Source organism: Lynx rufus, unplaced genomic scaffold (assembly GCF_022079265.1).
Source record: "Lynx rufus isolate CCGP_SWC_20201006 ecotype Redwood Valley unplaced genomic scaffold, mLynRuf1.p SCAF_9, whole genome shotgun sequence".
NCBI lineage: Eukaryota > Metazoa > Chordata > Mammalia > Carnivora > Felidae > Lynx > Lynx rufus.
Window position 1 is genome coordinate 88,128,479 of NW_025814897.1, and position 60,948 is coordinate 88,189,426.

General features: G+C 44.5%; 1 long non-coding RNA gene across 2 annotated transcripts; it reads left to right on the forward strand.

The window, feature by feature from the left end:
- The first annotated feature begins 21,914 nt into the window (after positions 1-21,914).
- Positions 21,915-53,485, forward strand: LOC124505765 (uncharacterized). Of its 2 annotated transcripts, XR_006960709.1 has the most exons (5): positions 21,915-22,029; positions 49,216-49,530; positions 49,864-49,954; positions 50,440-50,781; positions 52,034-53,485. It is a non-coding gene; the product is annotated as an uncharacterized LOC124505765 (long non-coding RNA). The 2 variants fall into 2 exon arrangements; XR_006960708.1 differs by having other exon boundaries at positions 21,920-22,029; positions 50,440-53,485.
- The last annotated feature ends 7,463 nt before the right edge of the window (positions 53,486-60,948 follow it).

Genomic DNA, 60,948 nt, shown 5'->3' on the forward strand with positions numbered 1-60,948 from the left:
GCATGAATACATTTTTTTCCACTGTCTTCCTGAGGCTTTAAATGTCCAGGAGGCTGCCCTTTTCCATAAAAGAATTCCATTCTCTATCTTTTTTATCGCCATCATATTTACTACAACTTGGTGCTGACAATCTCCTCTTCATAGACTCCCTGTTTTCCCCTTGAATACCCTCCATTTCCCCAGTGAGTGTCTCTCCCCTGGATCTCAACCTTTTCCATTAACTCCATGCACTGCACAGCCTGTTCCAGGACATCAAACTTTAATTTAAACAGAAAATAATCAATAAGCTTAGCAAATTGCCCATGGCAACCTCTGCTGAGTGAATCAAAGGGTTTTATAGGTAATTTAAAGGGTGTCCTCACTTATCCCTCAAGGTAAAGCTCAGCACATTGACAAGAGCCCTTTTCCACTCTGGCCCAGGATGCTCTGGAAGAAAATGGAGGAGAAAGGACTTAGGTTCTGGGGTAAGGGGGGGTGTTTGGACCAGGAAGGAAGGGTCTGTTTTTAAGCACTGACATCTGATATTGACCCCCACATGAGTAAGGGGTTTTCATTGTTACAGACAACAGAAACAGACTCTGGATAACTTCAGAAATAAAAATTACTGTCAGGCCATGAGGTGTAATTGATGAAAAAAAAGGCTAAATATCTGGTTCTCAGAAATATTAGAAACCGGGGTTTTCTCTCTTGAAGGTGTTATTTAGGGATGCACCTGTGTGATTTTCTGTCTTTGTGTATTTTGACCCAAGAATCATATTCCAAGAGAGCATCTGAGCAGCCTGACTGGATCGCATGGCCCTCTCTTGACCTGGAAGGATGGGGCACCATGATGGACGGTTCCACTGAGAAGGGAAATGGAGAGGAGAGCTAGTTCTCCAAAGGAATACAGAGGTAGAGTAACTACAGAAGGGGACGGCAAATACATATTTCTACTATAGAACTTTGTTTTTGACTTTGTGGTTTGACTGATTGTTTTCTCCAAACAAGAGTGGCCAATCTAACAGTGTTTTACGAGATTGTGGGGCCTGCGCAGGACTTTGAAGGGCCATCAAGCGCGTGGCTTGGTTATCTACCCAAGCCAGAGAGCTGTCTATCATTTTCTGAGAATCTTCCCAGACTCCTCTGAGAAGATTGTCTAAATTTTAAATCCTTACAAACAAGACCAGTTCGCTCTTCCAGGGAGATATTAAATACTCGACAACCAGTATACCATGGGAGTGAGCTAACCAAAACTGTAAGAGCGGTAAACAACCCATAAGACCAAACTGATCCACGCCAACCGACCGTCTGTCCAGCGTCTCCTTAACCTAAGTGGGACGTTGAAAGCCTGTCCTTCTGATCTCTACAATAGATGCCCATAACAGCTCCTCATTCCCTAGGAGAAGTACCGGGGTCTTCTTTCCTGAGTTTTCACAGACCCATGGCTTTGTCAGGGACTTGAAAATTTAGTGTGCCAACTGTATGATGGATGCTGCCTTCTTAACAGAGCTGCACGTAAATGCCATGCAGTCTGCTGCTTTTTCCTGTGTATTAAACTCTGGAGTCATCCTGCCTGAGTTTAAAACCCAGCTCTACTACTTACTGGCTCTGTGGCCTCAAGTAAGTGGTTTACCCTCTCTGAGCCTACCTCCCTACCATTTTCCCTCCTCCACTATCAAGCAAATTCCAGACACCGTATCATTTCATCCATAAATACATTACTAAATGATAAGGACTTTTTAAAAGGTAACCAGAATACCATAATTCTTTTATATCATCAAGTAGCTGTTCCTCATTTATGGTTCTTATAGAATATCTTAATTGTTTTCTTAGGAAAGTAGTAATTTCTTTTTTCCTCAACATATCATAAGCATTTTACCATGCTGTTAAATATTCTTCTAAAATGTAATATTTAGGGGCACCTGGGTGGCTCAGTTGGTTAAGCGTCCGACTCTTGATTTTGGCTCAGGTCATGAACTCACAGTTCATAAGTTCAAGCCCCACATCAGGCTCTGTGCTGGCAGTGCAGACCCTGCTTGAGATTCTCTTTCCCTCTCTCCCTGCCTCTTTCTGCCCCCCCCCATAATAAACAAATAAATTTAAAAAACAAAATAAAATGTATGATTTAAGCATGCATGATATTAATGAATCAGTTAATTTATTGAGCCAATCATGCTTTCAGATATTTATGTTATTTCCAAATTTTCACTATTAAAAAAGGCTCTGATTAACATCTGTGGTAGACCCTGGGTGTCTCAAAATATCCATATTCCCCTTATTCTTTAGGATAGAACCCCAAATTTACTTGGTGTGACAAAAGATAAGCTAAAAATTTTTCATTTCCCAGCTTCTCTTGCAATTAGCTGAGGCCAAATGAGATAGAAATAGACATTACATGGGGTCTCTGGGAAGGCTGCTGGGAGGAAATTGATTGGGCTGGTAAGTGCTTTTTTTTTGCCCTCCTCCCCCTCCTTCTTCCTGCTGCCTAGAACACAAGTAGAGTTCCTAGTGGTCCAACACCATCTTGAACCATTAAAATGGAAGATACACTCTAAGGTGACAGAGCAGGAAAAAAAGCAGCTTGAATCTCTAATGACCCTCAAGTCAGAGGTCTGTTTCCCTCCAGACCTCCTTTAGGTGACAAAGTAAAAACTCCTTTATTTTTTTTTAAATTTTTATTTATTTGTTTTTGAGAGAGAGAGAGAGAGGTGACGGGAAGGGCAGAGAGCGACGGGGAGAGAGAGAATCCCAAGCAGGCTCCGCACTGTCAGCCCAGAGCCCACCGCAGGGCTTAATCTCACAAACTGTGAGATCAAGACATGAGCTGAAATCAAGAGTCGGACGTTCAACCAGCTGAGCCATCTGAGTGCCCCAATAATTCTTTTATTTAAGCCACTGTAAAAGTTCATCATTTAGCATGAAGCCTTGAGACTGGCATATGCTGGTCTTCACACATGGTGTGGCTGGAGCAGAGTTATGGAGTAGAAAAGGAGCTATACCTATGAGGTTGGAGAGGAGTCTGGCAGGCCACGGGGAAGATATCCATCCTAAGTGTGCTACGTGCCTCACGATGGCATGTACCTTCTAGAATTATTCCAAGGGAGTTACGTGATGGTATCACCACATTGCCTGCCCCATGGCAAGCATTTACTACGTGGTGGTTGTCATTATTGTTATTACTAATGACAGGGCAATAGTGTTGAAAGAGAATGGGACCAGGAGTCAGAGAAGTAGGGCTCCATTACTGCTTTTGGAAGTTGCCAATCTCAAGACACTAGCCAAGTATCTTTGCTTCTTATGATTTCAGTTGTGTCATATGTAAAATGTATATAAGACCAGGTAGATGACTGTCAAATTTATGTTAGCCTCAAAACCTGCTGCTCAAATGGAATATTGAATAAGTCAAACATGCCCCATAGACACAAGCAGAGTGATCGTGGTAGGGGTGGACGTTGCTCAATACTGTTGCTACTTGCTGGGTCTTCTCTTCCGTGGTGATCCCTCAGGAGGCTTCTCAAGGTGCTGCTTAAAAACCACTAGACTGAGGAGCACCTGGGTGGTTCTGTTAGTTCAGCATCTGACTTCGGCTCGGGTCGTGATCTCACAGCTCCTGGGTTTGAGCCCCGCATTGGGCTCTGTGCTGACAGCTCAGAGCCTATAGAGCCTGCTTCGGATTCTGTGTCTTCCTCTTTTCTGACACTCCCCTGCTCACACTCTGTTCCTCTCTCCTTCAAAAATAAATAAACATTAAAAAATGGTTTTTAAAAACCACTAGACTGAGGCTGGACATCATTAGACACTAGGGAAATGCAAATCAAAACCACAGTGAGACAGAGCACAGAGGATTTTTAGGGCAGTAAAGCTACTCTGTATGATGCTACAATGGTGGTACAGGTGTCATTGCACAGTTGTCAAAATCCAGAGGATATACAACATGAAGAGTGAGCCCTGATGCAAGCTATGGACTTTGAGTGATGACGGTGTGTCAGTGTGATGTCATCAATTTTGGAATGCACCACTGTGGTGGAGGGTTTCGGTAGTGGGGAAGCTTGTGCATGTGTGGAGGCAGGGGTAGATGGCAACACTCTGGACTTTCCACTCAATTTTGCTATGAACCTGAAACTGCTTTAAAACATTAAAAATTAAATTTACAAAATTTAAGTTTATTAATTTAAAATATTTTTCGTAAAAAAAAAAAACACAGTGAGATACCATTTCATACCCACTGGGTGGCTATAATTTAAAAAAAGAAAAAAAAAAGATGAAACAAATGGTGGAAAATAACAAGGATTAGCAAGAATGTGGAAATTGGCTGGAACCCCCCCTAATTTGCTGGTAGAAATGTCAAATGGCTCAGCCACTTTGGAAAACAGATCAACCATTCCTCAAAAAGCTAAACAAAGAATTACCAGGTGGCCCAGCAATTGTACCCCTACGTATATGCATAAAAGGATTGAAAACAAGTATTCAAACAAAAACTTGTATCCCAATGTTCATAGCATCACCATTCACAATAGTCAAAGGGCAGCAACAAACTGAATGTCCATCAGCAGATGAATAGATAAATAAAATGTGGTATATACATGCAGCGGGATATTATTCATCAGTAAAGAGGAACAAAGTAGTGATACAGGCAACAGCATGGTGAACCTCAAAAACATCATGCTAAGTGAAAGAAGCCTGACACAAAAAGTTGTGTATTGTACGATCCATTTACGTGGGATATCCAGAACAGGCAAATCCAGAAAGCAGAAAGCAGAAAGCAGGGGTCGCCAGGCACTACAGGAAGGGGGTAATGGGGAGTGACTGCTTCATGAGGATGGGGCTTCCTCTGGAGTGATGAAAATGTCCTAGTACTAGACGGAGGTGATGGTTGCAAATGTTGTGAATGTACTAAATGTCTTTGAATTGTACACTGAAAATGATTAATTTTATGTTATGCAAATTATACCTCAGTTTAGAAGCAAACAAACAAACACCAGACTAGGAGTTCTCTAAATCCTTTCCAGTTCCACTGCTCTTGCTGTCCTGCCCCATCGCCACGTATTATCTGTAATCTTGAAGTGGGTTGGTGCATGCTAGTTCCCAAGAAAGAGTACCACAGTTTATTTTGCCCAGCAGCCCTTATCAGCATTATCCCCTAAGCCCTGAAGTGGGCTCTGAGGGGAAAAAGCATCCAGTAAAGGTAAGTTTTAAAAGGTTAAAGTATAGCGAGCACCTGGATGCCTCAGTCAGTTAAGCACCCAATTCTTGATCTCAGCTCAGGTCTTGATCTCAGAGTCATGAGTTCAAGTCTCATGTTAGGCTCTGTGCTGGGTGTGAAGCCTACTTAAAAAATAAATAGAATAAATAAATAAAAGGATAAAGTACAGAAAGAGCCAGAGTATGAAACACAAACAAGGTATGAATATAGCATAAGCAGGGTGGGGGGGGTGATAGGTACTGTAATGGAAGGTCCCTGAATTTGCCAGCCTATCTCTGGGAGTGATGGAAATAATTGTGCAGTTGGAGGGTTAAGTAGCAAGCTATTCCTACTCAAAACCAAAGGGCTGGGCTCTTCATCGCTTATAAAGATTGAAAGAAAAGACCCTCCAGGGATTTAAGGGGACTGCAGAAGGATCGGTAGAGAATTCTAGACCTATGCTGTCCAGTGTGGTAGTCACTAGTCACATGTAGCTATTAACACTTGAAATGTGGCCAGTCTGAATTGCGGTGTGCTGTAGGATAAAATACACACCAGGCTTGGAAGACGTATTTCTTTAAAAAAAAAAAAAAGTAAATATCTCATCAATAATTTTCATATTAAGTCTATGGCAAAATGATCATATTTTAGGTATATTGGATAAAATAAATATATTATATTTTAATAATTAATTTTATTTTATAAATAAGATTAATTTTATAATCTCACCTGCTTTTTAAAACTTTTTTTATGTGGCTATAGAAATTTAAAAATTATCTTCGTGGCACTCTATTTTGCGTGGACAGCACTGCTCTGTGGCCCATTGTACTACTCCTCCAGGGCAGAAGTGGCGCTGTCCAGGGTCTCTTGGCAGAGACTGCCCAGCATAAAGCACCATCTGGGCATTCAAGCTCCCCAAATAACTGCTGGGGAAATGTGGGCATGTCTTATCCCAAGACGGCATAACAAACAGAACTCATTAAGCAAAGCAAATTTTGCTTGTGGCCTGGATACAAACACAGGTGCAGTGAAAGCTTCAAGTCCTTTTAAAGCAACTCCATTTTCTCAAAAGGACAGAATGGTCATAAGCATAGTGTCAGGGCAGAAGGGAGGTCCCACCATGCCCTTTCCCAACATCTCAATATGTCTCTCGGAGTCCCAAAGGCTAAATGGAATAGCATTTTTTAAATTGGCCAGGAAAATTGTGCAATGTTTATTCAATGGCAGAGTAAAAATGGCACATTTTCTATCAAGATGGAAAACAAGAACAAAGATCCAAATAGGCAGTCCCTCATACCGCCATTTTAGTCACAGTCGACCTGTGCTTTTGGCGGTGTTACAAAATGAAATAAATCCCTTTATAATCCCTCACACTGGCTCCAAAAAAAGTATTTTCACAAGCACCAGAGCAGACCCTTTGGGCATTTCTTCCTACAAATGCTCATCCCTGCTCAAACCTCTTCCCCGCCGCCCATCACATCCTTTTACAAAATGGTGAACTGAAAGGAGTCTAATGCTGGTTATGTCATGGGGCAAGGGGGTCAGAAGGAGGGAAACAGAGGGAGTGGTCCAAACAGGAATCCCTCTCACAAGCTCAATATCCTCCCCAAACTCTCCATAACCCTTCCTAGGTCACTCAGCCTTGTCGGTTTCTTCTTCCAACCAACACATCAAATTTCCTATTTTCTGCCTGGCAACATTCTCTTGCATTGATGTTACTTAACACTTCACGTAGTTTTTAGTGTCTTTGAGTAGCAGGACACTTCCCCTCAACCCTCACCCCCGTACCTAGCTCAGTATAACTTCACGTAACACTCAATAAATATTTGTTGAATGACTGAATGTAGTTGAATCTGATATTTGCCAACTCTGATAAAATAAAGGAAATCAATGTCAGGTTTTCTAGCTAGATAGAGAAACAGGACAGCTACATAAAATGATCTGAAGGAAAAATCGCATCCAACACTTTACTTCCAGGTCTCTGAAGGAGGCTGTTATAACAATGGACTATAAATACAGGGTGAATGCTGTATCTGTAAAGAAGCAATTCTAACAGTGGTCTGGAAGAGCCAAGAAAATCCAGCTTCTTCTCCCTGAGTATATACACAGGTGCACTGTGTGGAATGAAATCCACTTAACTTGATTTTATGGACAGTGATTCATGCAAACTCAGTTCCAAACTGCTCAGCACGGCTCAGTTAAATAAATTACAGCAAGAGTAAGCCAGCCAGCAGTAAAGGCAAAAGACAGAAAATAAACTTGAGGTTGAAGGCTGAAATTTTAGGAGTGCCAACATCATCTTTCTTCTAGGGGTTCTGAAGGGACTTCAGTGATCTTCAAGGTCAAGGCCCTGATTTGACTGATAGGGAAACTGAGAACTATGGAAGGCAGAGTATATGTTCAAAGTTACTTAGAGAGTGACTGGCAGAATCAGGGCTCCTGGGTCCCAGGTAAGAGGGTGTCTTCATCTCATCAGGTTCCTGAATGTCTTGTTCCCTGCCACAGTGCCATGAACATCCAAGAGACTCAATAAACGTTTGTTGAATGAATGACTGAATCTTTCAGGCTGGGGATAGCAAGTCAGCCTGATGGGGAGAAAGATCTCAGATGACCCTCTAGAATGAATACTCGTGTGTTTAGGGATGGAAGGAGTCCTCCTCAGATGCTCAGTGTTCTAACACTCACTTGAGGAGACACACCCAGCCCCATACTTTGGCCCCCCCTCTGGAGCGTGTGACAGAATTGCCACAGTGTTCAGTCCTTCCCTTTAGTGACATTCCCTGAGGACTCTGGTCCCTTCCTTCATGGCTAGGGCATCACTGCCTGGGAATGGAGATAAATCAGTAGGGATGAGTTTGCCTCATAACACCTTAGCACCTACTGACCCCGAGCACACGATAGTACTACAGTGACATCCTTGGGGTGTTCTGTGAGATACCATTGCATCCTTAAGTAAATTACTCATATCTTTTTTTCTTCTAACCTAGACTGAGTTACTTTTTTTTCCTTGTAACCAAAAGATTCTTACACAAAATAAAGGATCTTTATAGTTGACACAATGGATAGATAAGTTTAAGGTACGGCAATTGTGAAACATGGCTGCAAATTCTTTGACGATTGTCCCATCAAGAAATGAAGTCTACCTACCCTCCCCTTGAATCTGAGCAGACTTGTGACAGTCTTAACCAATTGAATATGAGAGACGTGAAAGTATATGTAAGTTCGGAAGATAAGCCATAAAAGGCCATGAAGCTTTCACCTCATTCTGGGAGCACTGAGCCACCACATAAAAAGCCTGACTGCCATGAAGAAGCCATCATCCTGTGGACAGGCTACATGTTGGTGTCAACAGTCCCCAGCCCAGGCACTAGCATATGTGGAGGAAGAAGCTTCTAGAACACACCAGCCCCCGCCATTCAAGTCCTCCCAGTTGAAGGCTCAAACATCCAGGAGTGATGGCAAACCATCCCACCATGCCTTCTCTAAATTCCTGACCTGTGGCACATAGGAACAGAAGAACAAAAATGGTGGTTGTTCTATGCCATTAAGTTTGGGATAGCTTGTTACACACACAACAATGTGTAACTGAAACAGAAGTGCATAAAGGAAGAAGAAAAAGGCCAAGAGTATGGAAAATGGTTCAACTGGTGTATACAGAGGGGGACCGTGGAATTTCAGTTACTAATCTGAAGATACAGGAGGCCGGTAGCCCTGGGGCAGGGACAGAGGGTGGCCAAGGCAGTTTGTTACATTGCCTCCTTTGGTCTACACCTGGGCCAGCTCTGGGAGGAGGCCCTCTCTGTAAGATGAGGAATCTGACAAAGGGAACAACCAGCCTGCTCTTTGAATGGGCTTTAGACATTCCAACTTGCTTTCTCAGCCACACTGCTCAGGACCATGAGCATCACAGATGGGAGGGGAGGCATTGTAATTTTTCAAATGCTCCCATCCCTGGAACTTGAACTCTTTAGGTTGCAAGGGATAGAAATCCAATTCAACCAGTGTAACCAGTATGCGAAGAATATAACATGGAACTTACGATCAAAATGCAACTTTATTTCTTTTAAAGTTTATTTATTTTGATAGAGAGAGGGGGAGAGAGAATCCCAAACCAGCTCCGCGCTGTTAGTCCCGACACACGGCTCAAACTCACGAACTGTGAGATCATGACCAGAGCCAAGGTCAAGAGCCAGATGCTTAACCCACTGAGCCACCCAGGCACCCCTCAAAATGCAACTTTAAATTTTACTCAGTAGAGGGTGATGACATCACACTATCCCTAGTGGTCCAGCAGTGCAGGGCTGCCGTTGAAATGAAGTTTCAACATCTTCTCATATATACTCATTGTTTTCACGTGCTTCAGTAAATAGACACCTTTCTTAGGTGACAACTTGATGTTCGCTGTGCTGAGGCCAAGTTATACCTGAGTTTGTCCACCACCGTGACCTACCACTAGCTAGTATTCTGTCCATTAGATATAGACACCATAGTATGTATTATCTATCACCACAATCTTGCTACAAAACAAATACCCACAACACTTCAGTGACATGTGGCGATCAACATTCTGCTCACAAATCTCTGGGTCAGCTAGGTGGTTTCACTGGGCTTAGTAGGGATCATTCATCCATCTACACTCAACAGCAGGTTGGCTTAGGAGGCTTGGCTGATCTTGGCTGGGCTGGGCTCTCTCACGTATCTGGGGCTTCGACCTGGCTTTGCTTCCCATGTCTCATTCCCCATCAAGCTAGCCCAGACTTGTTCCCATGGTGACAGAGGAGCAAGAGGTAGAGCAAAAGTAAACAATGTCCCTTGAGGCCTAAACTTGAGACAAGCACACCAGCACATCTGCCACATCGTATTGGCTGAGGCGAGTCACAAGATCAGCTCATGCCCAAGGGGTGGAGACATATCTTCACTTCTTAGCCGGGGGGAGTTGGAAAGGCAAATTGCAAAGGGCATGTACTAGGAAGAATTAGAGCCATCTCTGAAATCAATTCACCGTATAACGTTTGCCACTCAGCAGCAAAATAATTTTATATGTAAAATTTAGCAATGTGTCTAGGATAGGTTTGCAGTACACCAGAACACCAAAGTATACAGGTTGGGAATTAGTGGTATAATGGTTGAGAACTGGGAGTATAGAGTCAGACAGCTGGATTCCAATTCCTACTCTACCACTTACTAAATAAACTTGGGCATGGCTCTTAGCCTTTCTAAGTCTCAGTTTCCTCACCTAAAAAATGGGCACGATAGGGGCGCCTGGGTGGCGCAGTCGGTTAAGCGTCTGACTTCAGCCAGGTCACGATCTCACGGTCCGTGAGTTCGATGGGCTGATGGCTCAGAGCCTGGAGCCTGTTTCCGATTCTGTGTCTCCCTCTCTCTCTGCCCCTCCCCCGTTCATGCTCTGTCTCTGTCTGTCCCAAAAATAAATAAAAAACGTTGAAAAAAAAATTAAAAAAAAATGGGCACAATAATAGCCATCCACATCAGAAACTTATGAAGGTTGAATGGTAACATCTATTACAAAATTGCCTAATAAAATGCTTGCCATAAGATAAGTGTTCAGTAAATAACAAATAATAATTATTAATTTCTTAATAAGGAGCCAAAGCAGGAGGTGGATTGCATAGATTTACTCTGACATGGCTGTCACCATCACTCCATTCAGCTCACCCTCAGGAAGGCCACAGAGTTTTGTTAAAGGTTGAGGGAAGACTCATAAAAAGAAAAAAAAAAAATGAAGGAGGCAGTGCTCATATTAATTCACTCATTACATGTCCCTATGTAATCTCCAGTTTGCCTTTAAAATACCACAGTTTTTTTTTTTTAAGTTTATTTATTTATTTTGAGAGAGATAGAATGCTCAAGCAGGGGAGGGACACAGAGAGAGAAAATCCCAAGCAGGCTCCGTGCTGTCAGCACAGAGCCCGACATGGGGCTGATCTCGTGAATCATGAGATAGTGACCCGAGCTGAAATCAAGTGTTGGACACTCAACCGATGGAGCCACCCAGGCATCCCTAAAATACCATAATTTAAAGTGTGCTGGAATTAGCAAATAGTTTTAGATGTGCCCAGAGATTTAGTCCCAAGGATTTTTAGTGCATTATTGCTGATAATAGTGAAAACCAGAAATCACAGGAGGCTGACAAAATAAATTATACCTTTAAATAGTGAAATAGAATGTAACTATTAAAAATCGCCATGTAAGATAGCTAATGACACAAGATGACGACGATGTATTGCTTAGAGAGAAAAGCAAGGCACTAACAGAGTGTACAGGGTGATGAGCTGTTTTTGGCTCCCCCCCCCACCCCCGCCTTTCCCAGTGCAATTGTAGGTACATCATTTTGAGATTACTGGGGATTCGATCATTCCTTTTTGATTCCTTGCTGATTCAGGAGGTGGAAATTTTGGCAGCCTCTTCTCCCATGAAAATATCTTCTTTTCCAGATTTCGATCATTTAGTGCTTCAACCTCCATCTTATTCTAAATCTAATCGAGAATAGATACATGGAAAAGCGCTCAACTGCGTGAATAGTCAAGAATGAGCAAATCAAAACTATACTGAGATACCACGACACATTTTGCCATGGCTACAATAAAAAAGACTGACCATTCCAAGCTGCTGAGGAAGTGGTGCAGTGGCAACTCGCAAATACCACTTGGAAAACAAAGTTTGGCTGCGGTTATAAAACCCAAATATGCACACCAGCTATGTGCGTGACCCGGCAGTTCACTCCTAGTTGACGCTCAGCAGAAATGTGTGTGCCTATGCACTGAAAGACACACACGGGAGTGTTCATGGCAGCACTTTTCACAATAGCCAGACTGGAAACAACCCAAATGTCCGTTTATAGTCAAATTGACAACTTGTGATCTCATCACGCAGGAGAATCCTCTGTAGTAATGAAGATGGATGAGGTACATGCAATAAAGTGAAGTAGAACAGAAGAGGCCGGAGATAAGAATATATCACATGGTCCCGCACATGTACACACATAGAAATAGCTCCAGTTACGTAAAGTTTAAGCGCCTAAAACCGTAGTCTTAGAAGTCAGGGTAGTGGTCAACTTTGGGAAGGATGGAGGGAGTCGTGGTTGGGGAAGAGCATGAGAGGGGTTTCTGGGGTGCTGGTAATGATCTATTCTTGACCTGGATTGTAGTTGCATGTTCTATGCTTTATGATAACTCATTAAGCAGTATGCTAATCAATTATGTACTTGTTATGCATGTGATACACTTTGCGATAAACATTTTTAAATAAAATAAATTTAAAATGGCTCGTACAGGGGCGCCTGGGTGGCTCAGTCGGTTAAGCGGCCGACTTCGGCTCAGGTCATGATCTTGCGGTCCGTGAGTTCGAGCCCCGCGTCGGGCTCTGTGCTGACAGCTCAGAGCCTGGAGCCTGCTTCCGATTCTGTGTCTCCCTCTCTCTCTGACCCTCCCCCGTTCATGCTCTGTCTCTCTCTGTCTCAAAAATAAATAAACATTAAAAAAAAAAAATTAAAAAAAAAATAAAAATAAAATGGCTCGTACAATAGGACGTGGCTTTAGAGAACTTTCTAGGAGTTATCGTCTAACAAACTGAGATTGTCTGTCCTTATGATTCCTCAGGGGACGAGAGAGTGTCCCTCTGAGAGTGGCCTGAATCCCCCAGGAGCCTTGGGGGTAATGCATAAACAACAGGCCCAGGCCAGTTCCTGATGAGAGAGCCCAATCTGGCTGCAAGCTCAGCCTAACAGCAACCCCAGGCAAGGAATTTCTTTGAGGAGCCTAAACAAGCTGGGAGACCCACCCTGCAGGGACAGGGCACGGGTGGCTCATGGGAGCCCCTCCCTCTGCCTGCCTTGGAGATAGGCAAGCATTTAAACAGAACAAAGCCCCACAGACGGGAGCTGTTTGTTTCCAAAGGCTGATGGAACTACTAACTGTAAGCTGGAGAGAGGAAATTACACAATGGATGTTGAAATGTAGGCTTGTTGAAAAGTTGTCACTCGAGTAATGAATGCCCTATTTCCTGTTGGTTTTTTTTTTTTTTTTTTTTTTTTTTTTTGCCGAAAGTTAAATGCTGGGCATAATTAGCTAGTAAAAAAGCAAGCTTGGCAGCAGAACAAAAATAGCACATTTTGGGAGCCCAGGCCAATTAAAATTGTTTATGCAGCCATTTAGCAATATTTTTCTCCAAACTATTATGACCGGGAAATATGCAGCATGAGACTGTAAGGCAAAGCTCCTCAGAAGAAAAATGGCCCACACACTGATCCTTTAAACAGCCTGCTATTCTCAGGGGATTTTATAATAAGAATGAACACTTCCATCCTCCTGAACTCCCTGGGCCTCCTTGGATCTTGAGAACGGCATCACTCACCCTCTGGAGCAGGCAGCTGTTGATGAGTTCTGCAACCTGCTAATGTTAAGATTAGCCAAGCTCCCCTATGTGGTAGAGAGGCCAGCGACTACCCAGTTAGCTGCCTAATGCAGTCATTTAAATCATCTGGCTGTTGCCGTAATCAGACCGAGCGTATGAAACGTTTTTGTTAATAACTGGACAGTCTGGCCGGTGTTAGGATTAGTTGCTAGAACTTGGCAAAATCGCCCTTGGCAAAGTTTGTCACGATGCCAGCTCCTCCTCTCTGCTCTCTCTCTCTCTCTCTCTCCAGCACTTTCTGTCTGTGTCTCTGATGATCTTCCACCTCAAGTACACAGGTTACATCTTCCTTTCCCTCTCCAGTCTCCTTGTCAAAACCTACTTTCAGATCCTTCACTTACAATAAGGTGTAATGGACTGACAACAGCTTTAGAAGCCATCACAGCTTGTAGCTAAGAGATGACACTTTGATTATGGAATTTCAGGCATTGAATTAAGGGATGGGGTGGGCAGAGTTAAGGGATTTGGAGGCAGAGAGCCCTCTCGACCTCCCTAAAATTTCACCCAGGGGAAACAGCCTATTTTACTTAACTTACCAGGTTAACCCACTTGGCTGAATGCCTCTATTGGCTGACGAGAGAGACATCTTTGGAGACCTTCACTTGGCTGTCGGCATTGCTCTGGATGCTGTAGCGTGGTTAGTCTTAGCCTGGCCACCTCCTCTGCCAGAGTTCTGAATCTTCTGAGCCCTGAGGCGTCGAGGTGAGCACCATTCACCTGGGAGGCTGACTGTGTAAAGCCTTTTGCCATCACTGGATTGGACATAAGTATTCAAACAGTAGAAGGGCTATCTCTTCCTGTTCGCTTCACATTCATTCATTTGTTTGTAGATCATATTTATAGAATTACATGGACAAAAAATAATAATTTAGCTTAATATTAAGAGCTCTCCTTGGCTTGGTCCCAACTTCCCTGTCTCACTCTTTCTCTGATTAGTCATTTTCCTGAGTTTGCCAAGACTGTCTTTCCTCTGAACCACACGCTGTGCTTTTCTACTTCTATGCTTTATTCAGACTCTGTCCCCATCTGTGCTCCTTTTTCTCCATGTATCTAAATCTCTCCCATTCTATAAGGCTGACTTGAACCTCCCTTCTTGCCTGTAAAGCCATCTCTGACCACTTCTGGTCACGATGGTCTACTACGCATCTGAACTCCTGTGGCATTTATTCCCTTGGCCTGCACATGGCCTCTGGCCAAAAATTGCCTTTCACATGTCCTGTATTCTACTGAACGTTTTCTCTTTGGATAGAAAGTACAGCCTAGAGTTGGCTCCCTCCCTCCAGCCTATGGGCATTGGAGTCAGGAGAGGACCTCTGGTCAGCAGTTTCCAGGTCAGAACTAAACCAAGTTCCTGGCAGTGGACCTGCCCCTGGATCCCCACAGGAATTTCCTGTCAACACCCCCACCCTCTGCCTTCTACTTCCTCTCCTCCAGGCCTCACCTCTGAATTCTGAATTTCCCTGCTAGCCCTTCCATTCTCTCTCTCCCTTCCATTCAATAAGCATTACAAGACTGTCAGATAAGAACATTTGATGAGAGCAGCTCCTGGAGATCACATGTGGTACAGTGGCCAACCCTTTGCTGTTAGCCAGCCAGTGACCTTGAAAGGTCATCAGCCCCCTATCGCTCATTCATTTATTCATTCATTCAATCCATAAATATTTTCTTGAGTGCATACTGGGTGCCATCCCCTGTGCTGGATCCCAAGCAACGAACAGATCCCAGCCCCTGCTCTCCCTCTTCAAAGAGACGGCGATTTGGAAGGCGATCCAGGCGAGTAGATAAGCAGTGACAGAACACAGCCTGTATGATGGGAGAGGTTTAAGGATCCCATATGGAAGAAATTCTGTTCTGTTGAACAATATCTGTTGAGGAGCAGGGTCCGTAGTACTCTTCTACAGACCTTTCCAGAAGCTGTCATTCCTTTATGGTACACCCAAGTCTTCAAGAATCTCTGGTTTTTCCCATTGCCTGTTAAACTTAGCTACAATCCTTTAAAAAGAGCTGGTCACAACACTTAGCAGGATTCTTCATGTATGTCAAGATAATAATTAGGTCATGCTTCTAGCATTCTAGCAGGTGCTTTAACTTTGCCTAGTGTTTTAAAATGATGCTACAGGGACGCCTGGGTGGCGCAGTCGGTTAAGCGTCCGACTTCAGCTCAGGTCACGATCTCGCGGTCAGTGAGTTCGAGCCCCACGTCAGGCTCTGGGCTGATGGCTCGGAGCCTGGAGCCTGTTTCCGATTCTGTGTCTCCCTCTCTCTCTGCCCCTCCCCCGTTCATGCTCTGTCTCTCTCTGTCCCAAAAATAAATAAAAACATTGGAAAAGAAAAAAAATAAATAAATAAAAAAATTTAAAAAAAATAAAAAAATAATAAAATGATGCTACAAAAGTAGTAATTCAAGCACTAATGGTACTAGCTATCACTTATTGACCACGTGTCCAATGCCCCAGGCACTTTTCACAGTCCTTGTAGAAAGATCTGAAGGCCAAAGGGGGCTTTTTACCATACCCCAGGCCATTAGTACCTCCTTTGGGCCTATGTCCCCAGATGTCTGTTCACCTAGTGAACTTCCAGTATTTTTGCCTACCCCACATCCTTTCTCTCCTCTTCTGGTGTCCTCACTCTCCTTTTTTAGGTACAGACCATCCAGTTGCCCCATCCTTCTTTGGCCAAAACCTAGTGCCTCAAACCAGACTCAACAGACATTCTCTCCCTTAAACCTGAATCTTCAGAAGCTTCCCTGGTGCTCGTTGAGCCTCAGTGCCGAGGTGCGAGGTGACTTCCCAGTAGGCCCTACTCTGATTACATTCACACAGTCGGTTACTGTGGCTTGCAACCAAAGAACTATAACCCAAGCTGTCGTTAATTGCGGCCTGGTAGAGTCTTATCATTCCTTTGTTCCAAAGACAACAAGCTGGTGCTGTCCGGAACTCACGAATTCTGCTCAGCACTCTGTGGAAAGAGGATAGACTCAGACGCCAGGGCCATGGACCGTGGGACGCTAGAGAAAGGAACTGCCTGACAAACAGCAAACGTGCCAAATGAGTGCTTTCAGAGAAACAAGGGTTGCCTGAACACTATTGATTGTAGGCCCACTAATGGTTCAGGCTGTGAGGCTGGGCGTGACGGCTGCACCTCACTCAGTGCAGTAATACACCGCCGAGTCAGGCCTATTTTCCGGTGTCAGCAGGGAAATGGGAGACTATTAAGGACTCACCTTATCAGGAACTGAGCTCAGTGTCACTGGGGAGACGGTGGCAATTAGCATGATGGAAGCCGTGAGGCAGCCCCAGCTCTGGGCCAGGTGCGGAAGAAATTAGTAAGGAAGCCTCTTAAATGACGGGTCAGCTCAGGCTCCCGCAGGGAGAGGCCCCCGAGCAAATGCTGATGCTCCCTTTTCTCTGGCCGGGAAGACCCCCGCCCCTCCTGGTTGCCTTTTGATCTGCTCTCTGCACACACTCTTGCTGGCAGACGTCTGTCCAGTCTACCTGCCCCAATTACAAAAGCAGTAACACCCCCCCCCCACATTTGAATGGAGCTATCTCATTTATTATATCAGGCAGGCGGTAGAGTCAAGGGCCCAAGCTTTGGAGACCAGAGTGTCTGGGGCAAATGGAGGAACAAGCCAGGCACTATCTTTCGCTCTGGGGCTTTTGAGCTGGAGGGAGCCAGGAGTGAGTGTGTGAGGGGGCTTCCTTTGAAGAAATTCTCACCCACGTGTCACCATTTCTGCCCTCCCCTCTTAAAAACACATGAAGTAAGGGAAATAGATATGGCCTGTAAGCAAGGAGACCCATTTCCTGCTCTGCATGGGTTTGGTGTGTGGCCTCAGAACGTTGCCTCTCTGAGCTTCAGTTTTCTCAACTACGAATGGGGCATGATCCCAACGTCATGGGATTGAGCCCCAAGTTGGGCTCTGTGCTAAGCATGGAACCTGTTTGAGATTCTCTGTCTCCCTCTGTCTCTGCCCTGATCCCTCACTCGCACTCTCTTTCTCTCTAAAGTTTATTTATTTTGAGAGAGAGATGCGGGAGGGGCAGAGAGAGAGAGAGAGGGAGAGAGAGAGAATCTCAAGCAGCCTCCACCCTGTCAGCACAGAGCCCAATGCGGGGCTCGAACCCACAAACTCTGAGATCACCACCCGAGCTGAAACCAAGAGTCAGATGCTTAATTAACTGAGCCACCTATGTGCCCCCTCTCTAAAATTTAAAAAAAAATTTTTTATTATGTTTCTTTATTTTTGAGAGGCAGAGAAAGACAGAGTGTGAGCCAGGAAGGAGCAGAGGACAGAAGACACAGAATCTGAAGCAGGCTCCAGGCTCTGAGCTGTCAGCACAGAGCCCCACGCAGGACTCAAACCCACGAACCGTGAGATCATGACCTGAGCCGAAGTCGGATGCTCAATCGACTGAGCCACCCAGGCACCCTTCTCTCTAAAATTAAAAAAAAAATAAAAATGAGGCAATTACTAGATGACCTCTGAGTTAGTCCAGGTGCTCCAATAAGCAGATGCCAAGAGGGGTTGGGAAGGGCTGGGAGAGCCCTTAGACTCGGACGCTCGTTCAATTCTGGATCAAGGAGAGAGAGAAGGACACTTACGGGGAAGCACCTCAGACTAAAGAAAGTTCGGCAAGGCCATCGGGGAGTCCTCGAGCCAAAGACGGCTGTCAGAGGAGTCCAGTGTCTCCCAGGGACAGGTCTGCCCCAGCATCTGTGCTGTTCTCTGGGAGCAGCTGGTGAGAAATGTGGCCTTGGAGGAAACACAGAGATGGATTTCAGAGCAAGCAGCTATGGCCTCCTGTGGCTGGAGGTCTGTGAGGTGCATTCTTTTGGTCATAATAAAGCACCCTGTGTGTTCTGCTGTGCAGTGTTCTAAGAACCCTAGAGATATACCAGCAGACCCAGACCCATGTTATGCTGAGGGAGTCTGGCTGGGCATTGTGGATAGCAGCTGCTCTCGGGCACTCCCTGATGGCAAAGTTGGCAGGATGTTTGTGTTCATATGACACATTGGGATCAAATGCTTCCTGTCTCTCCTATTTTTGGCCTTGCTTTGGTCTTCAGAGAAGGGAAGTGGGGGCTCCAGTTTCCCTGCTGTCATCTTTGTTTGAAGTAAAGCCAAACAAAGGAGGCTCTACCCTGATTACGTCTGTCCTGCCTTTCCTGGATCCCCCCAAGCTTGGGCCCTCCGTGCATATGGCCACACATCCATACATGGGAAGCTGTATGCCTTTGAGTTCTGGATGGGTCTAGGCTCAGAAAAACCTAGATTTTGGTTTCTGTTCCACCTCATCCTAGCTGCCTAACCCTAGGCAAATGACCACCTTGGTGAGCCCTAACATTCTCATCTATAAAAGGAGGGAAACCATACCTACCTCTTAGGTATGGTTAAATAAGGCAGTGGGGTGCCCGAGTGGCTCAGTTAGTTGGGTAAACGTCTGACTCTTGATTTCAGCTCAGGTCATGATCTCATGGTTTGTGAGTTCAAGCCCCACATGGGGCTCCGTGCCGGCAGTGCAGAACCTACTTGGGATTCTCTCTCTCCCTTTCTCTCTGCCCCTCTCCTGATCTCTCTTTCTCACTCTCTCTCTCTCAAAATAAATAAATAAAAACCTTAAGAAAAGAATTAAATAAGGCAAGGCACATGAAGTCTTTAGCACAGTGTGGCACATAGTACTTGCTCGATAAATGACACTTACTAGTGGCGTCACTTACTAAACACCTAATGTCAGTATCATTATTATGGCCCTCAATATTATCCTCTGGTGAGAGACACTAAGGTCTCAGAAATACGTCCTTTCCCCAAGAAGCATTCAGATAAGGGCAAGGACTCGTTTGAAAGCAACACGGGGATGAACTGCTAGGCTGTGGGGCTGGCTTGGGGAGTTTGTTACAATCAGGGCTGTCTCTTTCATTTCGTGACTTTTACAGGACTTCCCTCTCATGTCTGTGCATCTGGTTTCCTGAGTTTACGGGCAAGGTCTTAGACCCAACACACCATAATGTGGAGAGATGGTGCTCCTGGCCTGTGGAGTATACACACCAGTCACTGAAAGAACCGGAAAGAAGAGTGCTGGTTGGGGGTGATGACGGACAAAGCAGGAGGAAGAGGTGGGCTGGCAAGGCCAGGTGATGAAGGGCCTTGTAAACTGTATTAAGGAATTGGACTTGATCCTGAGGGCGATGGCGGTGCCCTTGATGGGTTTCAAGTAGGAGAGCCATGTAATCAGATTTGTCTGATGGCTTGAGAACAATTTACCCAGGTTAGCCCCCCTTCCCTGGGGAAAAAACCTATGCCCTGGAGAGGAAAATATGAAGAGAAAGGATTGGAATTGCACACGCCCCTTAAAAGCACTGCCCGCTCAAACTTTCCCTGACCTGTCCTCCATCTGAACAAAGGCCCCGCGGCCAGCTGGAGAGGAACCGTGTTGATTACTCACAATTCCCTTCCCGAGAGGACAGGCGCTGATGTGTTTTCTCTTGATAACACTGGCTCCTTTCGAGCAATAGGAATTCCTGTCTGATGGGAGAGCAATTACTGTACCTCCAAAGAGAAAACGCTTTAAACAAATCCAGTTTTAGCCCTCCATGATAACGGAGATGTTTGCTCACTGATCCACCATTAGCCCTGAGTTTAAGGAAGAGTGGGCACTTAGGACTCCCAGAGACCAGAATAATGTCTCTAGATCCGTTTGGTAAAAGATTCCAGTAGCCAAAGGGAAAGGGGAATCTTTCCCCCAGGGAATCTGCTCCCTCCAACACCAGCCTGGGCCTGGAGCTCCTGGCTTTCCTGCTCCCCATGCCCCAGACGGGGCCGGGGGCCTAGGAAGAACACTGCTAAGATTTGACCAACTCAGGGAAGGTCCAAGCTGATCCGGTCAAATGAGGTGTCCCTTGGTCTGTTTCCATTAGCAGATCATGAGGAAATCTGCATGAAGACGAACTGTTACCCAACAGACATCAGTAAAAACTGCCTTGTTTCATATCTTAGGAGAATATGAAAACCAAAGACTCCACCCCTCGATGAACGCTCCTACCAGAGACCATTCGTTGTTCTGACAGTCTTTCCAGAATCGGCTGGAATATCCCTCACCCCTTGCTTGCTATTGCTATAACATGAGTTAACATTCACACAGCACTAGGCAGTGTACCAGACCCTGCCCTAAGTGCCTTACGCACACTCGTGTTCAGTTGGTGTAGGTCTCCCAAGGACCTTATGAAACAGCTACTATTATTATTCCCATTTTTTAAATGACATAACCGGCAAATCCCAGAACCCGTGGATATATTATGGTATAGCCAGGGTGGGGATTAAGTTTACAGATGAAATTAAGGTTGCTAATCAACCGACCTTGAGATTGGGGAGAGTATGCTGGATGATCCAGCTGGGCCCAATGTGATCACAAGTGAGAGCCCGGGTCAAGTTTGAAGAGGCAAACTGCTGGCCTTGAAGGTGGAGGAGAGGCCCAGGAGCCGAGGGATTCAGGGGGGCCTCTGGGTCCTCTCCCAGAGCCTCCAGAAGGATTGCAGCCCTCTAACATGTTGGTTTTAGACCCTTGAGACCCATTTCAGGCTTCGGAGCTCCAGAACGGGAAGATAATAAATTGGTAGTGTTTTAAGCCATTAAGTTTGTGGTCATTTGTTACAGCAGAGCCACAGGAAATGAACACACTAGTACTGAGTATATAGTCGTAAACACAATAAACATGGTCTCTGCCCTTTAGAGCTTGCTGGATATTGCCAGTGTTTGCGGACTCCCGGGTTTGGTCAGCAGTTCCTAAAGCACATTAGGCGGTGGGAGCTCTGCCTCTGCTGGAGCCCGGGGCCTGCGGGCGTGCTCAGCGCTCTCCTTGTCCTATTTAACTTACCTCCTTTGGCTTTAATAGAAAATATTAAGTATTTTCTAGTGTTTGGGACTATAGTAAGTGTTTTGCATATATACCTAATTTCATCCTGACCGCAGCACTCTGAGAGGTATTTTTATCCCCCTTTACCAGACGAAGAAACTGAGGCTCTGAGAGGAAAAGTGACTTTCCTAAGAGCACGCAACGAGTAAGCGGCGGGTGTGAATGTAAGACACCTGACTCTAAACCCATCTCTGCTGTCGGCCCCCCAGCTTTTTTTGGTCCATCCTTGAGGCCAGCTGCCCTCCACCTCCCCCACCCTCGTTCACATCTGAAGGCAGTTGCCGGGCCCACTCACAGGTTCCAGTAAGAGGGCGGAGTCCCCCGTTGAGGCGAACGCCGTTCCTACCCATGAGCACAAAAGGGTGTTTTTCAGACAGAGGCCTGGCGGAGGCTGAGATAAGAGTGATTCAGGACAGCTCACGAGGGGCTGTTGTGGATAAAAAAAAAAAAAATAAACCCTTGGCAGAGTGAGTGGACCAGAGCCGCACCGTGTGGCATCGGAGACTGCGTGCCAAGTGCAGGGTGAGCGAGGGGTTCTGTTTCTCGGGGAGCTCTGGGCCCATGAGGAAGCTGACACTCAGGTCTACCCCACTCCAGGCCTCCACGTCTAGCCAGCCTCGTCCCTCCCCGGCCTTGGCCTCTGAGGTGGCAGTGTTTCCACCACGTGAGGGCAACTTGAGCTTGGCCCTCGGCAGACTGTTGCTTGGGAGGGGGACGGTGTGTGTCATTATTGACGGCAACAACAGCAACAAAAATAAGTGTAACGGCTACTATTTATTAAGTGCTTAAAAACACTAAAGTAATCTCCTGTAACCCTCCTGACAATCACTTGGGGTAGAGTCTCTTATTATCACCGCTTTACAAATAGGGAAACTGAGGCTCGAGAAGGGGACTTCCCAAGGTCACACAGCCAGTAAACGTAGAGCCTGCTCTCCCTTGTTCCAAAGCACGGGCCATCACAAAAGTCAGGGACCTACTTCCAACTGGGATCACTCATGAGGAGGCTGCCGGTCTCATTACCTACAAAGGAAACGGGGGAGGGGTGGTCTCTGGGTGCTCCCGTTTCTCAGGTGATCCTGGCTCTGATGAGGCTCTCTGCTGTGGAGGGGGGACCGCTGTGGCCAGCAAAGGGTGTGCGTCTGTGGGGCGAGCTGCACTATCGCACTGCCGAGTGGGGAGGAAGTGACTCAATCATCAAAGGCCTGGTCTTCCTCGGGGAACTGTCCCTAATCACAATTATCCCGCTACAATAATACCATTTCAGAGAGACTGTGAGCCGGGGCACTGTGTAGCCATGTAAACTGCTTCCTGTATCTGCCAAACCCAACAGCATCGGGCAATTAATAGAATCCAGCTAGGCCTCCCGCTCTGATAAGGCCAGAGCAGTTGCTGCCGCCGGCCGTGTTGTTCTAATGACGAATAGCCCTCGTGCTGCAAAGTCATTCTCTCTCCTCCCTGGCAGCGTGGGGCCACAGCGGCCTGGGGCCCCCACGAGGCCGAGGAGAGCCACGCACATGCTATTTGATTTGGCATTTCATGGAGATAAAAAATGATTTTCATTCTCCTGCGAAACAAAAGTCATGACTGTTCAGGCCACCCCAGGACCCTGGTGGGGGACTGATGATTCAGGATTGAGCGGGACCCCTGCTGGCTAGAGCAAGGACCCACAGACAAGAAAGCACTTCATGAGGTGGCTCAAGAGAAGAAGGAATTAGAAAAAGTTTATACAGCGTAACCTCTAGATCATACCAGGGCTCTAGGATTTTAAGAGCCTCGGGTCTTTATAATAATCTGCTTCCCAGGGCATAGAGAAGGGCTTTAGAAAATGACCGAGCCCCACACAAATTCTTCATAGTTCTTGGGATACAGTTGGGAGGCAACACTTCATAGTTCCAGGGCCTCCCTGAATCTCGGGGTGAAAGTGCTTTGACAGACAACGGTGGCCCACGCTCCAGGCCTGACTTTGGTGCCCAGACCTCCAGGTCCTACAGGGCGGAAGCATGTTAAAACACCAAAATGTAAACTGGTGCAGCCACTGTGGAAAACAGTATCAGAGTTCAAAAATTAAAAAATACAATTCCACTCTGGGTATTTATCCAAAGGAAACAAAAACAGGAAGTTGAAAATATATACGCACCCCCGTGTTCATTGCAGCGTTATTTACAATAGCCAAGATATGAAGGCAACCTAAGTGCCTGTCGATGCATGGGTGGATATAGGAGATGTGATATGTGTGATATTTATATAGATATCATTTAGATAGATATACATATCTATATAAAATGGAATACTGTTCGGCCATAAGAAAGAAGGAAATCTCGCCGTTTGTGACAACATGGGTGGACTTTGAACGCATTATGCTAAATAAAATAAGTCAGAAAGACAAATACTGTATGATCTCATGTGTAATCTAAACTTAAACAAACAAACAAAACTCATAGATACAGAAAACACATTGGTGATTTCCAGAGGCAGGGTGTGGGGGGCAAGCTAAAAGGGTGAACGTGGTCAAAAGGTACAAACTTTCAGTTATAAAATAAACATGCCTTGGAGCTGTAAAATGTATAGCCTGGCGACTATAGCTAATGATACTGTATTGTATATTTAAAAACTGCTAAGAGTAGATCTTAAAAGTTCTCATCACAGGAGAAAAATTTGTGGGACACCTGGCTGGTTCAGTTGGTAGAACATGCAACTCTTGATCTTAGGGAAGTGAGTTCAAGCCCTGCGCTGGGCATAGAACTTACTTAATTTAAAAAATGAATAAATAGAAAATAATAACGAGAAAAAAATCTGTAATTATATGTGAGGGTACTGTGGTCATTTCACAACGTATACAAATATTAAGTTATTATGTCGTATGCCTGGAACGAATACAACATTATTATAGTTTCAAATGTTAACTAATATTATACTAACTAATATAATATGATCTTAACCAATAGAATGTTAACTAGTATACTGTCAATCACATTTCGATTAAAAGAAAAACCAGCACTCTTCTGGTCTTCCCAGTTTCCTATTTTCCTTTTGGTGACCAGTACCCTCATTTCTTGTCAGTGGGTAGGGCACACTCATTTTCTTGCAAAGGATCAAGGGTTTTCCTTCTCGGTGGTAACAGCTGACTAATAAGTTTGACTCGTTTGGAACTCTTAAGCCAAATTCCTGAGAAGTCTCGGCTGGTCGACTTGAAGGTGTGATTCAGACTCTCTTCTCAGGGGAGTGACCGCACAGCTCAGTCACTTTCCTCCTCCAGAGAACAATGCAAATGAAGGCAGAGGGATTTTTGCCTGGGCAAGGCCAGAAAAAGCTTTGAGGAGGAGGGAGTGAGGCCAGAGGACGTGGGTGTTTTAAAATTGGCTCTCACTTTGCGGGAAGACTCTCTCCCAAGGTGACTGGTACTCAAATGTAGTAATTTCCCCCCGATTTGGGCATTTTGTGTTGTTAGTTGCTGTTCTGTGTGGAGGCCCATTCTGATGAACTTTCTTGGGAGAAATTTCTTTTCATGGTCTAATAGTTTTTATGCTCTACTGGGGGTGGGGTGGCGGCGAGGAGGCCGAGGTGAGCAGGGTGCTAGAGCAGAATGGGTAGTCCTTTGGCAGTTTGGACTTGAATCCCAGCTCTGTACTTCCTAGCTGTGCAACCTTGGGCAAATTATTTAACTTCTCTCAGTGTCCGCCTCCTGATCTCTAACAGGATGATAATTATAGGACTCAATGCCCAAGATTTGTCACGAGGATTAAATGACCACACCTACAAAGTAGTTAGTTCAGTCCTTAGGTGCATGTAAGTGTTCAGCACGCACACATTGAGCTATTAATGACTTTTCATTGTTTTGTCATATTAGATCATCTTTCTCCCTTACTCCCAGCATCCAGATCTTTCTCACAAACAGCAGGCCTATGAAACATCCCTCATTACAGGCTAGAATGGATTATATGACCATACCCAGGCCAGTCTCAAACACCTCCAGAAACAGAAGACCCACTGACTGACTAGGTGTCTCATTTCATTTTCAGAAAGTTCTGGTTGAGGTACATTTCTTCCTTTCGCTGAGTCAAAGTTTGTCTCTCTGGGTACATCATTTGGTTCTTGCTGTGCTCTCCAGAACTGTAGGAAATTTAAGTCCGATCTATGTGGAAACGCTTCAAATATTTGAACAGAGTTGGCACACCCTTTCTGAGACATCTCCACCTGGAAAGCTTGAGTTTGAGTCTTTCTTTTTCTTTTTTAATTTTTTTAATGTTTATTTATTTCTGAGACAGAGAGAGACAGAGCATGAGTGGGGGAGGGACAGAGAGAGAGGGAGACACAGAATCAGAAGCAGGCTCCAGGCTCTGAGCTGTCAGCACAGAGCCCAGCGCGGGGCTCGAACTCACAAACCGTGAGATCACAACCCGAGCCAGAGTCAGTCGCTCAACCGACTGAGCCACCAGACGCTCCTGGAAAGCTTGAGTCTTTCATGAGGCTGGCGACTCTCGCTGGAACCTGTCTCCCACTTATCACTTTCTCTCTAGTGGAAGGGGAGTTCAAAGAAACCAGAAGACTCAAGTTCAGTTAGCTGGAACCACGCAGCAGGTTTCACATCTTTTGTTATGGAGGTGAATCCCTGTGTCTATGGCACCAGAACAGCTGGAGGTGACTGATTAATGGGAGCTGGCTCTAGCTCACCAAGTGCACCACAATGTCCTGTGGCTGGCAGAGCATTTCCTTCACCAGAAGGACCAGAGGTAGCTTTAGTGGAAAGATGACAGGACCCCTCAGAAGTAGAGCTATGGCTCAGCCTCCCCAAGACCAGGCAGCAGGTTGGGCCAGATAACAGCTAGATAATGGCATCAAGAAGTCACAGGAAGGCCAGCACTAATCTCTCACGCCATGTTGTGTGAGCATCTGGAATCCGGGCAAGGGATGCTCCGGTCTTTGAACCTCCCACTTCTTTTTCTGCATATGGCAGTTAGCTGCTTCAGAAGATAATATTCAGTCTCAACTCTGTCACATGGAGTTCAAAGGGGATGGCTAGTGTTCACTTTTAATTGCTACCTAATGAGGACTTTAATCCAAATCTCTTGGCCCAGTGACATACTGAACAATCATTACTATCACACGTATTTAAGCCTCAAGTTACTTTGTCCAGCGTTTGGCACTGTCCTTCACTCTTACGCTAATACCACACTCACAACACTTCTGACACCTGGTATGTGGGTTTATTCCCACACCAACCAATTCGTTCACACCAGCCAGGTATCCTATAATCCAATTCACTTCTGACGCTATCTCCCTGGAGTTAGCATCCGAAGCCACAGGTTAAGGGCTCAGTCCCACAGGACCGTCCCCATTTCAGACATCAAGTTGCCCGGGTTGCCCCTGGTACCTATGCCCCTGGTACTTATAAATGGGGTTCCCAGACCCCCGCTTTGGGCTTGATACTTTGCAAGACCAGCTCACAGAGCTCAGGGAAATATATATTTATGTTTATTCATTTATTATCTAATATGATAAAGGATACAGATGAATAGCCCAGTGAAGGACAAGGTCCAGAAGGGTCCCAAGCACAGAGCTTTTGTCATTGTGGAGTTGGGGTGCCACCCTTCCTGCACATAGATGTGTTCACCATCCTAAAAGCTCTTTGAACCCTGTATTTTTGGGGTTTTTATGGAGGCCTCAGTATACTGGCATGATCAATCATTAACTCAATCTCCAGCCTCTCTCCCTCCCTGGAGAATGAGAGATGGGGCTGAAAGCTCTAAGCTTCTAATCATGGCTTGGTCTTTCTGGTGACCAGTCCCCGTTCAGGAGCACGTCAAGAGTCACCTTATTGCAGGGCACCTGGGTGGCTCAGTCGGTCAAGCATCTGACTATTTCGGCTCAGGTCACGATCTCACAGTTTGTGAGTTCAGGCCCCACATTGCACTCTGCACTGACAGCGTGGATCCTGCTCAGGATTCTCTCTCTCCCTCTCTCTCTACCCTTACCCCTTTCATGCTCTCTCTCTCTCAAAATAAATTAAAAAAAAAAAAAAAAAGAGTCACCTTTTAGAACAAAAGACATTCCTATCACCCCAGAAATTCCTAGGGACTTTGGGGCTCTGTGTCAAGAACTAGGATCAAAAAGCAAATATTAGGGAGTGCCTGGGTGGCTCAGTGGGTTAAGCGTCTGACTCTTGGTTTCGGCTTAGGTTATGAGCTCATGGTTCATGAATTTGAGCCCTGAGTCAGGCTCCATGCTGGTGGCATAGGCCCTGCTTGGGATTCTCTCTATCTCCCTCTCTCTCTGCCCCTCCCCTGCTTGTACTATCTCTCTCTCAAAATAAACTTAAAAAAATTTTTTTAATATTCTAAAAACACAAATATTAGAACAAAAGAAGCTTCTGATACTCTTATCATTTAGGAAACTACAACAGTTTTAGGAGCTTGGTATCAGGAACCAGAGTCAGAGACCAATACATATATTTTCTATTATTTCACATGCATCCTAGGCACTTAGAAAGCATTTATTCATTTGTTCATCCATCCATCCATCCATCCATTCAACAACTTGTTTCTGAGTTCCAATCATGTGTCAAGGCACTGGGGTGCACATGGGACTATAATGGTGAGCAAGACCAGACAGATTCCTCCCTGACAGAGCTTAAGATCCAAGTGGCAGAGAGAGAGATTAGTTAAATGATCATTAACATGTGCACAGAACAACAAACCACTTGAAGTATTATAATGAAAAGCAATGTTCTGAAGAAGCTATTCATGAAGGATCTGATCTGGGTCTGCAGGAATCAGAGAAGGCCTGAGAAAGTCCCGAAGGAGAGACTGTATATCTGGTTTACTCTCCACCCTCCATACTTCCCAGGGGCCTAGCATCGTCCTCAACATATAGTAGGTGCTTAATAAATGTTTGTGGATGCAGGGATGCGTATATGAACTAACTATGTTGTTCTCCATTAAAGTGATAGACTGAATGGAGTTTTATATCTGGGTAGTTCACTAGAGATTATGTAATGCTTCCATATGCATAACTTTGTGTCTCTGAATACCCTTGAGTAATGGGAAAGATGGGTATTATTCTTCGTGTTTGACGGGTAAGAACGGACAAAACTCAGTTGATGTCACAGGGAGGAAGTACAGTGGGTAAAAACGTGTTCTTGAGTCCTGCTGTCCTGGGATAAACCCCACCTCTCATCAGTGGCGAGAGGACTGTGAGCAAACACAGGGTACAACACCTTTGCCATATTTTTCCCTAGGCCTGACACTCCCCTGAATTAAAGTTCACACTGGAGGGCTCCAAAGCGATGACTGTTTGGGGCTTTCTTTGAGGCTTGTGAGAACAGGGGCTTGTGGCCCACACGAAGACATTCTGAATCAGTGCCGGCTTCCCAAGAAGATGTTACGTTTTCACCTTTGGCAAAAATCTCTCTAAACAATCCAACAAGTCGATATGAAAGTCACTGGGGGGCTCCTGGGTGACTCTGTCAGTTAAGCGTCCATCTTCGGCTCAGATCATGATCTCACGGTTTGTGAGTTTGACACAGAGCCTGCATCGGGCTCTGTGCTGACAGCTCAGAGCCTGGAGCCTGCTTCAGATTCTGTGTCTTCCTCTCTGTCTGCCCCTCCCCTCACTGTGCTCTGTCTGTCTCTCAAAAATAAATAAACATTAAAAAAAAAAAAGGCACTACACTGGTATAAATATGCTCTCATATCTTAGTAAGAGGAACCACCTTCTAGAAATTTGTGTTTTAATAAAATTAATAGCTACTTCTACCAGTTATTGAACTCTCAGTATGTGCCAGTCAATGCGCTAAGTAGTTTACTTGTAATTATCCTCACAAGTCTGTGTGATTGATAGTAATACTACCTTATCCCCACTGTGATGGTTAATTTATGTGTCGGCTTTACTGGGCCATAGGATGCCCAGACATTGGGTCAAAAATTATTCTGGGTCTATCTGTGAGGGTGTTTTGGATGAGATTAATATTTGAATTGGTAGACTGAGTAAAAGCATATTGTGCTCCTGAACGTGGGTGGGCCTCACCTAAGCAGTCAAAGGCCTGACTAGAACAAAAAGATTGACTTTGCCACTAGCAGCTAAGAGCTCCTCGTGCCTGATTTCCTTCAAGCTGGGAGACTGATATTTTTCCAGCCTTTGGGCTGGAACTACGCCATAATCTCTCTCGGGTCTCCAGCTTGCTGAATGCACGTCTTGGGATTTGTCAGCCTCCATAATCACACAAGCCAATTCCTTATAATAAATCTCCTTTATCTATACGTATCTATCACCTATTTATCTATCTATATACAGGAGGCCACATATACAAACATACATACATTTATACGTACACACACATACATACAGACATATATGTATTGATTCAATTTCTCTGGAGAACTCTAATACATCCCCTTGTGGATAAGGAAAATGATGCCCTAACCCTTCCCTTTACTATTTCCCAAACTCAGCCCATCAAATCCCGCCCCCCCCAACCTCACACCCCTGGGACCTGAAACCAAACATCCTTGTGTCTTTCCTAGATCTCCTTTATCTCCTGGATCTGAAGAGTCCCTGTCTTTGAACTCTTTCTGGATCCCCCTCCTCTCCTCACGCCTGCTGCTGATACCTGGCTGCCAGATCCTCAACTTCTTCCATCTGGGGGAGGAGGAGTGATAGGGCCTGAGAGGTTTCCAAGGCTGCCGACTCTCCTGACAGCATATAGTCAAGATCTTCCCCAAAACTCAGCTCTTCTCCCTGCCCAGGCCCTTTTAGTCATCAGTGGCTTTAGGCATGAGGCCCAGGGCCTGTAAGCTTTTTAAGAGGGGGAGGAGTGTCCCAGGTTAGAATGTATAACAAAATATGAAAAAAAAGAATTGCACTTAATAAGTGCTCATCAAGTCAGTTTGTTAAATGTTGGTATCTGTAACAATTTCATCTCAATTGAAAATAACTCTTAAGTTAGTTTTTTATAACTTAGCACACATTTCTGAATTTGCATAGTGATTATTATCACAGCCAATTGTAAAAGAAAGGTGTTAAAAGAGAAACGGAGGCATATTACAAATTTTTAGCTTGTTTGAGCAGAAATTGATTTACAGCAGGCAGCCCCCAAAGTGCTTGGGAGTGGTCTTCCAACAGGAGCTTGGGATAAGACTTTCACAGGGCAGGTGGGAGGCAAAGCAAGGAAATTATTTGACTGACCATAGCTTAAGTGGGTGCCTTATTGGGAAAGGCTGGTTGGCTGCTTTGATTGGTTGTCCTTGGATTTCGCCTTTGTAATGTTGAGGCATTTACAGGCTTAGGTTCTGGTTTGCTTACATGAGTGGCTAAAGCATTAGAACAAGTCGGTCTAATAGCCTCCTTGTTTAGTTTAACAACTGTACTTGTAACCAAATAATTTCAGAAGTGACAATTATCAAAACCTTGTCTGCTTCTATCACAAAAGTATACATGTTTAGTGTAGGATGGATATGCCTGGATCCTACAAAGCTCTTAAAATGCTCCTCTTTATCTCAAGACTTCCCTGCTTCAATTCCTACAGTCATTATCCCTCCCCACCCTGGGCCCCCTGCTCATTTGTACTCACCTCTGGTATTCAGTGCTCTCTATAACCCAGTCCATCTTGAACCCGAACCTTATTTCTTTCACTCATTCATTCATCCATCTACTTGTTTATTCAGTAAATTCAACTGAGTCCTGTTTATTCAACTGAATCGATTATTATCATTGCTATTTTTTTAAGTTTATTTATTTATGTTGAGAGAGAATGAGTGTACATGAGCAGTGTAGAGGGAGAGGGAGAGGGAGAATCTCAAGCAGGCTCCGTGCTGTCACCACACAGCCTGACTCGGGCTCGAACCCATGAACTATGAGATCATGACCTGAGCCAAAACCAAGAGCTGGACGCCCAACTAACTGAGCCACCCAGGCACCCCTCTCATTGATATTTTAAGTTAAGCATGGTTCTAAGGGGGATACAGCATTAAGCAAAACAAACAAGGCTGCTCTCCAGAAACTTACACTAGACTAGCAGAGGTAAGGAGTGGTTGGTGGATTGGAGATAGCCAGTAAGCAAATAAACAAATAGATACAACAAACCATCACTTCTATTTAAAGAAAAATAAGTGAAGGTAAAGCACTTGAGGGCAGGTGCTCTGTTTAGATGGGGTGGCTAGAGAAGTCCTTTCAAGAGGCCACATTAGAGCAGAAAAATGAATTAAGTCGGGTAGCCAGCCAGGCAAGGGTCTGATAGGAGTGTGTTCCAGGTAGAGGAACAGCTAGTACAAAGGCCCTGAGGTAGGTACTGGCTTGGCGGGTTGGAGGAAAGGCAAGAAGGTCAGTGCAGCTGTAACAAAGTGAACAAGGGAGAGTTAAGGTTAAAGAGATGGGCTGAGTGGGCCCGATGTGAAAGACTCGGTCAAGACAACTCCTTGAGTTCCTTCCTTCAGATGCTTAATTTGCAAACGCTGCCTTGTGTAGGAGGCACTCAATGGCTGACTGGTTCATTGAGCAGCAGCAGCAGTTTGCAGAACACCAGGGGGCATCACAGATCTGCCAACACCTCCCTTGGACAGACAGCTCTGTGGGCAGGGACAGACAGGCACCAATTGCCCCACAAGCAGCCACTGCCTGCCGATTCCAGCAAAGGCCTCCCTGGCCCCCCTTGGCTTTGCTGCCTTAGGACTCCCACTTGCCACCCACCAGTTTCCTCGGGAATGTCCCTTGCTCCATCCTGGTCAGACCGCACAACTGTGAGCTTGATGTATTTTACCTGGACTTGTAGTGCAGTGGAAGACCAAACTTGTTGTCTGCCTTCTTGGTAATATGCTCAGCATTTGTGATTTTTAAATCATGGAGGTGGCAGGCGTTAACCGAATGCACTACGTTTCAGAATCCTCCTCGTTTAGAAGTCTGTGGTGAATTATAAATATTTCTCCCACGAATGGAACTTGTTTGGCTTTTGCTGAAAAGTGGTGGGTGTTTGGGGCACTGTGGTTAAACTTTCCCAATAAATTTCTCTTGAGCCTCTCTTGAAGTCAGGCACTATTGAAGGCACTGGGGGAGCTGTAAACAACACACACCAAATCCTTTTGGAAGGAATTTTATGGGGGAGGGAGAGAGGGTTAGAGGAGCCAACAAACAGCCAACAAACAAGTAAATGATAAATGATCAAGGTACATTTAGATAGTGATAAACGACACAAGGGCAACCAAACAGATGAGAGAGAGTGGCTGGAGATTGGGGGTAGGGTGGGGTGGACGCACCTTGGACTGGGTGACCTAGGGTGGCCTCTGAGAAGATGGCTGTGAGATGAGACCTGAATGAAAACAGGGAGCCGCCCATGAGTTCCAGGCAGACATAACCCAAAGTGCAAAGGCACTGAGGTAGGAATGGCTTAGCCTTTGGTGGAACAAAGGAGAGTGGATGCCTTGGGCTAGGCGATATAAAGTCCGCTGGGCCTTGGTGAGAGGCTTGGATTTTCAGTGCAAAGGGGAAGCACTGGGGAGTTTTAAGCGAGGGAATGATTTGCTTAGTGTGTTAAACTGTGGCTGTCAAGTGAAAGGGCCAGCAACACTCGGCCCTTATGTTTGTGCAGTCGTTTCCCATTTACAAAGGCCTTCCTGGTTGGCAATCTCGTTACCGTCACAAAACCGAATGAGACTAACAGAACGCATCTTGTTTCATGGATGAAAAACTGAGGCTCAGTTTTGAGTCAGTGACTAAGGCCAGGTAAAATAACCAGCAGGCAACAAGACTCAATTGAAGGCAACTCCTGCTTCTTAAGAGACACTCCCTGAATCTGGGTTGAAAGGAAATTGACCAGAACTCCAGTTCTATCCATGTGCTTCCTTCCTGGGGCCAGCAAACAGCACAATTACACTTGCTTTGTTCCCTTAGGGAGTGGCTTCCCTCACCTGGGATTCCACCCAACTTCTTTTTCCTTCCACCTACACTCAACCCCTTCTCAACAGTTCCAGCCAGAGGAGCATATTCTCCCCTTCTAACCACCCACCAGAATGTAGAGGAGAGTGGGAGAGTGCTCACTTACAGGTACATCAGTATGTCCTTGTACTTTATCTCACCACCATACTCTGCAGACACCTGTCACCCTCAAATTCTGTTAGTACCCACCTAATTCCTGTGATAGGTAGAGCTAAGCCTGGAGTAAGCGCTCAACATAAAACAGAATTCTCTCAGGGCACCTGGGTGGCCCAGTTGGCTAAGCGTCCAACTTTGGCTCAGGTCGTGATTTCATGGTCTATGAGTTCAAGCCCCGTGTTGACAGCTCGGAGCCTGAAGCCTGCTTCAGATTCTGTGTTTCCTTCTCTCTCTGCCCCTCCCCCACTTGCACTCTGTCTCCCTCTCTTTCTCAAAAGTGAATAAACATTAAAAAAAAAAAAACCAGAATTTTCTCAATCAAATTAGAGTTATTATATCCCAAGTGCTTCCTATCTGCCAGGCACTGAGTTATTGGTGTTTTCCAAAAATCACTTAATTCTAATAGCAACCATCTTTGAGAAAGGTACTGTTATTATCATTTTATACATGAAGAAATTGAGGCTCAGCGATGTCTATAAGGAGCAAAATAAATGACTCCAACACCTATGCTCTTTAATCTCTACCATACTTCCTTCTGACTGGAGATAGAGTATCTCTGCTTTTCCAGCCTTGATATTTGACCCTCGGGTGTTAAAAGTAAGAGTCTAAAAACAATTCAAAATGTCTTCTGCTGCAAACGCATGGAAGAGGCTTGCAAAACTCCCTGAGATGAAATCATCAGTCCATTGGTCCATCCATCCATCCATCCATCCATCCATCCATCCATCCATTGGTCATAGCAACCATCCTTCCCTCTGGTTTACGCCAAGTGTTTAAGGAAAGGTTGGGTACATCCTACAGACGGGTAGGTGGGGTGGGAGGAAGAATGTGTGCATGAGGTCTGGCTTGCTTAACTCTGCCCTGCTGTTCCCTGAATTAACTCCTTTGTACCTCTGGGCGAGACAAGAGTTTTGGGTAGGCTATTAACAACAGGGTCATCAGTGCACCTCTTCACCCATCGCTGGTGCTGAAAAGCAGCTGTGAACCTGTTCGGGTTGGGCTTCTGCCCTCAGGAGGCAAAGTATATTTCAGAACCTTGCCTTCTGTTGCTCCTCTGGACCAGGAATGCCCAGTAAAGCAGAAACCACAAGTGCAGTGCAGTGGTGTGGACATCAAAGGACCACACGGGGGTTTTCATTCTGCAATACACCTCCTTTCTCTTCTCCAGTGCAAAGCCTCTAGTATGGAAGAGGTCTTTAGTGAGACAAAAAGGTTGAGACTTTGAGCTAATAACTTATCAAAATGAGACAATGATCACAGCGGCCGGCAACCTTAGTAAGAGACAGGATTGTTAGTCCTGGGGATGCCCCACCCTAAACTTACACAGGCAAAACAGAACCACAAACGAAAATACCCAGAAGGACCAACCTGGTCATACAAATGAGCAAAATCAGAGAGAGCAATGTGTACACAGCAAGGCCTGGGGGGTGCTCAGGGAGCTGAATACAGCACACGGACCTGCCTAAAGGGGCAGACGTGACCCAGCGCGGAGCTGTTGTTGCCATGCGGGAACACAGGCTCTGTGCTGAGAAATCATTCCACTTTCTGCTTTTTATGCCAAATCTTATTTTTAAGCATTGCCTACTACATCAACTTTTTAAAAACAGAGTGGGTCAATAAAACATGCCTTGTTGAGGGGAAATACTTCCCCTCTTGATGATTCTTCACGAGAAGAGACGTCTTTGGGAATAATACCTGGCCTCTCCCACTCTTCACTCATTCCCTAGCCCCCACTCCCTCCCTCCCACCCCCCACCCTGGAGGGAAAAAGTAAGTTGCCTGATGGGTTTAGAGGAAGATGCTGGGTGTCCATAACCCAGCACCTTCCTCTCCCGTTCTTTTGGGAGCTACTAACCCACTGCATTCCTCCCTGATGAAGGGCAGCCTGCCTGGGTCTAGCATGGCTGAGTCTTCAACTCTGGGCCTCCTACTGCTGTAAACCGTCTTCTCCAACATCCACTTTCTCAGTAAGGTGGTACATTACCTCCACCAGCCTCTCTTCGGTCTTAACTTCTCAGTTGGTTCACCAGCTTAGGCAGAGAAGAGAAACCCTATTTATTGGGTCAACTCTAAGAGTCAGCTCTGGTCCCAGGTTATAGGTTTGCTCTCTCTAACTACCAACCAAATTTCTGGATGCAGGATTAGGGCCTGCCATACCCCACGGCGGCCAGGGCAGGATCGATGGCTTAGAAAGTTGAGAGTCTTCTGGTGATCCTCCAGGATGGCACTGGGAGAAATGGGGCAGAGAAGATGGATGGAACAGATTGTGTGACGTAACGGAAAAGGGAGGGGAGATCCAGAAAGAGGGCCGCCCAGATACGCGGCAGGGGAGAACAGTATGTAGACTATAAGGTGACTCGGCAGGAAAACACAAGAATGTTTTACACCATCTTCCAATCATCGTTTGTGTTCAGGATCACTTAATAGTAAGGTTATTTGCTTCCAGGTAACGGTCTGTGCTTATGCACCCTTCCAAGGGGGTAACATGGAAATAATATCTCCCATTCCTCTTTCATAAGCTTGAAAGGATCAAATGGGTCATCTTTGGAGAATCTGAACATAAGACTTTGTTATCTGTATCATAAACAATATAATTCAAGATGCCAAGAAGAGTCAAACTTATCTATTCTGAAACTCACTTTCCAAAACCCCAGAGAACTAACATCAGATACTCTTTTCTTGAGTGTGATTTAACAGCCATTGTGACCAAGAGAAACTAATACCTAGAAAAAAATGTTAAATAGCCAAGTAAACCATTTTGGGGTTCATTCATTGAAAACTTAATAAGCATTTACTATATGCCTGTCACTAGTCTGAGAACTCGGTGTGCAAAATTGAATATGTACTCGGGGAGCCTCTGGGTGGCTCAGTTAAGCGTCCAACTTCAGCTCAAGTCATGATCTCATGGTCTGTGAGTTCGAGCCCCGCGTCGGGCTCTGTGCTGACAGCTCAGAGCCTGGAGCCTGCCTCAGATTCTGTGTCTCTCTCTCTCTCTCTGCCCCTCCCCCACTCACACTCTATCTCTCTCTGTCTCTCAAAAATAAATAAATGTTAAAGTTTTTTTTTTTAATTGAATATGTACTCTGACAAAGAGAGTTTATAGTGGTGGCAATTTCCGGCAATTCAATGTGCTGTGTTTTTGTTTTGTCTTATTTTAACTGAAAGTACATTTTAAAAGAATGTTTGGGAATTACAGCTCCACAATAAAATATGTTTTGTTTCACTTCCTTTAGCTGTTACTTTATGACAGCACTGACCTTCTGACCAGAAGCAAAATTCTGGCCTTTCTAAATATCCCATATTGGCTGGGCTTAATGGGTTTTCAAAATAAATGGATTGGATTTCTCAACCTGTCAAAATACAGAGCACGAGGGCTCTTTTGAACTTGAGAGGCCTGCTCTGAGCAGAGATTCAGAGTCCACTGTCTGAGCGGAGGGCTGAGAGCTAGTTTATCAGCAACCTGTTATTTTTGATGGAAGCAGAGGTGACCAGGACAAAGAAATGAGCTCAGGGAGGTGAGACTAACTTAAACGTGATGTCACCTGGGGCAATCAAGGCATCTGCTGCTGTCTAACCCTCTCTCAGAAGGGAACTTGAGAGGATTTTAACCCAGGCCTAAACCTAAGCCCCTCCTGACAGATCCCGCAGGACCATGCCTGGGAGGGGTCCGGGGTGAAGCAGGCAGCACCAGGCAGATGCTCCCAGGCATACACGGCGGATGGAAAAGTGCGGGGTTAGCGATGAAATCATGGGCTGCGTTATCATTGATAATAGCTCGGACGTTAGACCAGCTTGGATTTGTACCCCAGATCTAATAGTTTCTGGCTGTGGACTTGAACAAGGCCTCAGCTTCCCCATCTGTGAAATGGGGCTGATGACAGTACCAACTTCACAGAACTGTCGAGACAGTCAAATAAAACCATCGGTAGAATAATTCCTCCAGTAAGTGGAAGCCCAAACTAGCGGCTCCTGAAAATCAGTCTGCTTCCTTCGTGGTTGTATCCAGGATCTCTCTGAGGTCAAGAGAGGCTCCTTGTGTATTAAGAAATGCCAGAACTGGGGCAAATGGAAATTGTGATGTTTTAATGGTTGACTTCTGCCAGTACATTTTTGTGACTTTATGCCAAATCTCATTTAGAGGTGATGTATAAAGTGGACTTTGAGGCCTTTTGTGACTGCAAGGCCACGGCAAAATGACCCCCTCCCACTGCAAAATGACCCTACACCCAAGGCCCTGTTCTCTCTCTGTATATGAAAGGGTTGTGGTAGTGTTTAAAGCTTGGATCTTCATATCGTCCCCCTATTGCCTTACGCTGTGTAACTTTTAAGTACCTGATCCCAAAGGGAAAAGAGGAAGAGAAGATCCCTGAGGCCAATTTACAATGTGAAGGGACAGCCACACCCTCCCCCAAAGTTTCCGCTGCAGGAAGTATTTTTATTTCATAATTAACAAAGGCAAGGAGAAACCTTTCCAGAGTATGTTTTTCCCTCAAAGCCACAGGACTGAAACCTCCCTGCCACCCAGGCATTGCTCCGAATGAATGATAGGAGCCATTTATTCTGTGAGCACACACTGCCCTTGCTGGAACAGACTCCATAGAGCTCTTCGGTGCCTTTCTCCGAGGGTGGCAGGGGGTGGGGTGGGGGGTTCTTGTCAAGGTTGGCCAAGAGCACCTTATATGACTCAGCACAGACCCAGAGTCTTCATAAAGGTGGGTCAGGGTGGTGGGCAAGAACAAGAAAGAACGGGAGAGAGAGAGAGGAGGCAGAATTACTAATTCCACCTGGCCACAACCAACAGCTCACCCAAGACCCTTGCAGAGTGGGATCGTGGGGCATGTATCAGAAGAGGGCATGGGGAGAATCCAGCAAGCGCTATGCTGTGTAGGAGTACAGGAACCCACCGGGATAATCCCACATTTCCATTTTGCTGGCTCCAGATCCTAAGCAGATCATTAAATGGACATCAAGAGCTATCCCTGGTGTTGGGAATTACAAGACAGAAGAGTTTCTCAGCCAGGATGTGAAATTGTGGAACAAATGCCCACAGACAAAGGGAAGCGCATATCAGCACCAGGCCAGGAAACAATCTGGGAGCTACAATGGCATAAACCAGAGGAGGTTGATGTCGCCAGTTTATCTGCTTCTGTCTAACAGTTCCTACGAATTGTGAGCCAGGGAGCAATGTTGGTAGACTACTGAACCAGAAAGGGATAGTCCTTGGCATGTCTAAGTTTTTCTTCTTTTTCTTCTTTATTATCACTGTCACTTTGACCTTCACCACCAACATTGTTAACACTATAACTGATCATTTTTATCATCATTCCATGCCCATGCACAGTCTCTCACAACGTACAGAGAATTTCTGCATCCTCTATGATATTGTGATCGTACAGTACCTCTCTGAAGCAGACAAGTCAATTATCAGCATCCCCGTTTTCCCAATGTGTAAACCAAGGCTTGGAGAAGGTAAATCGCTGGCCCTAAGGCACACTCAAGTTCAGGTCTCTTGTAACTACTATTCATTTACAACACTATAACTTCACTCTGAGAATGGTACTAAAATAGTTAACAATTGATAATGCTTGAGTACTGACTAGTCAGGACAGAGACTCGTCATACACAATGGATGGATCTTGGAGACATTCCAGCCACTGCTCTAAATACCACACCATTGTATCTTTTCGTCCAGCCTTCTCTGCCATTTCACCTTAAGTTCTGTCCCCAAATAAGATGGAAAGATGAGGCATTTAGAGATGAGATGGTGGGGTTATTAAAATAAAGAGAAAGCAAACAAATAAAAAATAAAGAGAAAGCTTTCGATCTTCTCTTCCTTGACCATCTTGAGCCAAGGGAGTGGGGGAAATAGGTGGGGGAAGGGCGTGGCTAATAAATGGGTTTGTGGGCTTCAGAACTGGAGGTTTGAGTTCAGGCCAAGTCTTTAGGGTGTCCTGTGGGAATCACATGGCTTTAGATAGAAGAAAAAGGCAGGAATCAGGAGTCAGGTAGGAATAGGACTAGAGTGGGAGCCAGTTGGGAATCAAGTGAAAAGCCTATTTTCCCACTGGGAAATAGAAGGGTCTGCTGTTTGCTTCTCCTGGCCTGCTTGATCCAGGGATGCGGGGAGACAAAAGGTAGCCAGTGTTTTCATCAAAGCTAAAGGAAAAGTGCACAATCTGAACTCGAAAATTAATAGACGATAAATCAGATTTTCACTTCTCAGAAGCCATGTTTCTGAGCCATTTTCCATTCAAAAATGTTATTCGCTCTATTTTTATACTTAGTTTTACCAATTCTTCTTACATACTGTTCTTTGAAAGGGATCTTTTTATTTCAGAAATAATCTACAATGGCCGTTAGAAAAAAGTAATATAGATAAAGGCAAATAGAGGAAAAGAAAATGAAAATCACCTCTGATTTCTCTATCCAGAAGTAACATGGCTGAAAGCGCTGATTCACACACTTCCAGATGGTGTCCCGTGGAAAAAACTATCATTGTCATGATGATGATTTACACATATTTATTTACTTTATTCCTAATGTTTTCTCTACCTATTGTTCTTGAAGTTTAGGGACGCTATCTTTGTTTGACAACATAGACAATACCAGGAATCTGAAAATATTTTATTGCATGGGTATCTTGTTGATATCATAAAATCAGAGGCAGAATATATTTATTAGAAATATCCAAGCACAGGACTCAGAAACAAATCGCTTGTGCCTGAACAGCATCCTGTGTTTTCAAAGTGGCCATGTAAAACACAAAGCCCAGTGGAGTCATATATCACTACTACATAAACAATAATAACAATTCTTGATGTATATCTTCGTATTTTCTGCCTTGTTCTTGCAGAAAAGTTGGTAAAGGCTGATTAGACTGTTACACCTACTTTTTTTTAGAAGATGAGAGATAGGAGAAAATATTACTGCGATGAAAGGTGGGAGGGGGGAAGCCCAAAGGAAAATCTGTTTTTTAAAAACCTGGGACTTGGCAACATGATACACACCTCTGAAGATTAGAGCAAAGCAAAACAAATGTGTGAGTTATTTCCCGGATCAAAAGTTTCAATCATCTCTTGGGCTCACTTCTTAGGTGTTTGGATATCTGTAAATGATAAACAAGATGGCAAACAAATAAAAAAAAAAAATCCAGAATGTGAGGCTTTCAGGTGAAATGGTCTTTAACCATGTTTCTGGCTACAGCCTTCATCAAAAGAATTTCTATCAGCAGGGGGAGCAGAGCTTAACATTAAGACGAAGGTATGTTCCTTTTTTATGATTATAATCCTGCTGAATTGATATGAAGCAGAAATGTGTGCAGAGATATGTCACCAAACAAAGGATCTCAGTTCCTCTATTTAAACGGGGAGTCATCTATAAGAAATTATTCTGCAGGATTTTTGACAACATATATGATGTTATTACTTCTCATAGAATTTCTACACAAAAGGTGCTTGGTTAATTAAATTTTGTATATGGTAGGATTGTAACAGTTTCAGAATCCACTGATTTGGACATTTTTAAAAAATTCAGGTTTTTGTTTGAATTCCAGTTAACATGCATGGCAAAGTTGGTTTCAGGTGTAGAATTTAGTGATTCACCACTTTCATCAACACCCAGGGCTCTGCCCAAGTGCCCTCCTTAACGCCCATCAGCCATGGAGCCCATCCCCCACCCACCTCCCTCCATCAACCCTCAGTTTGTTCTCTATAGTTAAGTCTTTATGGTTTGCTTTCCTCTCTCTCTCTTTTCCCCTTCTTCTATGTTCATCTGGCTTTTTTTTTTTTTTTTTTAATTCCACATAGGAGTGAAACCATATGCTATTGGTCTTTCTCCGATTGATTTATTTTGCCTTGCAGAATACGCTCTAGCTCCATCCATGATTTGGAGTTTTTTTATATTTTAGTTTTTTTAATGTTTTTTTATTTTGAGACAGAGACAGAGCATGAGCAGGGGAGGGGCAGAGAGAGAGGGAGACACAGAATCCGAAGCAGGCTCCACGCTCTGAGCTGTTAGCACAGAGCCCGATGCAGGGCTCAAACTCACAAACCATGAGATCATGACCTGAGCCAAAGTTGGACGCTTAACCGACTGAGCCACCCAGGCGCCCCTGGAGTTTTTTGATATTTGAATCACAGCATACATGAGTGTTATTGGGTTTTAAAAGTGCCACTGATCCACTCCTTAGTGTTCACTGAGATTTACTTGCCCAGATTCAACAAACCACTCTCTGAGCTAGAAAAGAAATCCTATTCTTACAGATCCCACATCTTCACTGAGGGGGAAAGCCTGATTCATATGAAAACATAAGGCCAGGAGAGCTCAATATTGAGTTGCTGTTGAGACAGTTTCAGAAAAGAAAAACAACAAGTTGTGAGCTAGAAAGCTGTATCTCAGCACTGGTTCTTATATGCTAAAAACAGTAAGAAGAGGAAGAGCAGTAAGAGAAGAAAAAAAAGCAAAAAAACGGATGCTCTGTTCCATAAAGTCATCTTCCATGAAAACAGGAAATAGAAGAAAATCCAGGCAAAAGCTGATACAAGAGGGAGGTAATAGAATTGGTGAAAGTGGAAGGGAAGCTGGGAATGGAAGACACATTTCTAACGCCTACTTTTTCTTTATGTCTTAAAGCAAACATTTACGGAGCACCTGTTATGTGTCAGGCACTGTACTGGGTGCTGGGGACAGAGGCGAATAAGACTGACGTGGTGGTGGCCCCCCTGGGATTTCAGTGATGGGGAGGGGCAATGGCAAGTAAGCAACTAAAGCGAATATAGCCCTTGTTAATTACTGCGAACGAAACAAAAATAGGAATAAGGAGTTGGGGGAAGAACATACCTCATGTAGAGTGGTCAGCCAAGGTCTTAACTGAAGAAGGCACTTTTACACTGAGATCGAAAGAAGGGCAGTAGCCACTAGAAATTCTGTTTCCGGCGTAGGGAACAGCGTTGCAAAAACACCAGTCAGAATGAGTTTACGGATTAGGAACTGTGAGAAGGCAGCCATGGCTCCAGCAAGCTAGGCCTGGCGGGGGGGTTGGGAGGGGGTGCGTGGGCGCTGAGATGAGGCTGAAAACCTTGGGGCGAGGAACTAGGATTGTGTTCTAAGAGCAGCCGGAAGCCAGTAGAGAATTTTAAGAAGCGGAGTCACTGAGTCTGGTTTGTTTTTGAAACATCACCCTGGCTCTGCCTCACACCATATACAATAATAAACTCAAAATGGGTCATGGACCTAAATGTAAGAGCTAAAATTATAAAACATTTAGAAGAAAACCTGAGAGTAAATCTTTCTGACATTGGATTAGGCAATGGTTTCTTAGCTATGACACCCAAGCATAAGGAAGCAAAGTAAACAGATAAATTGGAGTTCTCAGATATAAAAACTTCGATTTCAGAGCACACCATCATGAAAGTGAAAATGCAGCTCACAGAATGGAAGATAATGTTTGCAGATCGTGTAAGTTAAAAAAAAAAAAAACTCTTACAACTCAATATTGAAAGGACCAAAAATCCAATAAAAAAAAAAAAAACGGCAAAAGACATTTCTCTGAAGAAGATATACAGGTGGCCAATAAGCACATGAAAAGATGCTCTACATCACTAGGCACGAGGGAAATGCAAATCAAAATCACAGTGACATATCACTTCACACCCAGGAGGATGGCTATTTTAAAAACAAAACTAAAAACAAGAACAAGAACGGCAATAACAAAAGAGAAAGGAGAATAGTTGTTGCCAGGGACTGAAAGGAGAAAGTAATGGGGTAGAGTTTCAGTTCGGGAAAATGAAAAAGTTCTAGGGATGGGTCACAATGATGGTTGCACAACAGCGTGAATTGTACTTAATTCTGCCAGAACTGTAAGAGTTAAAATAGTAACTTTGATGTATGTTATGCATATTTTACCACAATAAAGAAAAGTTAAAAGGGGAAGGGCAAAGGATTTGAATACACATTTTTCCAGAGAAGATATGCACATGGCCCATAGATACGTGAAAAGACGCTCAACATCACTGGTCCGTAGGGAAATGCAAATCAAAACCACAGTGAGATACCAGTTTTACACCCACCAGGGCTGACGACATTCAAAAAAGCAGACAGTGACAAATGTTGACAAAAATGTGGAGAAATTGGCACCCCCGAATGTCGCTGGTCGGATTATAAAATGCTGCAACCGCTTTGGAAAACAGTTTGGCAGCCTCTCAAAAAATGTTAAACAGAGTTACCATGTGACTGAGTGATTCCAGCCCTAGGTACACACCCAAGAAAATTAGAAACACAAGTAAACACAAAAATGTACACAAATGTTCCCAGGAGCACTTTGCATGATAGCCAAAGAGTAGAAACAACTCAAATATCCATCCGCTGATGAATGGACAAGCAAAAATGTGATAGATCCATTCAGTATAATGGTATTCTGCCACGAGAAGGAATAAAACACTGATGCATGCTACAACACGGATGAACCTTGAAAATATGCTAAGAGGCCAGAAACAAAAGATTGTATATTGTTGGATCCCATTTATACCAAAGGTCCGGAATAGGCAAATCCATAGAGACAAAAAGTAGATTAGTGGTTGTCAGGGAATAGAGAGAGACTGCTGATGGAGACAGAGTTTCTTTTCAGGATGATTAAAATGCTCTCAACCTGGATGGCGGTGATGGTTGCACAAAGTTTTGAATATACTGAAACCCACTGAATTGTACACTTTAGATGGGTGAATTTTATGGTATGTGACTTATATCTCAATAAAGTTGCTATAACAAACAAACAACATCGACCAAAAAGATCAACCTGGCTGCTTGATGGAGAAAACAGGAAGGGTCATTCAAGAAGTGATGTGGAACCAGGTGACCAGTTAAAAAGCTACTAGAGACGTCAAGGCAAGAGGTGACAGTGAATCACCTGGGTGGGGAGTAAAGGAAAGGAGGAAGCACGGGTTTTGGTTTGGGTGAATGGGTCGTAGGGTGGGGCCATTTACCACCCATCCGAGAGAGATTTGGGTTTGGGTCCGAAAAGGAAAACCTGCACTAAATCATAATCCCAGTCCTATGAAGTAGGTACAGTTATCCCCATTTATAATTGAATAAATGAGGCTCAATGAAGTTCAAATAAATACCTTAATAATCATTAGCGCTGTGACTCACATCAGCCTGACTCTGACACCTATGCTCTTTGTTTGTTTTTTGTTTTTCCATGGCAGTATTTATTTATTTATTTATTTATTATTGTCAAGTTAGCTAACATACAGTGTAGTCTTGGCTTCAGGAGTAGATCCCCATGATTCATCACTTACATACAACACCCAGTGCTCATCCCAACATGCGCCCTCCTCAATGCCCATCACCCATTTTTCCCACCCCCCCAACCCCCACCCCCATCAACCCTCTGTTTGTTCTGAGACTCAGTTTGAGTCTCTTATGGTTTGCCTCCCTCTCTGTTTGTGTCTCATTTTTCCTTCCCTTCCCCTATGCTCATATGTTAGGTTTCTCTAGCTCACTTAGCATAATACCCTCCAGTTCCATCCAGGTTGTTGCAAATGGCAAGATTTCACTCTTTTTCATCACTGAGTAGTATTCCATTGTGTGTATATATACCACATCTTTATCCATTCATCAGTTGTTGGACATTTGGGCTCTTTCCATAATTTGGCCATTATTGATAGCACTGCTATAAACATTGGGGTGCATGTACCCCTTTGAATCAGCTCTCCTGTATCCTTGGGATAAATTCCTAGTAGTACAATTGCTGGGTTGTAGGGTAATTCTATTTTTAATTTTTTGAGGAACCTCCACGCTGTTTTCCAGAGTGGCTGCAGCAGTTTGCATTTTCACCAACAGTGCAAGAGGGTTCCCCTTTCTCTCCATCCCCACCAACATCTGTTGTTTCCTGAGTTGTTAATTTTAGCCACTCTGACTGATGTGAAGTCATATCTCAATGTGGTTTTGATTTGTATTTCCCTGATGATGAGCGATGTTGAGCATCTTTTCATGTGTCGGTTGGCCATCTGGATGTCTTCTTTGGAAAAATGTCTTTTCGTGTCTTCTGCCCATTTCTTCACTGGTATATTTGTTTTTCAGACACCCATGATCTTTGTTGCACATTATATGAGGAGAGATTTTTAAAAGATAAAAAAAAAGGGAGAGAAAGAAATTGGGGAGGCACTGCTAGAAGGAGGTGAAGAGAGATGGGTCAGGCACCCTGTATGGAGCATTTTGCCACCTGGTTTTGACAAAAATATTTCTATTTATACTAATATTTATAGAAAATATTAGTATATGCTGTCACTAATAACCAGAGAACCTCAAAATGTCACCCTCAGCTCCCAGTCAGTAGTCGGAGGCTGTTAATTCTTCTCAAATTTGCCGACAGCCGTCTCCACGGACAGTGCTGCAGCTTCCTTGGGCCAGTGCCCCCTCACCTCTTGCAGGAGGTATTGCAACACCCTCCCAACCTTTGTCCTGTGGTCCCCCTGCCCCAGAAATGGGTGCTGGAGTGTGTGCAGACACACGCACACACCCCTCCCTCCTCATCCCTTCTCCATTGCTGGGGTGCTCTTTCTAAAATGCAAACCTGTCCATTTCATCACATGCCTTAAAACCCTTCAGGGAATCCTGGTGGTGCTCAGGATCAAGTTCAAGCACCTCAACCCAACGTACAAGGCCCTTCACTATCTTGACTCCATGTACCTCTTCAGCCTTTCCTCACTCTCCCCCCTTACCTGGCATCACACACGCTTACCCCATGGGCCAGCCACACTGAACTATTTTCAGTCCCCTAATGTACCACGCTCTTGCTGACCTCAAGCCTTAGCACGTGTCGTTCTGGCTGGAATAGCCATCTGTGACAGTTGCATAGCTAACTCCTACACATCCTTTGGTCTTCCGTTGCCCTCCACGTCAGGGCTAGGTGCCCTTTGGACATTTCTCGTGGCCCTCTGCACAGCCCCCGTGGGCACAGTGGAATTAAGGGGTGGCCAGCTGAGCCCTGGGAGAAGCAGTCTGCAAGAGAGAATAAAGATCATAGGAAATGTAACGAAACCAGAAAAATCCTCTCTCCCAGAACCTTCTCAGAAGGACTTATCAGAATATTCTTTCCAACCACACAGTGTTATTAGGCCCACCCTGTACAAATGAAATGAAAGGCAGATCGATAAATAGATAGATAGCCGGATAGAAGGATAGATAGACAAACATTTCACATTTATTCATCTTTGGTCAACATCTTGTTGTTTCGGTCTAGCGGAGCCCTCAGATACAGGACCCGGGTTGGACTTCCAGGTCTTCTATTGCCAGCTGAAGGACCTACCCCATAGGTGTGTTGGGAGGACGATCAGAAGAAATCAAAGGAGGGAAATTATCTGGCATATTACCCCTCCCAGTTGGTGCTCAGTAAACACTAGTGATATTTATTGGCTCACTGGTTCATCAGTATTCTTTAAAACCTGAGTCCTATTCCTGAGTATGAGGCTGTGCCTCAGCGTCATGCCAGCCGCACGCGTGACAGTGTATCTTCTGGTTTTCGATAATCACTCCCTCCCAGCTTCCTTCCTCATCCACACCTGCACCCCCCTCAATTTTAAGCTTTGCTTGGCCCAGGCGTCAGGCTCTCAGGATGACAAACCCACATCGCCACCTGGAGGACAGCATGAGAATCTGGGGAAGAATACCATTTCATGGCGCCAGATAAACTAACTCCGCTGTTCCGTGCTGGTGCTAACGAGGCCAAGTTCACAGGTTCATCCCCAAAGGGGCCAATTAGCTTTACACGGAGAGACACTTCAGAGCACAGCCCCAGTCTCTAACCCTGGCCCCTGGTTCACACGCGTGTTGGTTAGAAAGTGGATTCATCAGGCCAATCCCATTTTCCATAATTTCTTTAAAAAAAAAAAAATCCATCTGTAAGGCCGTGTGGAGACAAGACAAACAAGATCTGCTCTCTACTTTTAAGGAATCTTCACCTGCAGGAGTGTTTCCCCAAATGATTCCCGAGATATCAGCGGGAGTTATGAGAATAGAGGCTCCACTGTGCTAAATCAGTTTTGGAAACACTGATCTAATCCAAGTCAGGCAGGTTCTCTCATGGAAGGGTTTCCTAGAGCCTTTAACATGCTAATAGGCACTGTTAATTTTCCAATAAGGAAATGTGTGTGCAGTGTTTCCCAGATTTGGATGGCCATAAGACTTACCCCCAGCCCCCCAGTCTGTAAAAAAGAAAAGAAAAGAAAAGAAAAAGAATAGTAATGAGTCTGCTGGCCCTGGGTATGGCTGCTTCCACTGGAACATCTATTTTAGGAAGCAACTCATCCACGGGGAAAAGTTCACAGTCTATTGCTAGGTTTAAAAAAAAAGCAGACTAAAGAACAGTATCCCATTTTGAAAAGACAGAACAAAGATGTCCATACACTTGAGAGGAAAAAAACTGAAAAGACATAAACCAAAATGTTAACCCCCGTGATCTTTATGCTGGAGTGCCCATTGTTTTTCTGTGTTCTTTACATGTTTTTCAAGTTTTTTTTTGTATTGAATATGCATGTGTATTTTATTTTTTTAAGTTTATTTATTTTTGAGAGAGAGAGACAGCGAGCACGTGAGGGAAGGGCAGAGAGAGGGAGAGGAAGAGAGAGAATCCCAAGCAGGCTCTGTTGCTGACAGTGGGGCTTGAATCCACAAACCATGAGATCATGACCTGAGCAGAAATCAAGAGTCGGACGCTTAACTGACTGAGCCACCCAGGCACCCCACTTATAAATTTTAAAAGAAAAACAACAAAGCACATGTTCTAGGATAGTATACCATCTTTGTAAGACTATTATTATAGAATCCTAGCAAGAGCTAACATTTTCTAAAGGCTAAGTGCCTGGCATATGAATTATCTAGATTATCTTGTTTAAACTTCACATGAATCGTATGAGATGAGGTGCTATTTTTTGTCCCAATTTAAAAATGGAAAATTAAGGAAGGAAACAAACCCTGTGGAACCAGAATTTGAACCCATTACTTTCCTCTTTGCTGTCTATCCTGCTCCCCCAAGGCACACACACACACACACACACACACACACACACACACCATGAAAAAGAGAAATGATGCTTTTCCTCCGGGGAGAGGGACTCTTTGAAGGCAATGATGCTGTGTGCTGTCGCTGCACCACACGGCTACTAGCTGCCATTTATTAAATGCTCACTGGTGCCAAGAATTATTCTGAGTCCTTTGATATATATAAACATGTAAACTGAATAGCAGCTGGGCTCTCCAGACTTTTAAGATCTGCCTTCTGCAGCATTGCTTGGGCCACCTCTCTCTTCTTTCTCTTTCACTGGCCACTAGAAGCCCTGACAACTACTGGGTGAGGCCATTCAGCCCTCTCCAGACACTAGAGCCATGTTCGGCTCCAATTCTACCGCAGTTAACATGCTCCTTTAAACAGGCTTTCAACCCAGCTACATGCTAGTACTCTTTCTCTCTCTCTGTCTCTGTCTCTCTTCTCTCTCTCTTTTCCCTCTCTGGGAAGAGGCCCAAAGGACAATTCTATTTCCTCACTGGTATGAAGTATGCCTACCTTCCTTAAAAGGCAGAAGTGTCTATCATCAATTGGGGGTTAAAATACTCTCTTTTTTTTTGTCCATCACAGGTGCATTTGCAAAGTCGTTTCTTTCATTAATTCCATTTTACAGATGAGGAAATTGAGGGCAGGTAATTTGCCCAAGGTACCAGTTCAAGTACACGCTGGACCACTATTTGAACCAGGGCCATCCAAGTCCCCGTGTCACCAAGATTCAAAGGAAAACTGGCCCACTTTGAGCTGCCAGACACAGAAACTTCCCTGAAGATATGGCTCTTGCTCTATGGAAAATATGTCAGGCTGACTCAGTTTCTCTAGCGCAAGTGAAAACGAGCTGGTTAGAACAGACCGGTTTGAAGCAAGTGCACAATTCTTCACCTTCAGGTAAGAAATCTGGTCCTGCAAACCAGTTTTATGTGATTTAACTGCTTATCTCAAGGACAACAGTAGCCCTCTGATAGAAAACCCCTCCTTTTTCTCTGTTCCCCATCCCCACTCCTGTTGCCTTCTTCTCAATCAGGCCACCATCCACATTGGGAAATCACTCTGTTTTTTTTTTAATTATGGGAGATCTTTTCCTCTGTGAGACTTGGCTCTGGACAGAGATGATTACTAGATCCTTTCCCTCACTGGGTGGCATCTTTTAGCCCAGCCTGAGGTCCCAGGCTCCTGCAAAGTTGAATAAACCAGTTCTTTTGTCTTTGCGTTGACTTCCAGGTGAGCTAGCAGCTGAATTTCCCCGCCAGCTGGGCCTTAAAGGGCAAACAAGGCTCAGGGCAGAAGGCATCACGAAGCGATCTTGGACAACGTGCGTTCTTCATTACATCTGCAAAATGCCACTAGCACCTTTGACCAAACATTAATACCGCACGGCTTTGACATCTTGTGATATAGCTGGAGTTTGAGGAATGGGGCTAAGGGTTGATTGGGGCCCCCCAAAATAAATCTTTTCTACTGCCATGAAGCAGTTACAGTTGCACAACTGAAATACCAGCCCTTTGGAAAAGCTATCAAACCCACTCATGCAGTTGGGTAATATCATAATCCAGAGTACTTCCTAGATGCCTGGTGTTCGAAGCACTGTGCACAGCAAGTTGAGCAGACACAATCTATTATGTGAGACATTTCTGAGGCAGGATATATGCTTCTGATGCTGGAAGTGAAACTGGTTCAGACAGATGTCAAAGTACCCCTCATAGGATAGTGCATATATGTATATATGTATATACGTATATATATGTGTATATATGTATATATGCACTAATATTTACTGGGTCCCCTTCCATTTTCCAGGTCTGTGCTCTACATCTCACATCATCTTCAGAGCAACCTTTGAAGGAGGGGCTATTGTTACCCCTGTTTTACAGATGAGGAAACACAGGCTCTTAGATATTAAGTAACCAGCCAAGAAGATACAGCTAGTAAATGATGGAGCAGAATTCAAATCCAAGCCCCCCTGACACCATGGTTCACACCCGTAATCACTGCACCCTACTTGTACAACTCATGTGGAGTGGCTCCAGCATGAATTTGGAGTTTGGGAGCTGGATAGCCCCAGAGTCACATTCTCGCTTTATTACTCAGTTGGACCGCGTAACCAACCTTTCTAAACGTTGGTCTCTTCATCTGCAAAAGGTAGGAACCTTAATGCTTAGCTTTCAGGGTTGTGAGTAAAGAAGTACTTTTGTAACCATATTGCATCCAAAGACCTGGTTCAGTCTCAGAACCGGAATCCCTTTGCACAGCAGGAACACAAAGCTTTTACAACAATAACTGCTGTTGTGTTTTGTTTCACTTACAAAGCCTCTAGCCCATGGTACACATGCAATAAGTATGTAGCTATTCGAATTCTTGTTTTTAAATATACTTTCAAGTTACATCTTTAAATAACTAACTCAATTTATCTGATTGAAATGTTACTTAAATCAAGCTCCTTCTCTACCCCATCCTCCACGTTTTAAAAGACTCTCAGTCGTTTCTCCTCATTTGTACTGAAACAGAGTGAGATGTATAGCAGAAGCACGATCTCAGCCTCAAGCTACGTCCCTCAAAATTTTAGATTGACTTGTACATATTTAGAAATCTGAATAAATAAACCCCCAGGATGAAGATGCTCCTGGAAAAGAAGTCAAGAGGTGAGGCCCACCTACTGGCCTGGTTTGAGTACAAGGACAACCTCAGGGTTGGAGAGGAAATGGATCTGTGCCACACAGATTTTCCACTGACCCAGCTCATGGGAATTTCTGTCCGATTTGACACAGCAGTCCCTACTTCTTCCTTCTTCCAAGATTTTCCTGTATAAGACTCTTGTCTTGCTATAATTTAACCTTCACACAGCAGCCGGAAGGGTCTTTCTAAAATGTAAATCAGATCCTGCCAACTGCCCTGCCCTATTTAAAACTTCCAACAGCTACCCACTGCATGGTTAAAATCCAAACCCTTTATCATGGCTTACAAGATCCTTACAAGAGTTGCCCCTGACTACCTCTTTAAACTCATTTCTTTCCACCTGTCACTTCATTCGTGACACTCCAGCTACAATGGCCTTCTTCTATCATTCCTGCCTCAGGGCATTTGCCCTTGGTGTTCCTTCTTCCTAGAACACCACCTTAGCTAAAACAGCCTTCCCAGAAACTCTTATTACACTATCCTAGGCCATCTGTCTTCATAGTACTTACCAGCACGGGAAATTAGCTTATTGGAATATAAGCTCTAGTATCGGGAATGGTAGCTGGTAAATAGTAGGTTCTCACTGTTCTCTGCACCCATCCTCCTCCCTCCCCCACCAGTTTCCAATCCCTGCTCTATACCCTGAATTTCAGCACAGCTCTGCCCATCTTGGCTTGGTAACCCATTTGGATTTCATTGTCTGTTTTTCTGACCTCAGCCCAGTTGACTCTTTTGACTCCATTTGACTCCTGGTCCTTCAGATTCCTTGGATTTCAGAATCATTCAGAATGTTGCTTGAGAAACACTTCTGCCATCCTAGCCTGGCCCCAAGCCCATTTCTCAGTGAAAGAGCTCCGTCTGCTAGCTCATGTGGGAGCAGCCATCTACACTGGCTCTCAGGACTATAGAAGTCTTCACCTGAAGAGGCCCACTTTGACCACTGGACCTTGAAGCAGTTAAAGTAAAAACAGAAACGCACGCTATTCCAAAGGAGGCAAGATCCCTTCTCAGTGACCTTCTTCGTATCAGGCATCCCAAACCTGTTTGGGCTAGCCAGAAAATAGGACTGTCAGGATGTGACTGAAGCTTGTCTGACCAGACCAATTGTCTGGCCCTGGAACAATGCTTCCATCTCATTCTGGGGGTGACCATCATGAGACAGTCTATCACACATGGTATCACACAATGATTCCCTGCTACACGCAGAAAGCCACAACCGAACTCCATGATCTAAACTCCATGATCCATACTAGGTGTCAGATATTTTATGGTCATGCTTCCACTTAATTTTCACAATAAAATTAAGGTAGATGATTATCCCCATTTAACAGATAAGAAAATCAAGGCTCGGAGACAGGTAAAGTCATTTGCTCAAGGTCATGTAACAAATGAGTGGGAGAACCTGAATTTCTGATTCCAAAGTTCATGCTCACAATCCCAACCCTCTAAGTATTCAATCATGGATCTCTTCTCACACACACGCACACACACACACACAATTATATACTCCTCAAGAGCTGGAATTTATTTCCTGTTCATCATTCACATAACACAGGGACTGACCCTTAGCGAATGGTCAGCATATTTTGCAAATGCGATCCTGATACTATTGCATTAGTGTTATAATTTATATATACTATAATTAATAGATTCATATAAACATGCATGGCCATAACACTCCACTGTTGGCTTTCCTATTCTCTGCCACTGGTCATTTGGACTACTTCTAATTTTCAGTTTTACTGTCCAATACAGTAACTTGCTCTTACTAGAACATGGCGTGGGAGGGAGTGAGGAGTAGAAGATGAACGTAATAAAGGAAAAATAACCCTGCATCTTTCATGGGACCATTCAGAGGGAATCCAATTAAGTAACAGACTAATTACACAAAATAGAGAAATAATTCTGGGATTATGATAATAAAATTGCCAGGCTTTTCTAGTAATCTTCAATACCACAAGTTTCATTAGAAAAGCAGATGTGTTTATTATATTGTAAAATACCCAATACTATCCTCTCGTTAGGCAAGATTCAAAATGTTTTCAAAACTGAATACTGGTGTACAAAACAGAAGCGTCAAAATTCTATAAGGGAAAAAATATGTGGCTATCTTTTAGCACACTGAATTTGGTTAGTCATGTGCCAGAAGTATTAAAATATATATACAGCACTTTTGGTCTGTGGTTTCTGGTTCACATTTTTAATCTGGTTTCCTGAGTGCTTTTGTTGAACAACCCTCAGGTACCCTCTAGTGGATGAGACGAAGAATGGCTTGGGGCCAAAGGCACCATTTGTTACCCGTTTGTGTGTTATATGCCTAAAAGTAATCATAACTTGCACTTCCAGACCTATGTGAAGGATATAGGAATAGTGATTATTTTAAAAGAAATACTTCATATATTTAAGCCATTCCTAATGGCAGACTTTACTTTTAGATTTATTAGCATTAATAGTTTTTGGTCTGCTGGTTTATTTTATCTTAAATAACTGTTACTTTTCCCAGTCTCCTTTGAAACATGAGCAAAAAATTAATAGGATGGTTTTAATCATCTTAAATAGGTCATTAAATATCTTTTCAAAGAACCCATAGGTAGGTTAAAGAAAGTTGTTAATTTTTACCCCAATGCAGGGAATTCTAAAAGGAACAATATAACCCAGTAATAATTTCTGCCTTAAGGAGACTTCAAAATGACATAAGCAGAGATCACCATTTTCCAAATGTGGTCTGTGAGATACTAGCTCCCCGATGCATTGATGGGGAGGGGACGTGTCTTTTAGCTGAAAGACATTTCAGAAGATTAACTCACTTCCCTTGTTTTCTTTCTATGCTCAGCTCATAAATTTCTGATAATTTGCCTTTCTGTGCTACTTGCTCGTGGGAAAGGAACGCAGTGGGCCATGAAACACAAGCTTTTCAGGCAGCTTTACAGGTTATCATTGTGAACTTAATTGTCGGCATTCCTATTTACGTAGACATAACTACACGTGTTCCTGTATATGTATAGTTATTTGCTAGCTAGTTAGTGGATACAGTCATAGCAAACATATGAAACTCAACGCTTTGGGGGGCCGGGTTGGGGGTACGAATGCATTTCACTTTCAAAGCCATACTTTCCCTCATATTAAAAAAATTTACAAATGCATGTTTAACTTCTGTAAGCGGAAATATGGATACACACACACTAATCATTCTATTCAATTGTAGAAGCTGAGAGAGAAAAACATTTCTCTAGCAATGGCCCCAAATGCACCTCTGGAGCTCCACGTGCCCAGCCTCACTCACTCTCTCCTAAGCACAGCCCACCCGCCTACCTTCCTTGTTCTCTCCAAAAATCTCCTGTGTTCGTTTATACCCAAAAGGCAAGACCTGGCTAGATGGCCCTTGCCTCGTTCTTGGAGCTGAAGTTTAGAGCGCCCCCTTGAGGCTTAAAGACTACACAGTGCAACCCAGTGCGACCCAGCTGTGGTTGTTTCAGAACACGCCACCCAACAAAGGGAGTTGGTGTCACAGCTGAGACCAAGACAGTCCCTTGAGACTGTCTTGTCACTGCTGACGTTGTTCTTCCCAGCAACCTTCAAGCCCTCTGTAGTAAGAGTTTCTCTCGCTGAAAAATGTAAAGGTCATCCTCACCAGACTCAAAATTTCTACTTGTGCTGTCTCTCTCAATCCCTCTCCCTCTCTCTCTTCTCCTCCCCCACCCCCTTTCCCTGTTTTTCTCTGAGCTCGTGCACACACACCCACACACACACCGCCGGCGTCCGGTATTGTAAGTTCACCCCCCCAATTACAGCTGCACTCTCTGGGTGCTGACAAAGTTAGGTTTCTGCATCAGTAGAATGAAGACCAGGTCCCAGGTCAAGATGAACTCATTAGAATAAGTGCCATCCCACGGAGCTCTGCCTAGAGGCTGAGCCAGTTCCCCTTGTGACACCCTGTCTGCCTCGTTTTCTGCTTTCTTCAAAGTGAAACAAGAACCTAATCTCCACGATGTAACGACACGTCAACATTTATTGAACGTTTAACATAAGCCAGGAAACGTTCTCTGTGTCTTATTTATATTTATTATCTCGTTGAATCCTCACAACAACCCCTGAAGTAGTACTATTCTTCTCCCCATGTTATAGACAAGAAGACTGACGGGCCCAGAGCTTAAATAACTGGTCCAGAGCAATACTAATGAATGCTCAGCGTCTGGCAAGAAAGGCACGTGAAATTTATATGGTGTGACTCTGTTGGAAATTTAATCGAGGGCTCTTTCGTCTGCACCTAGGATAGGCTCACCTCAGGATTTTTATACCGGGATGCTTGTGCTTGCTTCCTAGATGGCCAGAGTGCCAGAAGTTGTTGATGCTATTTTCCTTCCAGGTTTCTTTGGGGGGAAATGTTATTTTATGTTAAGACCAACGGGTATATTAAGGAGTATAATGCAAAATTTTGGAGTTTTTTAAAGATAAAATGCAAAAAAAAGATCAAATACAACTAAAAGCATCCCTCTAGTGAAGGGCTGCAACACTGAATCTTCTAGGTTTATGCTTCTCACGCTTTACGGTCCCTGTGTATCACCCGTGGGCAGGGTTGGCTCCATGGGTGTGAGACCTGGGTAGTCCCACCCACATTCGGTTTAATGCTCTCCTGCCACCATCTTGAAATGCTTACTGATTTTTAAACTGAGGCCTTCGCATTTTCATTTTGCATTGGGCCCTACCAATTATCTAGCTGGTACTGTCTGAGGATATTGCTAAAACGCAGATCTTGATTTGGCATGTCTGGGGTAGGGCTGAGGTTCTGCAGTTCTCACAGACTCCCAGGTAATGCCTGCTGCTGGTCCGAGGACCACACTTTGAGTGGCAAGACCCAGCCTTTCACTATATCCCACAGTTTGTGATACGTAAGTGGGAAAGTCCGAGAAGCCGTGGAGAAGGGGGACAGTGAAATCCTAGAAGTCAAATTCATAGTCATTAAAAGCATGGGTCTTTCCTGCCACCTACTCTGTATGATTCCACAAATTACTTTATCCTCCTTACAGTTTAGTTTTCCCATCAGCAAGATGAGCAATCACCTCAGAGGATAGTTGTGGAGATTAAGTGTATGAGACATCTCACATTCAGAGTTCAATAGAGATAACTGCCCGAATGCTGTAAATAGTAACTACACGTAAGACCACGATGGAAAAGAAAACTTGTAGGATGTCTCTTTCTCCATATTAATGATGCCTCCCACTTTCCAGTCTCTCCTCCTTGCATCCAGGCAAATACTCTTGGGGGAAGCAATTTTGTTAAGGAAATATTATATAAACATTGCTTATTCTTTATGGGAACCTACCTTGCTATCAGTCTTGGGAAATGCTATCGGTCACAAGACTGTACATACTCTATCCATTTGCTAGAACGGCCATAATAAAGTACCACGGACTGGGTGGCTTAAATAATAGACATTTATTTTCTCACAGTTCTGGCAGCCAAAGGTCCAAGATCAAGGTGTGCACAGGGTTGGTTTCTTCTGGGCCTCTCCCCTTGGCTTATAGATGGTCTCCATCTTCCTTTGTCTTCACATGGTCTTTCCTTCTGTGAATGTCCGTGTCCCAACTTCCTTTTCGTATAAGGACACCAGCCATATTGAATTAGGACTCACCCATAGGGCCTCATTTTACCTTAATCACCTCTTTCATGTCTCTACCCTCGAATATGGTCACATTCTGAGGTCCTGGAGGTTAGGGTTGGTATACAGACTTTGGGCCACAACAGATACAGAGGAAAAACCAAGCAAAAGTAACATGTGTCAGTGGGTCCATATGCAACCCATTCCTGATTTCAGCATTCACTGCAAAGTATCCTTCATTCTTCAGCGAATATTATGCACTGAGGATGAGGACCCCCTCCCTGGCCAGGAGGCGGGGGCAGCATGCATGGGGGGCTTTCAAGTCCAATAGAGCTGGCTCTGAATCTCTGCTGTGTTACTGACCACCGAAAACCTGGGCAAGTTACTTCATGTGGCTGGGTCTTAGCGTTCTTTCCTATAAAATGAGGATCCCAATAATGCCTGCCTTATAGGGTTATTGTAAAGATGAAAAGCAGATCTTTTCTTTCTTATTTAGCAAAAGAAATTGCCGGCAGTTTGGCACTGGTTACCTTAAAAGAAGTCTTTAGAGCCTTCCCTACCTAAGGAAACTCTGAGTGGGCCTCCTGTGTAACTGAGTGAAGGCCCCCTCCTTATATGCAAGATTCTGGGTAGTGTTAGGGACCAGTTTGCAGAGTGAGCCCAGGGATCTTCTGGGAGAGAACAGACTGATTCCTTTCCATATCCCCAAACCTTCCCTCTGAGAGCTCAAGCTGGAGGTGGTATATGAAGGTGAATGCAGGCAACTCAGAAAAGGATCCAGAAAGGCAATGGGTCCAACTGAGTCAAGAGATGTGGGACTTATGACCTGCCTTGGCAATAAACCTCGAAAGGAGAGTATCAGATGGGGATTCTGGGTCTGTTAAGTGTCTGTGCTATAATGGGTTCTGCCTGTCCCTCAAGGCTGGTATATTTTAAGAACGATAACCCTGGAGGTACAGGTGTATTGGGAAAAACAAGGGTGTCTCAACTGAATGTAACCCAGATGCCTCCCATTCCCTTGAAAAACTGCCAGGGGGGACCAGGGTTGGTGAGCTGAGGCCCCGCCTCTGCAGCATCTCAAGCAAGGATTGGACAGTGTGTCGGTTCTGCTGCTACCGTCTTACGAGGTTCTTGAGAAGCTGAGTCCCATCCTCACTATCCCTGAGTAGCCTGGCTTCTTGTGGATGCAGCTCCATGGGGGAACACAATGAGAATCGAGGATGATCTGGCTCTGAGTCTCCTTAGGGAGTGTTGTCCTGGGGCTGCGCCGCCCATCCTCAAAGAATCCCTTCTCTCTTCCTGCGGGAGATTGCACTCCAGTGACTGGGGCTCAAGAGCAGAGAACAGGAGCCGAACTCCCATGCTTTGGCCACCATGACCAGCTTCCGATGCACTCAGTACCCTTCATGCAGTCAATCCATTGAAATAGGACCAAACCCGTCTGAACTTCTTGCCACAGGACATATGTCAGGGCTCCTGGACACCTAAAAGAAAGGCAGATGGAGCCCTGGGACAAGTCCATAGGACTTCTGAACTTCCGGATCCTACCAGCAGGTGGGGCCGCAAGCAGTGCAATCTGGGAACTGAGACCTTCGTATCCAGTAAGAGGAAACCCTCAGACAGGGAGTAAAGTCTCTAACGTACAGTAAGTACCTTTAAAAAAAATGGTAGGTAGTATTATGGGAAAGGTGATTACTCACATAATACCACCACCACCACCATCACCATTATGTTTTCACAGAATAGAAAGAAGAGAGGGAATTTCTCCCAACTAGCAGAAGAATGAAACTCCAGTCAGGAATATCATTTTTCCTCCACCTTAAAGGATTGAGTGGATGGTATGAAAAGTCTTTAAGTACCCTCCCTTTCCTTGTCACCTCTCCTTCTACCCTTACTCCTTAACATTCAGTCGCCTACTATAGCTATAACCATAGCAACCCAGCTGGTGGGAAATGATGGGAACTCCTACTCATTCTTATAGAGTCAGGTAAGTCTTCACCTTATCCGTGAAGCCTCCTTCAATCCTCACTTCAGCCTCAGAGGAGACCATCTCACGGCTACCGCGGCATGGCTGGCCCGTGCACACCTGTATGGGAACATTTATTGCATGCATTCAAAACCCTGCTTGCTTGCTTGTCTCTGTCACAACACCATGACCTTTTTGGGCATATTTGCACGCCCACTGCTTGGATTAGTGCCTGGCGCATAGAAGCTGCTCAGTGCGTTTCATGAATGTCGGAAATGTAAGGGAGGTGGGTAGGAGAGTGCACTGAATTGCCTTCGGAGGAGGTGGGAGGCAAGTTGTCGCAGGAATGGAGTCAAGCCAGAGTGGCCTAAGGGGCACTAACAGCTAACAACTAGGGGCACTAAGGGAGGAGATGGGAAGCATGTCCTCAGCCAGCACTCAGGCTGCCAAGGGGAGCAACGGTAGCTAAGAAACTAGAGAAAAGCAATGGGGATAGGAACAGAATAGAGGTCGCGGGATCGCTTGGGGAGGGAGAATTGAAGTCCAGATCAGCGTGCAGCCCTTGCAACAGGTTAGGACAAGGGATTCAAGACTGAGGCTTGGTGGGAGGGGGCTCAAGTCCTGTTTTTATTTATTTATTTTTAATTTATTTATTTAAACTCAAAGTTAGTTAACGTATAGTATAGTATTGGTTTCAGGAGTATCAAGTCCTATTTTTAAGTGGTGATGACTGCTTAGTGGGGTGGGGGGGGGGAGCAGGGAGTTTAAACAGAGGAAAATCTCTGTGCAGATTTCCTCTCCGTTGGCTCAGGGAGGTGAGAAAAGAATCAATCCAGAGTGTACACCTTTGTGGTCACACTTTTAACCTTCAAACTGCTAAATTACAGACATCATCTCATTTAAAAGCAAATATGAAGTAATAGCCAAGCAGACCTGGGTTCAAATCCCCGAGTGTTCCACTTATCAGCTATGTGAAAGAGAACATTCAAAATAATGTATGTAAAGTGCTTAGGACGGGGCCTGACACAGGTAGACATCTAAGACCAACTTCATCCTCGGTCCCACTTTCCAGCGCCAGCCAGGGCTGTGTTTCTCAAATGCTTCTTTCTAAATCCATTTACACTGCACCGAATCTTACGGTGATTTATTTTTCAAATGAGGCGTGAGTTCTCAATCTGATCGCACAATCCCAAATTGTGAGCACAGGCGTCTTCTTCCAGGGTCTGCAGAAGATCATGTGCGTACTCGCAAGCTTTGGAACTCTATTCTTCTTCTTTCCCTCATCTGTTACCTGGTGGATGCAATCTGTGCCATTTTATTTTCCTGTTCTTTCACCTTTGAGTGATGAGGCAATAATCGTTCCTGCAGGAGCATTTACTCAGCCAAGCTATTTCGCCAGCCTTTCGCCCTCAAATATACTCTTTGTTCCCCAACTGAAAATTGGGCTGTCTTTCATGAACAGAGATGACACTGTGACACTCTTCACCTTCAATGGGCTTTGTTAGTTTTCTTACAATAGCAATAGGTTGTAAGCTATCCACAAACCGTTTCACTTGGGATCTCAGCCTTATTAGTAAGAAACATGATTGGAGGACTGAAGCAGTAGGCTGGAAATTTGTGCAATTACAATTCCAACCTTAGCCATAAAACTGTCACATATCAAAGGATGGATGGCAGGACATATAGACGGAAATTTCAAATAAGAAATCTCAAGGATGGCTCTCTTTGTATGATAACCATCTTACATGAGGAAGGAGGGAGTGGCCTCCTCTATATTATATCATTAATCTACTCTCAGCACATCCCCTGGCATTTGTCAGTCCTGTATAGTAATAACGAGATTCTGTAAATACACTGAAAAACACAAGGTGCTTAAAGAGCTGAATTTCAATTTGGGGCCAAAATGAAGGGCAAAACACCCATGTCATCCATTTCACTATTGAGAGATATTTGGACATACCCAATAACACTCTTTATGTCTTAAAGCTGGTCATAGAAAAATGAGCCATACCAGGATATCCCAACAAATTCGAGTCTACAGATGTTTCATTCCCAAATGAAGGCGGGT